This window comes from Triticum aestivum, chromosome 7B (assembly GCF_018294505.1).
Source record: "Triticum aestivum cultivar Chinese Spring chromosome 7B, IWGSC CS RefSeq v2.1, whole genome shotgun sequence".
NCBI lineage: Eukaryota > Viridiplantae > Streptophyta > Magnoliopsida > Poales > Poaceae > Triticum > Triticum aestivum.
Window position 1 is genome coordinate 747,993,736 of NC_057813.1, and position 72,089 is coordinate 748,065,824.

A 72,089-nucleotide genomic window follows, 5' to 3' on the forward strand; every position below is an offset into this window, starting at 1 on the left:
GCAAGGCACGTATTGTATTGTTGCCATCGAGGATAAAAAGATGGGGTTTATATCATATTGCATGAGTTTATCCCTCTACCTCATGTCATCTTTCTTAATGCGTTACTCTGTTCTTCATGAACTTAATACTCTAGATGCAGGCAGGAGTCGGTCGATGTGTGGAGTAATAGTAGTAGATGCAGAATCGTTTCGATCTACTTGTCATGGACGTGATGCCTATATACATGATCATGCCTAGATATTCTCATAACTATGCACTTTTCTATCAATTGCTCGACAGTAATTTGTTCACCCACCATAATACTTAGGCTATCTTGAGAGAAGCCACTAGTGAAACCTATGGCCCCCGGGTCTATCCTTTATCATATAAGCTTTCCATCTACTTTTATTTGCGTCTTTTACTTTCCAATCTATATCATAAAAATACCAAAAATATTTATCTTATCATATTATCTCTATCAGATCTCACTTTCGCAAGTGGCTGTGAAGGGATTGACAACCCCTTTATTGTGTTGGTTGCGAGGTTCTTGTTTGTTTGTGTAGGTGCGTGGGACTTTTGAGGAGCCTCCTATTGGATTGATACCTTGGTTCTCAAAAACTGAGGGAAATACTTACGCTACTTTGCTGCATCACCCTTTCCTCTTCAAGGAAAACCAATGCAGTGCTCAAGAGGTAGCACATCATAGAAGGATGATCGAGTCTCCGGGATCCTCAAATCTGCAGCCAAACTCATCCTCTTGAATCTATATTCATACTCACAGCTTTGGTTTTGCAGGTCATAGAACTAGGCTTGGAGGTGCTCAATTTTCTTATGAAGCTTGAAGATGGTTTCCCCAATGTTCTTGGCATCCAGCTTGTGGTTGTTGGTGAACTCCGCGATCATCATGTGGTTGGCGTTGAGTCCGTGTTCCACCATCCCTTGGCACTTGAAAACTTGTTGTTCCATTGCTTCGAGTCTTGTCTCCACGCTTCCGGTCCTCCTTGGTCCCTCAATGTCGCAGATGGCAGCACCCCCTCACGCATCTCTATGGTTTGACGGTGTTGCAGCACATCCACGAGGTAGGGGTTGATGACCGTCTCGAAAAACTTGTCCTTGGGGGCGCTTGAAGATGTCATGGTGATCTAGATTTGTCAAAAAACAACTTGAAACAAAAGCAGAGGATTTTGTCGTGGTACGGTGGTCAAAACCTTCGGGAGATTATATAATGATTTTTTACCGACTAAAAGAAGTACCGTGCAAGAAAACAGAGTCCGGAGAGCACACGAGGTGCCCACGAGGCAGGGGGCGCACCTAGGGGGTAGGGCGTGCCCTCCACCCTCATGGATGCCTCGTGTCCTTCCCAGACTACTTCTTATTTTCCTATTTTCTTAAATATTCCAAAACAGAGAAAAATTGCTATTAGAACTGTTTTGGAGTCGGTTTACTTACCGTACCACATACCTGTTCCTTTTCAGAGTCTGAAACGTTCTGGAAAGTGTCCCTTATGTATTCCTCCGGGGTTACGGTTTAAATCACATTGGTTTCAACATTTATGGGATTACCTGAGATATAATGTTTGATTCTTTGATTGTTCACCACCTTCGGACTTGTGCCTTCAAAGTTGTTGATTTTTATGGCACCGGAACAGTAGACCTCCTCGATAACGTAAGGGCCTTCCCATTCGGAGAGAAGTTTTCATGCAAAAAATCTTAAATGAGAGTTGTATAGCAACACATAATCACCTACATTAAACTCACGCTTTTGTATCCTGTTGTCATGCCATCTTTTAACCTTTTCTTTAAACAGTTTGGCATTCTCATAGGCTTGTGTTCTCCACTCATCAAGTGGGCTAATGTCAAATAACCTCTTCTCATCGGCAAGTTTGAAATCATAATTGAGCTCTTTAATGGCCCAATATGCCTTATGTTCTAGTTCGAGAGGTAAGTGACATGCTTTTCCATAACCATTTTATATGCAGACATACCCATAGGATTTTTATATGCAGTTCTATAAGCCCATAATGCATCATCAAGTTTCTTGGACCAATTCTTTCTAGATCTATTAACAGTCTTTTGCAAAATTTAAGCTCTCTATTACTCAATTCTACTTGACCACTAGACTGTGGGTGATATGGAGATGCAATTCTGTGATTAACATCATACTTAGCGAGCATTTTACGAAAAGCACCATGAATAAAATGTGAACCACCATCAGTCATTAAATATCTAGGGACTCCAAACCTTGAAAAAATGACTTCTTTAAGCATCTTAATAGAGGTGTTATGATCAGCACTAGTAGTTGGAATATCTTCTAATCAACAGCAACTAAAATATGTGTATACCCATTAGAGGAAGGAAACAATCCCATATAATCAAAGCCCCAAACATCAAATGGTTCAATAACAAGTGAATAATTCATAGACATCTACTAATATTACCAATTCTTTGACATTCATCACAAGACAAGACAAACTTACGGGCATCTTTGAAGAGAGTAGGCCAATAAAAACCGGATTGCAATACCTTATGCGCAGTTCTATCTCCAGCGTGGTGTCCTCCATATGCCTCGGAGTGACACTTGCGTAGGATCTGTTCCTGTTCATGCTCAGGTACACAATGTCTAATAACACCATCTACTCCTTCTTTATAAAGGTGTGGGTCATCCCAGAAGTAATGTCTTAAATCATAGAAAAACTTTTTCTTTTGCTGGTATGTGAAACTAGGTGGTATAAATTTAGCAACAATGTAATTAGCATAATCAGCATACCATGGAGCAGTACGAGAAGCATTTATGACAGCTAATTGTTCATCGGGAAAGTTAGCATCAATAGATAGTGGGTTATCAAGAACATTCTCTAACCTAGAATAGTTGTCTGCAATGGGGTTCTCAGCTCCCTTTCTATCAATAATATGCAAATCAAATTCTTGTAGCAAGAGAACCCATCTAATAAGTCTAGGTTTAGCATCTTTCTTTTCCATAAGATATTTAATAGCAGCATGATCAGTGTGAACAGTTACTTTAGAATCTCCAATATAAGGTATGAACTTATCACAAGCAAATACAACTGCTAAAAATTCTTTTTCAGTAGTAGCATAATTTCTCTGCGCACTGTCTGGAGTTTTACTAGCATATTGGATAACATTTAGTTTCTTATCACCTCTTTGTCCTAGAATAGCACCTATGGCATAATCGCTAGCATCACACATAACTTCAAAGGGTGAATTCCAGTCAGTTGGCTGAACAATAGGTGCAGAAATCAAGGCTTTCTTAAGTATTTCAAATGCTTCTACACAATCATCATCGAAGACAAAAGGAATATCTTTTTGTAATAGATTAGTTAGAGGCCTAGAAATTTTAGAGAAGTCTTTATTGAAACTCCTATAAAAACCGGCATGGTCAAGGAAACTTCTTATACCTTTAATGTCCTTGGGACACAACATCTTTTCAATAGCATCAACTTTAGCTTTATCAACTTCAATACCTCTTTCAGAAATTTTATGCCCCTAGACAATGCCTTCATTAACCATAAAGTGGCACTTCTCCCAATTCAAGACAAGACTAGTATCTTCGCATCTCTGCAAAACTCGATCAAGGTTGCTCAAGCAATCATCAAAAGAAGATCCATAAACAGAGAAATCATCCATGAAAACCTCAACAATCTTTTCACAAAAGTCATAGAATATAGCCATCATGCATCTTTGAAAGGTAGCAGGTGCATTACATAAACCAAAAGGCATACATATATAAGCAAAAGTACCGAAAGGGCAAGTAAAAGTGGTCTTTTCTTGATCCTCTGCTAACACAGGTATTTGAGAGAAACCAGAGTGACCATATAGAAAGCAAAAGTGTGTATGTTTGGATAATATTTCTAGCATTTGATCAATAAAAGGCAAAGGGTAATTATCCTTTTTAGTATCTTTATTTAATTTGCGGAAATCAATTACCATCCTATAACCCGTAACAATTCTTTGCGAGATCAATTCATCTTTATCATTAGGAACGACAGTAATACCTCCCTTCTTAGGGACACAATGGACAGGACTTACCCACTGACTATCAGCAACGGGATAAATTATAACTGCCTCTAGGAGCTTTAGTATTTCCTTTCTTACCACTTCTTTCATCTTAGGATTTAACCGTTGTTGGTGATCAATAACCGGTTTGGCGTCTTTCTCCAATTTTATTTTGTGTTGGCAAAGAGTGGGACTAATGCCCTTAAGATCATCAAGAGTATATCCAATAGCAGCACGGTTCTTCTTTAGAGTTTTCAATAATTTCTCCTCTTCCTGCTCTGAAAGGTTAGCACTAATAATAACAGGATATATCTTCTTTTCATCAAGATAAGCATATTTAAGAGTATCAGGTAATGGTTTAAGCTCAAACACAGGATCACCCTTGGGTGGAGGAGGATCCCCTAGGATTTCAATAGGCAAGTTGTGTTTCAAAATAGGTCCCTGTTTAAATTATACTTCATCTATCTCCCTTCTTTCATTCATAAACATATCATTTTCATGGTCTAGCAAATATTGTTCTAAAGGATCATTAGGAGGCACGGCAATAGAAGCAAGACCAATAATTTCATCCTTACTAGGCAATTCTTTATCATGGACGAAATTTAGCAAAGTTAAAATCATGAGATATATCCCCCAAACCAATAGTAACAATATCCTTTTCGCAATCTATCTTAGCATTAAGAGTATTCAAGAAGGGTCTACCAAATATAATGGGACAAAAGTCATCTTGTGGGGAGCCAAGAACAGGAAAATCAGTAGGATACTTAACTTTCCCACACAAGACTTCAACATCTCTAACAATCCCAATTGGTGAAATAGTATCTTTATTGGCAAGCTTAATTGTAACATCAATTTCTTCTATCTCAGCATGTGCAATATCATGCATAATTTCTTTGTATAAGGAATGAGGTATTGCACTGGCACTAGCACCCATATCACATAAGCCATGATAACAATGATATCCTATTTTAACAGAAATAGCAAGCATGCCTACAACAGGTCTATGTTTATTCTTAGTATCCGGTCTAGCAATTCTAGCAGCTTCATCACAGAAGTAAATAACATGCCCATCAATATTATCAGCCAAGAGATTTTTAACCATAGCAATACTAGGTTCAACTTTAATTTGCTCAGGTGGTGTAGGTGTTTTAGTATTACTCTTACGAACCACGGTTGAAGCTTTAGCATGATCCTTTATCCTAACAAGGAAAGGTGGTTTCTCAGTATAGGTAGTAGGAACAATAGGATCATTATAAGTGATAGCCTTTTCTTCAAATTTAATAGGTGCAACTACTTTTACTTCAGTGGGAGGATTATATTTAAACCACTTCTCCTTAGGGAGGTCAACATGAGTAGCAAATGATTCACAGAAAGAAGCTACTATCTTAGAGTCAAGTCCATATTTAGTGCTAAATTCACGAAAAGCATCGGTATCCATAAAAGATTTAACACAATCAAACTTAGGTGTCATACCTGACTCCTTACCTTCGCCGAGATCCCAATCTTCAGAGTTACGTTTAATTCTTTCCAATAAATCCCATCTGAATTCAATAGTCTTCATCATAAAAGACCCAATACAAGAAGTATCGAGCATGGAGCGATTGTTGAGAGAAAGCCGAGCATAAAAATTTTGAATAATCATTTCTCTTGAGAGCTCATGATTGGGGCATGAATATAACATTGACTTAAGCCTCCCCAAGCTTGAGCAATGCTTTCTCCTTCGCGAGGCCAAAAATTATATATATAATTACGATCACGATGAACAAGATGCATAGGATAAAACTTTTGATGAAATTCCAATTTCAATCGGTTGTAGTTCCATGATCCCATATCATCACATAGCCTAAACCATGTCAATGCCTCTCCCTTCAAAGATAAAGGGAATACCTTCTTCTTGACAACATCGTCAGGCATACCTGCAAGCTTAAATAATCCACAAACTTCATCCACATAGATTAGGGTAAATCGGGATGCGATGTTCCATCTCCTGTAAAAGGATTAGCTAGCAGTTTCTCTATCATACCCGAAGGAATTTCAAAGTAAACATTTTCAGTAGGTTCAGTAGGTTGAGGAGCAACTCTTTGCTCTACTGGTCGGGGTGAAGATACCCCGAACAAGTCCCTCAAAGGATTATGTTCCGTAGTAACAAGTGACAATAAATTTCAGCACACTATATAAATTTTTCCTTACCAAAGGTGCTTCACTCCCCGGCAACAGTGTCAGAAAAGAGTCTTGATGACCCACAAGTGTAGGGGATCTATCATAGTCCTTTCGATAAGTAAGAGTGTCGAACCCAACGAGGAGCAGAAGGAAATGACAAGTGGTTTTCAGTAAGGTATTCTTTGCAAGCACTGAAATTATCGGTAACAAATAGTTTTGTGATAAGGTAATTTGTAAAGGCTAACAAGCAATGAAAGTAAATAAGGTGAATCAAGGTGGCCCAATCCTTTTTGTAGAAAAGAACAAGCCTGGACAAATTCTTATATGAAGGAAAACGCTCCCGAGGACACATGGGAGTTATCATCAAGCTAGTTTTCATCACGCTCATATGATTCGCGTTCGTTACTTTGATAATTTCATATGTGGGTGGACCGATGCTTGGTTACTACCCTTTCTTGGACAAGCATCCCACTTATGATTAACCCCTATTGCAAGCATCTGCAACTACAAAAGAAGTATTAAGGTAAACCTAACCATAGCATGAAACATATGGATCCAAATCAGACCCTTACGAAGCAACGCATAAACTAGGGTTTAAGCTTCTGTCACTCTAGCAACCCATCATCTACTTATTACTTCCCAATGTCTTCCTCTAGGCCCAAACAATGGTGAAGTGTCATGTAGTCATCATTCACATAACACCACTAGAGGAGAGACAACATACATCTCATCAAAATATCGAACGAATACCAAATTCACATGACTAATTATAGCAAGACTTCTACCATGTCCTCAGGAACAAACGTAACTACTCACAAATCATATTCATGTTCATAATCAGAGGGGTATTAATATGCATTAAGGATCTGAACATATGATCTTCCACTGAATAAACCAACTAGCATCAACTACAAGGAGTAATCAACACTACTAGCAACCCACAGGTACCAATCTGAGGTTTTGGTACAAAGATTGGATACAAGAGATGAACTAGGGTTTGAGAGGAGATGGTGCTGGTGAAGATGTTGATGGAGATTTACCCCCTCCCGATGATAGGATCAATGGTGATGACGATGGCGAAGATTTCCCCCTCCCGGAGGGATGTTTCCCCGGCAGAACAGTTCCGCCGGAGCCCTAGATTGGTTCCGCCAAGGTTCCGCCTCGTGGCGGCGGTGTTTCATCCCGAAAATTTGCTTATGATTTTTTCCAGGGTAAAAGACTTCATATAGCAGAAGATGGTCACCGAAGGCCTGCCAGGGGGCCCACGAGGCAGGGGGCGCGCCCAGGGGGGTAGGGCGCGCCCCCCACCCTCGTGGCCTGGGTGTGGGCCACCTCTGGTACTTTCTTCACTCAATATTTTTTACTAAATCCAAAATTAACTTTCGTGGAGTTTTAGGACTTTTGGAGTTGTGCATAATAGGTCTCTAGTATTTGCTCCTTTTCCAGCCCAGAATCCCAGCTGCCGGCATTCTCCCTCTTCATGTAAACCTTGTAAAATAAGAGAGAATCGGCATAAGTATTGTAACATAACGTGTAATAGCAGCCCATAATGCAATAAATATCGATATAAAAGCATGATGCAAAATGGACGTATCAATCGTGAAGGCAAATATAATAAAGAAGAGACCTAGAGGCCGTAGATTTCACTAGTGGCTTCTCTCGAGAAAAAAGGCAATGGTGGGTAAACAAATTACTGTTGGGCAATTGATAGAACTTCAAATACTCATGACGATATCCAGGCAATGATCATTATATAGGCATCACGTCCAAGATTAGTAGTCCGACTCCTGTCTGCATCTACTACTATTACTCCACACATCGACTGCTATCAAGCATGCATCTAATGTATTAAGTTCATGGAGAAACGGAGTAATGCAATAAGAACGATGACATGATGTAGACAAGATCTATTTATGTAGAAATAGACCCCATCTTGTTATCCTTAATGGCAACGATACATACATGTCGTTTCCCCATCTATAACTAGGATCAAGCATCGTAAGATCGAACCCATCACAAAGCACCTCTTCCCATGGCAAGAAAAAACGATCTAGTTGGCCTAACTAAACCAAAGATTTGAAGAAGAAATACAAGTCTATAAGTGATCATGCATAAAAGAGATCAAAGAACTCAAATAACTTTCATGCATAAAAACATAGATCTGATCATAAACTCAAAGTTCATCGGATCCCAACAAACACACCGCAAAAAGAGTTACATCAAACAGATCTCCAAGAGACCATTGTATTGAGAATCAAAAGAGAGAGAGAGGAAGCCATCTAGCTACTAACTACGGACATGTAGGTCTACAATGAACTACTCACGCATCATGGGAGAGGCACCAATGAGGATGATGAACCCCCTCCGTGATGGTGTCTAGATTAGATCTGGTGGTTCTGGAACTTGCGGTGGATGGAATTGATTTTCACCGACTCCCCTAGGGTTTCTAGAATGTTGGGGTATTTATAGAGCGAAGAGGCGGTACTGGAGGCCACCAGGTGGGCACAACCCACCTGGGCGCGCCTAGGGGCCCAGACGCACCCTGGTGGGTTGTGCCCCCTCGAGGCGCCCCCAGGTGCTTCTCTGGACCATATGGTGTCTTCTGGTCCAAAAAAATCCACAAAAAGTTTCGCTGCATTTGGACTTCATTTGGTATTGATTTCCTGCGATGCAAAAACAAGCAGAAAACAGCAACTGGCACTATGTCAATAGGTTAGTCCCAAAAAATGATATAAAATGATTGAAAATGATTGTACAACATCCAAGAATGATAATATAACAACACGGAACAATCAAAATTTATAGATACGTTGGAGACGTATCAACATCCCCAAGCTTAATTCCTGCTCGTCCTCGAGTAGGTAAATGATAACAACAGATTTTTTTTGATGTGGAATGTTGCCTAACATGTTCATCACATATTCTTTTCTTTGTAGCATGGACATTTGGACTATTATATAGTTCAAAGCAATAGTCTAGTTTTGACATGAGGACTTTAATACCCAAGCATATCAACAAACAACCATGTCTTTCAAAATATCAACACTAAAGCAAGTTATCCCTAGCCCATTATGCTCAATCATTGATCCATTCATGAAACACACTCGCATATTAGCTACGCCCAATGCTCAAGTACGATCATAGTGCCCCTTAGTTGGTGCTTTATAAGAGAAGATGGAGACTCAAGTAAAAATAAAAATTGCATAAAGTAAATGAAAGGCCCTTCGCAGAGGGAAGTAGGGATTTGTAGAGGTGCCAGGGCTCAAAGCAAAAAAGATAGAGATAAAACAGTTTGGATGTCATGCTTTTCCTGTCAACGAAAATGATCGAGTAGTTCCCAATACTTTCCATGCTAGATATATCATGGGCGGTTTCCAAACAAAAAATAAAGTGTATTCCTTTTTCCACCATACTTTCACTTTCCATGGCTAACCGTATCCATGGGTGCCTTCCATACCAACACTTTCCAAGGAATTTACTATTTGACAACATAAACTAAATTCATTTTTCATTTCAAGACTGGGCATCCCTAATACTTTTGTCGTACTCTCGTGCAATGACAAGTGAATAAACACTCATCTTGAGAATAACATATCTAGCATGGAAATATATCAGTCACCCCCTACCGTTTCATGAGTGGTACGAGCACACAAAAGGGAAATTTATTTTGAAAATTAGAGATGGCACATACAAATTTGCTTAGAACGGCAAAAGAATACCGCATATAGGTAGGTATAGTGGACTCATGTGGCAAAAACTGGTTCAAAGGATTTTGGATGCACAAGTAGTGATCATACTTAGTGCAACTGAAGGCTAGCAAAAGATTGAGAAGCATCCAACCAAGAAACGAAAAATCTCATAAGCGAGCAATAAGAATAACTAACACCAAATAATGCACCACAAGTAGGATGTAATTTCATTGCATAACTATTGACTTTCGTGCTTGCATAGGGAATCACAAACCTTAACACCAATATTCTTACTAAAGCATAATTATTCATCAACATGACTCGCATATCACTATCATCATATCTCAAAACTATTACAAGGAATCAAGTTTATTTTGTCCAATGATCTTCATGAAAGTTTTTATTATATCCTCCTCGGAAATCTATCACTTTGGGACTAACTTCATATGTTTCTTTTGATAAGCTCAAACAAATATAAGTGAAGAACATGAGAATCATAATTTTTCTTTCTCTCAAAATAATCTAAGTGAAGCAAGAGGGAATTTCTTAAAAAATTTACTAACTCTCAAATAAATCTAAGTGAAGCATGAGAGCATTTATTCAAAAATACTAAAGTGCAACATGCTCAAAAAGATATAAGTGAAGCACTAGAGCAATTCCATAGCTAATAAAGATTTAAGTGAAGCATAGAGAGCAATTCTAACAAGTCATGGCATAATTTTGGCTCTCTCAAATAGGTGTGTCCAGCAAGGATTCAAGACTTACAATAAAAAGAAAAACAGGCAAATACTCATATCATACAAGACGCTCCAAGCAAAACTCATGATATGTGACGAATAAAAATATAGCTCCAAGTAAAATACCGATAGTTGTTAGAAGAAAGAGGGGATGCCACTCGGGGGCATCCCCAAGCTTAGTTGCTTGATACTTCTTAAATATTATCTTGGGGTACCTCGGGCATCCCCAAGCTTAGCCTTTTGCTAATCCCTATTCCTTCATCCATCGCGATCTCACCCAAAACATGAAAACTTCAATCACACAAAACTCAACAAAACCTTCATGGGATCCGTTAGTATAAAAAAAGCAAATCACTACTATAAGTACTGTTGCAAACCCATTCATATTTTATTTTTGCATTATATCTACTGTATTCCAACTTTTCTATGGCAAAAACTCTTCAAAGGAAACCATAGAATCATCAAAACAAGCATACAACACAAAGAAAACAGAATCTGTCAAAAACAGAACAGTCTGTAGCAATCTGAAAACTTCGAATACTTCTGTGACTCCAAAAAATATAAAAACTTAGGACAATGTGAGAAATTTGTATATTAATCTTTCGTAACAAATTCAGAGCAAAAGCATGTTTATGTGATTTATGAAAATTATTTTTCTGGCCGCAAAAGTTTCTGTTTTTCAACAAGATCAAATCAACTATCACACAAATCATCCCAAAGGATTTGCTTGGCACAAACACTAATTAAAACACAAAAAACACGATCATAACAGTAGCATAATTGTGCAAACACTCAAGAACAGAAAGGAAAAGAAAAAAATAAATTTTATTCATTGGGTTGCCTCCCAACAAGCGCTATCGTTTTACGCCCCTAGCTAGGCATAAATTTTATTGATGCTCACATGAAAGATAATAATTGAAACACAAAGAGAGCATCATAAAACATGTGACAAACACATTTAAGTCTAATGTACTTCCTATGCATAGGAATTTTATAGGAAAAAAAATTAGCAAGACAAGCAAGATCTAGCATATGCAAGGAAGAAGAAAGAAACAATAGCAATCTCAACATGAAGCGAGGTAATTTAGTGACATGAAGATTTCCACAACCATATTTTTCTCTCTCATAATAATTACATGTAGGACCATAATCAAATTCAACAATATAACTATCATATAAAATTTTCTCTCCATGATCCACATGCATAAAATTCTTATAGTCTTCCAAAATACTGGGTTTAACATTAACTAAAGTCATGACCTCTCCAAACCCACTTTTATCAAAAAATTCACAAGATTGATAATTCTCCAAATATGTGGGATTATTTTTACCTAAAGTTGACACTCTTCCAAACCCACTTTCAATACTATTGTAAGCATTATTATCTATATCATATTGATCAAGAGTGAGGGAGTCCCAGATTAGGGGGTGTCCGGATAGTCGGACTACCATCATCGCCGAACTATCATTGGCCGGACTATCATCATCGACCGGACTCCAAGACTATGAAGATACAAGATTGAAGACTTCGTCCCGTGTCCAGATGGGACTTTCCTTGGCGTGGAAGGCAAGCTTGGCGATACGGATATGTAGATCTCCTACCATTATAACCGACTCTATGTAACCCTAGCCCTCTCCGGTGTCTATATAAACCGGATGGCTTTAGTCCGTAGGACACAACATACATGACAACAATCATACCATAGGCTAGCTTCTAGGGTTTAGCCTCCTTGATCTCGTGGTAGATCCACTCTTGTAACATCCACAATATCAATATCAATCAAGCAGGACGTAGGGTTTTACCTCCATCAAGAGGGCCCGAACCTGGGTAAAACATCGTGTCCCTTGTCTCCTGTTACCATCCGCCTAGACGCACAGTTCGGGACCCCCTACCCAAGATCCGCCGGTTTTGACACCGACATTGGTGCTTTCATTGAGAGTTCCTCTGTGTCGTCACCGATAGGCTTGATGGCCTCTTCAATCAACAACGACGCAGTCCTGGGTGAGACTTTTCTCCCCGGACAGATCTTCGTATTCGGCGGCTTTGCACTGCGGGCCAACTCGCTTGGCCATCTGGAGCAAATCGAAAGCTACGCCCCTGGCCGTCAGGTCAGGTTTGGAAGCCTAAACTTCATGGCCGATATTCGCGGGGACTTGATCTTCGATGGATCCGAGCCACAGCCGAGCGTGCCGCACTGTCACGATGGGCACGACCTAACTCTGCCGCCGGACAGTACCTTGGAGGCCGCACACGAATCCGCTCCGACCCATAGTCCGGAGCCGATCGCGCAGATCGAGGACGGGTGGCTGGACACCGCCTCGGGAGCTGCAACTTTCACGGCGATGGAGCCGAACACTAACCTAGTCCCTCATAAAGCTCACGACTCCGAGGTGCCAGACTCCCTGCCGGACTCCAAACCTCCTGCGCCCCTGCCAATCGAATCCAATTGGGCGCCGATCATGGAGTTCACCGCTGCGGACATCTTTCAGTACTCACCCTTCGGTGACATCTTAAATTCGTTGAAGCACCTCTCTCTATCCGGAGAACCCTGGCCGGACTACGGCCAGGATGGTTGGGACACGGACGACGAAGAAATTCAAACCCCACCCACCACCCACTTCGTAGCCACCATCGACAATCTAACCGACATACTCGACTACGACTCCGACAACATCAACGGTATGGACGACGATGCCGGAGACTATCAAGAACCAGCGCCCACAGGACACTGGAAGACCACCTCGTCATACGACATATACATGGTGGACACCCCAAGAGATGGGGACGGCGAAGAAGCAGCGGAGGCAGATTCCTTAAAGAAATAGCCCAAGCGACAACGTCAGCGGCGCCGCTCTAAATCCCGCCATAGCAAGAATGGAGATTCCGGCACAGGAGATAATAACACCCCAGAAAGTGCCGAAGATAACCCCCTCCAGCAAGATTCAGCGCAGGAGGAGGCAGAAGCAAGCCCTCACGAGAGGGCGTCAGACGAAGAGGTCGAGGATGATAATTACATACCTCCCTCCGGAGACGAGGCAAGCCTCGACGACGACGAATTCGTCGTGCCTGAGGATCCCGTCGAACAAGAGCGTTTCAGACGCAGGCTAATGGCCACAGCAAATAGTCTAAAGAAAAAGCAGCAACAGCTTCAAGCTGATCAAGACCTGCTGGCCGACAGATGGACCGAGGTCCTCGCGGCCGAAGAGTATGAACTCGAACGCCCCTCCAAAAGCTACCCAAAATGCAAGTTGCTCCCCCGACTAGAGGAGGAAGCATACAACCCTGCATCACCAGCGCACAATACGGCAGACCGACCACCTCGTGGCCGCGACAGAGAGGCATGTAAGCCCTCCACCAAAACCGTACCCCGGCACCGCTCGAAAAGCGCGAAGCCACGGGTGAACGCGCCGGACTTGCGGGACATATTGGAGGACAAGGCAAGACAATCCAGATCTATCTATGGATCACGTGGGCGCCCCAAGACCCACGACGAATACCGTCGCGCCGGATACAACTACTCCGGCCGAGCCGAACACAACAGACAACGCTCTCTTGAGCTACGTCGCGATATTGCTCAATACAGAGGCGCCGCACACCCACTATGCTTCACGGACGAAGTAATGGATCATCAAATCCCTGAAGGGTTTAAACCCATAAACATTGAATCCTACGATGGCACAACAGACCCCGCGGTTTGGATCGAAGATTATCTCCTTCCCATCCATATGGCCCGCGGCGACGATCTCCACGCCATCAAGTATCTCCCGCTCAAGCTTAAAGGACCAGCTCGGCATTGGCTTAACAGCCTGCCCGCAGAGTCAATTGGGTGCTGGGAAGACCTGGAAGCCGCATTCCTCGACAACTTCCAGGGCACGTATGTGCGACCACCGGACGCAGATGACCTAAGCCACATAATCCAGCAGCCAGACGAATCGGCCAGGCAATTCTGGACACGGTTCTTAACAAAGAAAAATCAAATCGTCGACTGACCGGATGCAGAGGCCCTCGCTGCCTTCAAACATAACATCCGCGATGAGTGGCTGGCCCGGCACCTAGGACAGGAAAAGCCGAAATCCATGGCAGCCCTCACATCACTTATGACCCGCTTCTGTGCGGGAGAGGACAGCTGGCTAGCTCGCAGCAACAACCTCAGTAAAAATGTTGGCAGTCCGGATACCAAGGACCGCAATGGCAGGTCGCGTCGAAACAAAAACAAATGCCACATTAACGGCGACAGCAATGAGGATACGGCAGTCAACGCCGGATTCTGAGGCTCCAAACCCGGTCAACGGAAGAAGCCATTTTAAAGAACTACTCCGAGCCCGTCCAATTTGGATCGAATACTTGACCGCTCTTGTCAAATACATGGAACCCCCGAAAAGCTAGCTAACCACACCAACAGAGATTGTTGAGTATTTAAGCAGGCAGGCAAATTAATTGCCGAAAACAATGACAAGGGGCTACACAGCAACGACGAGGAAGAGACCCGGCCGCCGAAAAACAGAGGACAAAAGGGATTCCCCCCTCAAGTTCGGACGGTAAACATGATATACGCAACGCATATACCAAAGAGGGAGCGAAAGCGTGCACTAAGGGACGTATACGCGATGGAGCCAGTCGCCCCAAAGTTCAACCCATGGTCCTCTTGTCCGATCACTTTCGATCGAAGAGACCATCCGACCAGTATCCGCCATGGCGGATTCGCCGCATTGGTTTTAGACCCAATCATCGATGGTTTTCACCTCACGAGAGTCATGATGGACGGCGGCAGTAGCCTGAACCTGCTTTATCAGGATACAGTGCGCGAGATGGGCATAGACCGTTCAAGGATTAAACCTACAAAGACGACCTTCAAAGACATCATACCAGGTGTTGAAGCTAATTGTACAGGCTCAGTCACGCTGGAAGTGGTCTTCGGATCCCCGGATAATTTCCGGAGCGAGGAGTTAATCTTCGACATAGTCCCGTTCCGCAGCAGCTATCACGCCCTGCTCGGACGAACCGCGTTTGCAAAATTCAATGCGGTGCCGCATTACACATACCTCAAGCTCAAGATGCCAGGCCCTCGTGGAGTCATTACGGTCAACGGAAATACGGAACGCTCCCTCCGAACGGAGGAACATACAACGGCTCTCGCGGCAGAAATACAGAGCAGCCTTCTAAGGCAATTTTCGAGTCCGGCCGTTAAATGGCCGGACACGGCCAAACGTACCCAGAGCAACATCAACCAAGACCACCTGGCACGTCCCGAGCACGCGTAGCAATGCGGCCCCAACCCCAGCCCTCGCATGATTGCAAGACCAACCCTCCGCGTACATCATTACGCTCTGGAGATTCCATGGGTCTAGGGGAAGGGGCACGACCACAACAAACCCAGAGTGCGGTTCGACCACACCAGGGGCTCCCAAGTGTGTCGTTCTTTTCTTTTATTTTTCTCTTTTTTTATACAGGACTCTGTCCGGGGGCGAACCTACCGAACTCATGATGCAATAGCCAGGGAGGAGCAAAGGCAGCGACAAATACTCAGGTGGTCTCCATTACGAGCATTAAATTTGTTAAATACACCATTCCGCGGCTTACCCCTGGAGGGAGACGCCTTTAATTCGTCCAATCCCTTGCTTTCCGCACTATTTGCATCATTCCGCACTCATAGCAGATCTTTTTGAATAAATAATGCAGCACTTTTTGCCCATAATTGCATTACTTTATATATATATGTTCATTTACGACATGTTGCATCCGTATATTTTGGTACGGCCGAATACACCAGGGGCTTATGTTCCCCGCATTACGGTGTGATAAAGTCCGAACACTTTCACAAGTGCGGCACCCCGAACTTATAGCATTATATGAATCGGCTCCGAATCATGTCTTGGGTCAATAGTTGGGTTTGCCCGGCTCCCATGTTTGGCACCATACGTTCCGTTCTATCGGCTAAGGTAGCACTGGGAGAACCACTGCGATTGCGCCCCGGTTGAGCCAGGTTAACGCCTTAGTGGAGAAAGCGAAAACTGACTGTCATGATAAGGCGAGAGACTGGTCGCTGTTCGAGAGGTCCCTTCGAGTCCCTAAAGACTCATGCCACTTCAAGCGAAGAACCGGATAATGTCCGGCCAAGGCGTGGATAGCGCCCCGAACTCGGTCTTCCGAATACTAGGGGCTTCGCCGAAATTTAAAATTATAGAATTCTATGGCTAAGTGAGAGTGTTCAAGCACTATAAGTCCGGTTGCCTTGTTTGTTGTGTTGAGCGCCTCCCTAGATGGACCCAAAAATGGGAACAAGAGTGCTCAAGTTTATCCCGAACACCCCAGCACTCACGGCGTGGGGGCTGAAGCCGACGACTTGCCATCTCTCAGATTTAATAAAACGGCCGCACAGAAGGTAATATTTTAAATTAACAAGCGTTGCTTAGCGCATATGAACAAAGTTTTCAGCGCACAGGATAACACATTGCGAATTTACTCAATAATTACATCCCAGGGGCACTCATCCGCAATCTTGCGGGCACCCTTCAGGACAGTCTTATAGTACATCTCGGGCGTACGATATTCCTTGCCCACTGGTGGCGCGTCAGTGATTAGCTTCTCCGCATCCAGCTTGCCCCAGTGCACCTTTGCGCGGGCAAGGGCCCGACGAGCACCTTCAATACAGGCGGAGCGCTTGATAACCTCCACCCAGGGGCATGCATCCACCAAGCGCCGCACAAGGCCGAAGTAGCTCCCAGGCATGGCCTCTCCAGGCCACAGCCGGACTATGAGGCCCTTCATGGCCTGCTCGGCTACCTTGTGAAGCTCGACCAGCTGCTTCAGCTGGTCGCTAGGGGAACCGGATGGCCGGTCTCAGCGTACTGAGACCATAAGACCTTCTCCGTTGAGCTCCCCTCCTCGGCTCGGTAGAATGCGGCGGCATCAGACACGCTGCGAGGCAGATCTGCAAACGCCCCTGGAGAGCTCCGAATTCGGGTAAGTAACACGTAATTTACATTCACATGCTTGCTTTGCATGAAAAATGCCTTACCTGCCGCTATCTTCTTCACCGACTCAATCTCCTGAAGGTACTTATGGGCCTCGGCCTTGGCGGCTTTGGCACTTTCGAGAGCCGTGGCAAGCTCGGACTCTCGAGTCTTTGAGTCACGCTCCAAACTCTCATGCTTTTCCATGAGAGCCTGGAACTCTTGCCGAACCGCCACCACCCTCACCTCCTGTTTTTCTCGCTCTACCCGTTTCACGGCCGCATTGCGTTCGGCCGCGGACACGGCCTCCTTCAGGGTGGCCACCTCGTTCGTGGCCCCTGCAGTACCCAAGTTATCCTTGTTATTTTTTGTCGCAACCTAAATCCTTTTCTGTAAGGTACAAATTCAAAGTGGTGTTACTCACCTTCTTTGTCCTGGAGCTGCTTCTTGGCACGGCCGAGCTCTTGCTCGGACCGCTCGAGCTCCTGCTTCAAAGCACCGACCTCCGCAGTCAGTGCGGCAGAGGTCAGCAGCGCAGCCTGCATCCCATATTGACAAAAAAAATTAGCAACCCTGCGTATATCTTTTTTTCAAATCCTCAGTCTGGCTTTTCTTTCCGAACACCGAACCGAGCATCAGGGGCTACTGTCTATGTGGTATTACATTGCATATTTTTTACTTCTTACCTCAAAGCCTGATAGAAGGCTACTGCAGGCTTCGGTCAGCCCGCTCTTGGCGAGCTGTACCTTCTGAATTACCGCACTCATAATAGTGCGGTGTTCTTCCTCGATGGAAGCGCTCTGGAGCGCCTCCAACAAATTGTCCGGCGCCTCCGGTTGGACATAAGCCGCCGGTGTCATGGTCTTGCCCTTCTTGCGAAGGGGCCGCCGGCCGGACTCCGGAACCACTGCGGGTTCCGACGTGGAGTCTGGCGCAAAGTCCGGGAGGCCGCCTTGTGGCGCCTCTGGAGCCTCCCCCTGATGGGTCCCTTCTTGGGATCCCACCTCGGCATCCTCGGTGTCGCGAGGGGTGGAGGCGGTCGGGATGGAGTCTACATCCGACGGAGCCAACGACCCGCTCGATGAAGTGGGGAGATCATCATTGGCCGGACTACAGGCAACATGCGGCATTAGAATGACACTATGTGACACAAAAGAGAAATTATAAATCATTCAGGAATCCGGATACTTACGATCTCGCCGGAGGCCTGGCCCTTGAAGGCCATTCTTCATCGCCAACGTTGATGTTGGTGGAGCTGTCCGGGGGAATAGTCCTTCCCCTCTTGGACCCTTCGGCCTCCCCTGTTGGGGAAGCCTTCCTCTTCCTCTCTCCCTCCTCTGGGAGAGAGTCCTCTTTCTCCTCCTCGTTTTCGGGGGAGGAGTCCGCCTCGGAGTCGTCGGACACCTGAAAACGGGAACTCTGTCGAGTACCCGTGGCCTCCTTCTTGGCCTTCTTCTCCGGCACCACGTGCGGTGCCAGAACCAGCAGCCCCGCTAGACGGGCGTCTACTGGGTTTTCTGGCATAGGAGCCGGGCAGATGATCTGCCCCGCCTTCTTCATCCAGTCCTGTCAAAGGAAAAGGAGAAATTGAAACCCGCATAGAGTCAAACTATGAAAAGCAAGTGTCCCGTAAAGGGGTAGAATCACTTACCTCGTCAGCTTGGCGCTGCGAGCGAAATCCGCAATCTTCAGTCGCGGATGCGGGGGCTTCGGCGCCCTTAAACAGCACCCTCCAGGCGCCTTCGTACGTCGTGTCGAAGAGCCCGCTCAACGCTTGGTGCTGTTCCAGATCGAACTCCCACAGATTGAATGCCTGCTCTTGGCATGGGAGAATCCGGCGGACGAGCATGACTTGGACCACGTTAACCAGCCTGAGCTTCTTATTCACCAGCTTCTGGATACAGGCTTGGAGTCCCGTCAGCTCCTCCGAACTACCCCACAGCAAGCCCTTCTCTTTCCAGGAGGTGAGCTACGTAGGGATACCAGATCTGAACTCGGGGGCTGCCGCCCACGTAGGGTCGCGCGGCTCGGTGATATAGAACCACCCCGATTGCCACCCCTTGACGGATTCCACGAAGGCCCCTTCGAACCAAAGGACGTTGGGCATCTTGCCCAACATGGCGCCTCCGCACTCCGCTTGAGTGCCCTTCACTACCTTCGGCTTGACATTGAAGGTCTTGAGCCACAAGCCGAAGAGGGGCTGGATGCAGAGGAAGGCCTCGCACACGACGATAAACGCCGAGATGTTGAGGATGAAGTTCGGCGCCAGATCATGGAAATCCAGGCCGTAGTAGAACATGAGCCCCCGGACAAAGGGGTGAAGTGGAAAGCCCAGTCCGCGGAGGAAGTGGGGAAGGAAAACGACCCTCTCATGGGGCCTGGGGGTGGGGATGAGCTGCCCCTCGTCGGGCAGCCGGTGCGCGATGTCGCCGGACAGATAGCCGGCGCTGCGCAGTCTTTCGATGTGCTCCTCCGTAACGAAGGAGGTCATTCACTTGCCTCCCGCTCCAGACATGGCTGGGGAAGGTTGAGACGAGATGTGCGGGCTTGGGCGCTGGAGCTCAAGTGCGCGGAGATGGATAAGCAAAGGAGGAAGAAGGCGTAGGTGAAAAGGTGAATTCTTATCCCTTATATATGGGCGGGCGAAGTCTATGCGTCCCCCACCTGCCTGGTAAAACTCGCTTATCTCCCGAAGCGCCACCATCAATGGCGCGGTTGGGTTACCCACGTCCGTATTGATGAGAATCCCGGATTAAGGGGGAACACGATCTCTGCTTCGACAAGACGTGCCAAGGAAACCGCTTCGCTAAATGCGCTGAGGTGGTAAAGTAAAAAACGATTCAAGTAATGGCTTGGTAGTGGTGTGACGTCATGCCGCCAAAAAACGTCAGCAGATTGAACTTGTGTATATATTATTCTCTCTACGGTGGAATGTGGAATTATTTTGCAGAGCCGGACACTATCCTGGTATTCACAATCTTCTACGAATTATTCAGAGGAGGAACCCGCCTTGCAATGCCGAACAATATGCGCGCCGGACTCATCGTCATTGAAGCCTGGTTCAGGGGCTACTGAGGGAGTCCCGGATTAGGGGGTGTCCGGATAGCCGGACTACCATCATCGGCCGAACTATCATTGGCCGGACTATCATCATCGACCGGACTCCAAGACTATGAAGATACAAGATTGAAGACTTCGTCCCGTGTCCGGATGGGACTTTCCTTGGCGTGGAAGGAAAGCTTGGCGATACGGATATGTAGATATCCTACCATTGTAACCGACTCTATGTAACCCTAGCCCTCTCCGGTGTCTATATAAACCAGATGGCTTTAGTCCGTAGGACACAACATACATGACAACAATCATACCATAGGCTAGCTTCTAGGGTTTAGCCTCCTTGATCTCGTGGTAGATCCACTCTTGTAACATCCACAATATCAATATCAATCAAGCAGGACGTAGGGTTTTACCTCCATCAAGAGGGCCTGAACCTGGGTAAAACATCGTATCCCTTGTCTCCTGTTACCATCCGCCTAGACGCACAGTTCGGGACCCCCTACCCGAGATCCGCCAGTTTTGACACCGACAAAGAGGCTTAAATAAAATTTCAAGATCATAAGAAGAACCCCAATCATGATCATTACAATAAGTGGTGGGCATAGCAAAATTAGCATCCCCAAGCTTGGGGTTTTGCATATTATTAGCACAGTTGACATTAACAGAATTAATAATAACATCATTGCAATCATGCTTTTCATTCAAGGAGCTATCATGAATCACTTCATAAACTTCTTCTTTTAACACTTCATCACAATTTTCAGATTCGCGAATTTCAAGGAAAACTTCATAGAGATAATCAAGTGCACTCAAATCACTAGCAACTGGTTCAACATAATTTGATTTCTTAAAAATATTAGCTAAGGGATGAGGATCCATATCAATAGATCTTTAGCAAGCGAAGATGCAAGCAAATAGAAGACACATGGGCACACAAGCAAACAAGAGATCTGACAAGAAAAAGGCGAACGAGAAAGGAGGCGAATAAAACGGCAAATTTTTGTGAAGTGGGGGAGAGGAAAACGAGAGGCAAATGGCAAATAATGTAAATTGCAAGGAGATGATATTTGTGATTAGGAACCTGGTAGATGTTGATGATGTCTCCTCGGCAACGGCGCCGAAAATTGGCGAGTTGTCGGGAGACTATCTTGACTTGATCCTCCCCTGCAACGGTGCTAGAAATTCCTTTTGATGCGGCTTGAACTACGTCGGTATTTCCTTCAGTGATGCGCCAGAGGAAGACAAAGGGATGATGCAGCACAGCTACGGTAGGTATTTTCTTCAGTGATGAGACCAAGGTTATCGAACCAGTAGGAGAACCATGCAACACCACGTAAACAGCTCCTGCACACAAAGAACAAATACTTGCAACCCGACGTAAGAGAGGGGTTGTCAATCCCTCACGAATAAAAAGATAGGTAAAATTGTAGTAGAATGGATAAATAGATCTCGTGGGAACGCGAGGTAAAATAAATAATAATAAATTGCAGCAAGGTAAAAGCAAATAAAAATAGATCGTGAAGGAAAATATAATAAAGAGACCCGGAGGCCGTAGATTTCACTAGTGGCTTCTCTCGAGAAAAATAGAAATGGTGGGTAAAGAAATTACTGTTGGGCAATTGATAGAACTTCAAATACTCATGACGATATCCAGGCAATGATCATTATATAGGCATCACCTCTAAGATTAGTAGACCGACTCCTGCCTGCATCTACTACTATTACTCCACACATCGACCGCTATCCAGCATGCATCTAGTGTATTAAGTTCATGGAGAAACGGAGTAATGCAATAAGAACAATATGACATGATGTAGACAAGATCTATTTATGTAGAAATAGACCTCATCTTGTTATCCTTAATGGCAACGATGCATACGTGTCGTTTCCCCTTCTGTCACTACGATCAAGCACCGTAAGATCGAACCCATCACAAAGCACCTCTTCCCATGGCAAGAAAAATCAATCTAGTTGGCCTAACTAAACCAAAGATTCGAAAAAGAAATATGAGGCTATAAGTAATCATGCACAAAAGAGATCAAAGAACTCAAATAACTTTCATGGATAAAAACATAGATCTGATTATAAACTCAAAGTTCATCAAATCCCATCAAACACACCGCAAAAAGAGTTACATCAAATAGATATCAAGAGACCATTGTATTGAAAATCAAAAGAGAGAGGAAGCCATCTAGCTACTAACTACGGACCCGTAGGTCTACAATGAACTACTCATGCATCATCGGAGAGGCACCAATGAGGATGATGAACCCCCTCCGTGATGGTGTCTAGATTGGATCTGGTGGTTCTGGAACTTGCGGCGGCTGGAATTGATTTTCGTCGACTCCCCTGGGGTTTGTGGAATATTGGGGTATTTATAGAGCGAAGAGGCGGTGCGGGAGGCCACCGAGGTGGGCACAACCCACCTGGGCGCGCCCTGGTGGGTTGTGCCCCCCTCGCCCCCCCCCCCCCCCCCCCCCCCCCCCACCTAGGTGCTTCTCTAGCCCATCTGGTCAAAGAAATCCAGAAAAAGTTTCGCTGCATTTGGACTCCGTTTGGTATTGATTTCCTGTGATATAAAAAACAAGCAGAAAACAGCAACTGGCACTTGGCACTATGTCAATAGGTTAGTCCCAAAAAATGATATAAAATGATTGTAAAACATCCAAGAATGATAATATAACAGTATGGAACAATCAAAAATTATAAATACAATGGAGACGTATCACAAATCCCTGTACGCCAAACTGATCTGGGGGCCTGAAAGTTAACAACACCAAAGCCCTTTGGGCCACTCGCATTCCCCCACGTGTGTGGATCTTTCTTTGACAGGCAGCCCGAGACAGATTGCCTTCAACACTTAACCTTCAGAAATGCCATGGGCCAGGTAGCGATACTTGTGCGCTTTGTGGGGTGCAAGAGGATGCCAACCACATCTTATTTAGCCATGCTCGGCAAGTTCTGTTTGGAGTTGTGTTCGGGAGAATTTTGGCATGGATTGGAACCACACTTTTATGACCGAGCTCTTAGCGCACCTGCATCAAACATGAGGTCAAATCTTTAGAATTGTCTGGAGAGCTTTTGGGGCCTTAGCTTGGGCGCCTTGGACCTCTAGAAACAAACCTGCCATTGAAGGATCATCCCTTCGCATTCCTCTAACTACGTATTCAAATGGGCTATGTTCTTTCAGCAATGGAAGCCGCGTGGAAGGAGGGAGTACAGTGACGCGATGGCACAAGTGCTCCAGAAGATCAACCACCTTCATGCCATTCATAGGAGCTCCTAGCTTAGCGTCTATGTCCATGCGCTCTGTGGAGTTGCAAGTTGTATCTGTCTTTATTTCAGCACTTTAATTATCTGGCTTGCAATAACTCATATGGTTTGTGACTGATGTTCGCTTTATTAATTTAAAGCAGGGTGCGGCTTGTGCCTTTTTCTCTAAAAACCCTAGTGATGCCAACCATTAACTTTGAACTTGTCAAAATGGATGCAAAAACAATGAAGAATTGTTGGGAACAAAAGCAACATACTACACTAATACCTATGTAAGGTACAGAGGGAAATGGACACTTAAATGGTTGCCTAAAACATGAGGCTACTCATGTGAGGACTATATATATATTGCTTATCCCAGTTAATATTTAACATGTAGCCGGAGAGCTAGGAAGGAAAGTGAAAAGTTGCAGTCAGTCCATATACTAACAAAACAATGCAATTGCAGGTTCTCGTCATATACCTAAATCTTGTTGCCCTATTTCTGCACAATGTCGATAGCTTGACAACATATACAAATAAAAGTGAAAAAACACATAGATAAGTTCATATAGTAATCACACTACAGGAAAAATCCGATTTCACACCTGTAGACCTTTTGGTGTGGGAATATTTTGAATGCATAGTACAAACATCTAGTTTACAAACTCAATAAGATATACGAAAACTCCACTGGAAAACTAAGGCTCAAGTACAAAAATAATACATAGAAGGCGGCATGTCGCGCGTCTCCGCGATCTTCTCCACATCCTCTCTCTCCATCTATTCCAGCAGCTAACCTTGGCGCCCCTTGGTGGTTTGCTTGCAGAGTTGTGTTACCAACCCAAATATCACGCTAGCAGAATTTACACTCCAACGAACTCACACTTAATTGGTACGTAGATCAGAGTCTGGTATTTTGGTCTGAAACAACTAGGAGAACATAAGGTGATCAGTGAAGATACAGCTAGCTGCAAACTTGAGGTTCAGAGGTGCAGGAGGTTATGGCGCCGTAGATCCTATTCGGCGCTTCAAGCATTATTTCCTCACCAGGAATATAGCTAGCTTATAGCGAGATGTATGCCGCGCTAGGTTTTCTCTGTTCACTACAATACTAGGTTGGCCCGCTGATTCGCTCCACGCTGCGCTTGCTACATTCGATCGGTTCGCTTCTGGTTTCTTTTTTTCGTCTTTCTCTATTTCTTCATGGTTTTCTTCGGTTCTCTGTTTATTCTTTTGTTGTTTCTCTGATTTTTATTGTTTTCACTAGTTTTCTTTGTTTCTTTATTGCTATTCATTTTTTCTTTTCTATATTTTTCTTTAGTTGTTTACTTCCCTCGATTTGCTCCCGTTTTCTTTGCTTCCTTTTCTTTTCTATACTGATTTCTCTTTGGATGCTTGTTTTTTCTTTTCTTGAATTTTCTTTTGTTCCTTCCCATGGTTTTAAATTTTTTTTCTTCGTTACACATTGGTTTCCTCTGGTTTTTTCTCGTTTTATTTGCTTTCTTTTTATGTTTCCTTCTTACTTTTCATCATTTTTTATTTTTCTTCAACGCATATCTGATTTTTTCGGTGCACAATGTACATTTTCGGTGTGAAGGTGAAACATTTTTTTATACGATTTTTATGCAGTTTTTCAAATGCACGACGCACATTTTTCTTTTAAAAAGCATGTTATGAACACCTTTTCCAGTACATGGTCAACATTTTTTAATAGGTGCCAATTGTTTTTACTGCAATAAACATTTTCTACCCTCAGTGGCATTTTTTAGATACATGATTAACATGTTTTCCATCATATGTTTCTTATTTGTATTTTTCCATACACAATTCTATTTTTTCCATCACATGTTTCTTATGAGAACCTTCTAAAACCTTTCCAAACCTGGTTTTTTGGTCCAACTTTTTTCCTTTGCTTTTTTCCTTCATCTTTATTGGTTTTCATTTTTTCTATATTTTTTATTTGTTTTTATTTGGATTTATCTTTCTTTAGTTTATTTCCTTCCCTCGATTTTCTCCCATTTTCTTTGCTTCATTTTCTTTTCTGTACCTGTTTCTCTTCTGATTCTGGTTTTTCCTTTACTCTACTTGTTGCAATAAACATTTCTAAATTCAATGAACATTTTTTAAATACATGATTAACATGTTTCTAGAACCTTCCCAAACCGGGTTTTTTAGTCATGTATTTCCTTCTGTTTTTTCCTTCTTTTTTATTGGTTTCCATTTTTTTCTATATTTTATCTTTGTTTTCTTTGTTTTTATCTTTTTTTAGTTATTTTCCTTCCCTCGATTCGCTCGCATTTTCTTTGCTTCCTTTTCTTTTCTGTATTGTTTCTCTTCAAATTCTTGTTTCTTCTTTTCTTGAGTTTTCTTTTGTTTCTTTTCTTGGTTTCAATTTGTTCTTCGTTATACATTGGTTTCCGTTGGTTTTTTTTCTAGTTTTCTTCGCTTTATTTTGATGTTTCTTTGTTACTTTTCATCATTTTTTCTTTTTCTTCAACACATATCTGATTATTTTTCAGTGCAGTATGTACATTTTCGGTTTACACGTGAAACATATTTGATACAAGTTCTTCATTTTTCAAATACATGATCTACATTTTTCTTTGCAAAATCATGTTATGAACAAATTTTCCAATACATGGCAACATATTTTAATATGCGCAAAATATTCTATTGTTGCAGTAAACATTTTCTGACCTCAATGAACATTTTTGAAAAACATGATTAACATGTTTTTCAACATATGTTTCCTATCTGTAGTTTTCCGTACACATTTCCACATTTTTTTACACACCAATTTTTTTATAGACACTTTTAACGTTTTGGAAAACATGATTACCAGTTTTGGTATATATCAGAACCATTTATCATACATTTTATAAAATTTAAATATATAATTAACATTTTTCATAGATGTGTCTATGTTTAATTTTTTAATACATGTTCTACATTTTTTTATGCATCTTGAAAATTATTTTGTACGCCTTGAATATTTTTGAAATTCATGATTAAGAGTTTAAAAACATTTTTTTCATACACATTGAATATTTCGGTATACACGTGAAACATATTTTTATACATGTTTAGCATTTTTTAAATATATGATTAAAACATTTCTTTACACATGATCAAAATTTTCAAATGCTTAATTACCAAAAAATTTAAACACGTGGTTAACTCTTTTTATACACATTGTATATTTTTTGTGTACATTTTTCTATAGATAAGAAAAAAATGTATATGCATTTAACATTTTCTAAATGCTAGATTGACATTAAAAAAACTATGTAGACTTTTTAAACACATTTAAATTTTTTAATGTTACATTAACATTTTGGAGGTACAAACTAAAGTAAAAACGAGGCTGTTACCTCCCGAAAGATGGGCCAGCGGAGTATGGCGCTTCCGCAGGTGAGGATAGCATCCAACTCGCATGTAGTGAGGTTATAGACGCGCCGGCGATCCTATTTGGCGCACAGATCGCTGGTTAGCCACCGTCCCAAACCGGGTTTTTCGTGTTGTTTTTCCCTTTGGTTATTTCCTTCTATTTTTTTCTATATTTACCTTTGTTTTATCTTTTTTAGTATTTTTCCTTCCCTCGATTTGCTCCCATTTCTTTGCTTCCTTTTCTTTTCTGTACTTGTTTCTCTTGACATTCCTGTTTTTTCTTTTCTTGAGCTTTCTTTTGTTCTTATTCATGGTCTTAATTTTTTATTTAATATATATTTGGTTTCTGTTAGTTTTTTCTCGTTCTCTTCGCTTTCTATTTATGTTTCTTTGTTACTTTTCATCATTTTTTTTCTTTTTCTTCGACGCTCATCTGATTTTTTTCAGTGCACAATGTACATTTTCGGTGTAAACATGAAAAATTGTTGCAGTAAACATTTTATAAATACACAGTCTACATTTTTATTTGAAAAAGCATGTTAGGAATATCTTTTATTGTTTAAGTAAACATTTTCTAACATCAATGACAGTTTAAAGTACATGATTAACATGTTTTTGAACATATGTTTTCTTAGTGTAGCACATTTCTTAAATTTTTTGGTATATATCAACAATTTTTTAATACATTTGAAACCATTGTAATATGTAATTAACATTTTCCTTAGACGATCAACATTTAAAAATAAATTGGGTGTCTATGTTCAATTATTTTCATACATGTTCTACATTTTTGTATGAATCATGAACATTATTTTGTATGCCTTGAAGATTTTTTTAAATAGATGATTAACAGTGTATAAACTTTTGCATTTTTCTTACAAAATTGAATTTTTTTGGTATATATGTGAAACATATTTTATACATGTCTAAATATTTTGAAATAAGTAATGACACATTTTTTATACCAGATCAACTTTTTCAAATGCTTAATTAAATTTTCTTAGAACATATGATCCATTCTTTTGATACACATTCCATATATTTTGTGTACATTTTTTCTGTCGATAAGAAAAAAATTTCTATATACAAATTTAAAATTTTCTAAATGCTAGATTAACAATAAATATACTATGTTGACATTTTATATACACATTCAAAATTTTGAATGTTATATTAACATTTTATTGGTATAAACTAAAGTAAAAAGGAATAAATCAAAAGAAAATGTGAATAAAAGACGAAAGAGAAATGAGGCTGTTACCTCCGCAAGATGGACCAGTGCAGTATGGCGCTTGCGTGGACGAGGATATCATTCAACTCGCATGGAGTGAGCTTATAGCCGTGCCGACGATACTATTTGGCGCACCTTATGTGCGCAACTTGTGCTTCCTACTATGTTTATTTGAGCCGGCCATATTGATGCTTTCATTTTTGTGAAGGTTCTAGAACCATCACAAACCGGGTTTTTTTGTCCTGTTTTTCCTTCGGGTTTTTCTTCTTCTTTATTGGTTTTCATTTTTTCTATAGTTTTTTTTTCGTTGGTTTTATATTTCCTTAGTTTTTTCCTTCCCTCGATTTGCTCCCATTTTCTTTGCTTCCATTTCTTTTCTGCACTGATTTCTCTTCAGATTCTTATTTATTCTTTTCTTGAGTTTACTTTTATACATTGGTTTCCGTTGGTTTTTTTCTTGTTTTCGTTGCTTCCTTTTTATGTTTCTTGTTACGTTTCATCTTCTTTTCTTTTTCTTCAACACATTTTTGATCTTTTCTGATGCACAAATTACTTTTTCGCTGTACACCTGAATAGTATTTGATACAAGTTCTTCAGTTTTGAAATACACAGCGTACATTTTTCTTTGAAAAGCATGTTATGAACACGTTTTCCAATACATGACCAACATTTTTTAATCGGCGCAATTAATTTTTTGTTGCAGTAAACATTTTCTTACCTCAATGAACATTTTTTGAATACATGATTAACATGTTTTTCAACATATGGTTTCTATGTGTAGTTTTCCATACACATTTATTCTTTTTTTACAAACCTTAATGTTTTTATAGACAAGTTTAACATTTTGGAAATCATGATTAACAATTTTGGTATATGTCAGGAATATTTTTAAAACATTTTCAAAAAATGAAATATATAATTAACATTTTTCATAGACAAACAATTAAAAATAAATTATGTGTCTATATTAAAATTTTGAATACATGTTCTACATTTTTGTATGCATCAGGAACATTATTTTGTACACCTTGAATAATTTCAAAATAGATGATTCACAGTTTAAAAACATTTTATGTTTTTCATACACATTGATTATTTTCGGTATATATGTGAAACATATTTTTATACATGTTTAACATTTTTGAAATATATGATTAATACATTTTTTATACATGATCAACATTTTTTCAAATGCTTAATTATTATATTTTTTTAAACACATGAGCAACTCTTTTCATACACATTGTATAGTTTTTGTGTACATTTTTCATATAGATAAGAAACATTTCCTGTATGGCGCAAGATGGGCCACCCCAGTATGGCGCTTCCGCAGGTGAGGTTAGCATCCAACTCGCATGGAGTGAGGTTATAGCCGCGCCAGCGATCCTATTTGGCGCACAGGTCACTGCGTGGGCGCAACTCGTGCTTCCTACTGTGTTATGGGCCGGCCCATATTGCTCATTTCCGGTTTTGTGAACTTTCTAGAATCTTATTGGTTTCCATTTTTTCTATATGTTTTCTTTGGTTTTACTAGCACATATGCCCGTGCGTTGCAACGGAAAAACATGACACGAGTGCAAGTGCATTTAAAAAATGCCAAAACATAGTAGTCAACGATAGAGGTGCAACAAAAGACATAGCCGTTGATGACAAACAAACGGAAACACAGACATAGCTGTGGGTGAGAGGAGGGAGCCATTGATTAAGAAACATGGAAACTGTATATGTCTATAACAAAAGTACTACATAATGCTGGTAGATTGTTAAATTTAGTTTAACTGAATGAACTATAAAGCACACCATATGGTGAGTCAGTTTATTCTAACTCTTATTGTGTATATATATACAATGCCAATAAAAAAGTATAAATAATTTGTAGTACATGGGTAGTTATAATCTGAATTCAGTAGAAGTGCATGAGCTTCTCACGTTCACATGCATACATGTTGTACAGCTACTACACTTGCCAAAACTGAGAAGTTAAACAGCTAGTTGGAATCATTACAGAAGTTAAGAGAAGAACCCCTCTGACACGTGGTACTCGACAAACCAGGGATGCATGTTATGCGCCGACTGCCCATTGAAGTTGGTCGCCATCAAGTACTCCCTCCGTCCCATAATTTTTGTCTTAGATTTGTCTATAAATGCGGATGTATTGATACATCCGCATTTATAGACAAATCTAAGACAAGAATTATGGGACGGAGGGAGTACTATCTTAGTATCTTACACCAGCACGTGCCAGTCGGCAGGAAAATCTAGTTAGTCAGTCCGGCATCGTGCACCACGAGGAGTACGTCATTTGTGTGCAATGTCTCCGTGAACCCGCACACGTGCCTTCGCCATGGTGACATCAAAACTGAGCTCCTCGGACAGAGCCGCTACAGTATGCAGGTTGAGAAGCTTTGTGCGTGCCCTCCTCTCGATCATGAGCATCTTGGGCTTCGTGGCATCTTCTGGCACGCATGGCTGGATTGTCCGACGGCAGGCCAAACGCACAACAAACTATTCAAATCAAAATCCCACTGGATGGCACACCTGATCCTAGCAAATAGATGACTCGTGCACCCCCAGAAGGCAGCAACCATGATCCTAGCAAATAGAGAGCTGGTACGCTGGCACAACACAACACAGCGTAAAGCTCGACGCCGCTCAGCCGTGTGTCCAGCACCGCCTACATCTACCCCCTCCAGCACCTGCATCGTGCCGCCACATCCGCACCGAGCTCATTGTCCAGTCCCGCCCAGTCAGCTCAATCCGAAGTGAAGGCGCACAGCAGCAGCCGGATCCAGCCCGATGATGTCGCATGTATGGGGTGGCGCTTTCCTCGTTCTCCAACAGCTCCCAGGGATGATGGCATGAAATAAGGCTCCCAAGCAGTCGAGCCATCATTTATATGATGTCGCTTCGATTTTGTACCATGTCGAGCACTTGATGATGGAATCGAGGATCTCCCGTGGGATGCAATGATGCCATCGTTGGCAGCAAGGGACAGAAAAGATGGGCGGAGGAGCCACGGGACAACGACGTGGCTCCCGCCGGCGTGGTCGCCGGACCGTCTGATGGCCGACGCAGGAGCAGCCGGGCGTATGTACAACCATCTCCCTGGCGGCGCACACGGGGATCGAGCAGAGGGGGGCGGATGCGTTTTTTTTTTTTTTTGAGCAACTGGTGGCGGATGCTTATGACGTGCGTGGACGTGTTGTTGGGCTAGCAATCTGTGCGGCGGGAGGTTTGGGCCGAAAGGCTTGAAGTTTATGTGGACGGACCCGGAACGAACTTTAAGGGAATAATACCACCTCACATATATGTTTCAAATTCAAATTGAAAGCGTAAATCATGGGAAGAAAACGTATTGTGACGGTGAATCTAAGGAGTCAATTCGTGCTTTATTATTAGGAAAAAATGTTTCTTTAGTTTTTTTCCTTCCCTCGGTTTGCTCCCATTTTGTTTGCTTCTTTTTCTTTTCTTTTCTGTACTGGTTTCTTTTCAGATCTTGTTTTCTCTTTTCTGGAGCTTTCTTTTGTTACATTCATGGTTTTAACATTTTTTCTTTGTTATACGTTGGTTTCCACTGATTGTTGCTTGTTTACTTCACTTTCTTTTTATGTTTCTTTGTTATTGCATCATTTTTTCTTTTTCTTGAACACATATCTGATTTTTTTTATGCACCATGTACATCTTCAGTGTACACGTGAACATATTTGATACAAGTTCTTCATTTTTCAAATACACGATGTACATTTTTTTAAAGCATGTTATGAACAAGTTTACCAATAGATGGTCAACATTTTTTTAATAGGCACAAAATATTTTATTGTTGCAGTAAACATTTTATAACCTCAATGAACATTTTTTCAATACATGATTAACATGCCTTTCAACATATGTTTTCATCGTGTTGTTTTCCGTACACATTTCTACATTTTTTTACACACCATAATTTTTCGGTAGACACATTTACCATTTTAGGAGAACATGATTAACAATTTTTGTATATATCAGGAACATTTCTAATACATTTAAAAAGGTTGAAATATATAATTAACAAGAATTATTTTTGGTATGCACATGATCAACTTTTTCAAATGCTTAATTAACACTTTTTAGAACATATGGTCCATTCTTTTGATATACATTGTATATTTTTTGTGTACATTTTTCCTGTCGATAAGAAACATTTTCTATATACATATTTAAAATTTTCAAAATGCTAGATTAACAATAGATATACTATGTAGACGTTTTATATACACATTGAAAATTTTGATTGTTATATTAACATTTTGTTGGTATAAACTAAAATAAAAAACTAAAAGTCAAAATAAAATGTGAATAAAAGACGAAAGAGAAATGAGGCTGTTACCTCCCGCAAGATGGGCCAGCACAGTATGGCGCTTCCGTGGGCGAGGATATCATTCAACTCGCATGGAGTGAGCTTATAGCCGCGCCAGCGATACTATTTGGTGAACCTTGTGCGCGCAACTTGTGCTTCCTACTATGTTTATTTGAGACGGCCATATTGCTCGCTTCCGTTTTTGTGAAGGTTCTAGAACCATCACAAACCGGGTTTTTTTGTCCTGTTTTTTCCTTCTTCTTTATTGGTTTCCATTTTTTTTCTATAGTTTTTATATTTTCCGTTGGTTTTATATTTCTTTAGTTTTTTCCTTCCCTCGATTTGCTCCCACTTCCTTTGCTTCCTTTTCTTTTCTGTACTGATTTCTCTTCAGATTCATGTTTATTCTTTTCTTGAGTTTACTTTTATACATTGGTTTCCGTTGGTTTTTTCTTGTTTTCGTTGCTTCCTTTTTATGTTTCTTTTTACGTTTCATCTTCTTTTCTTTTTCTTCAACACATTTCTGATGTTTTTTGATGCACAAATTACTTTTTTGCTGTACACCTGAATCATATGTGATACAAGTTCTTCAAGACATTTTCAAGAATATTTGGTTAACACATTTTTGTATACATGATCAACATTTTTTTCAAAAGCTTAATTAATAAAAAAAATTAAACACATGAGCAACTCTTTTCATACACATTGTATAGTTTTTGTGTACATTTTTTAGATAAGAAACATTTCCAGTATACACATATAGCATTTTCTAAATGCTAGATTAATATTTAAAAAACTATGCAGACATTTTTTTGTACACATTTAAAATTTTGAATGTCATATTAACATTTTGAAGGTATAAATTAAAGTAAAAAAAGTGTAAAAAATGTAAAAAAGAAAAAGAAAAGAAAAACGAGACTGTTACCTCCCGCATGATGAGCCAGCCCAGTATGGCGCTTCCTCATGCGAGGATAGCATCCAACTCGCATGGAGTGAGGTTATAGGCGAGCCGGTGATCCTATTTGGCGCACAGGTCGCTGGGTAGCGTCCGTGCGCGCAACTTGTGCTTTTTATTGTGTTTATTTGCGTCGGCCCGTATTGCTCGTTTCCGGTTTTGTGAAGGTTCTAGAACTTTCTCAAAGTGGTTCTTTTGTCCTGTTTTCATTCATTTTTTCTAGCTTTTTCTTTTCTTTGGTTTTATCTTTCTGTAGTTTTTTCCTTTCCTCGATTTGCTCCCATTTTCGTTGCTTCCTATACTTGTTTCTCTTCAGATTCTTTTTTTCATTTTTTTATTTTTCTTTTGTTCCTTTTCATGGTCTTTACATTTTTTCTTCACTATACATTGGTTTCCACTGGTTGTTTCTCGTTTTCTTCGCTTTCTTTCTATGTTTCCTTGTTACTTTTTATTATTTTTTCTTTTTCTTCAGCACATATGTTTTTTTTCTGTGCACAATGTGCATTTGTGGTGTACACATGAAACATATTTGATACATGTTTTTCATCTTTTAAATACACAGTGTACATTTTTCATTGAAAAAGCATGTTATGAACACGTTTACAATACATGGTCAACATTTGTTTAATAGGCACAAAATATTTTATTGTTGTGGTAAACATTTTATAACCTTAATAAACAATTTTTAAATACATGATTAACACGTTTTTCAACATATATTTTCTATGCGTAGTTTTCTATACACATTTCTGCATTTTTTTACACACCATAATTTTTTGATAGACACATTTAACATTTTTGGAAAACATGATTAATAGTTTTGGTATATATCACGAATATTTTCAATACAACAACAACAACAAAGCCTTTAGTTCCTAATAAGTTGGGGTAGGCTAGAGGTGAAATCCAAAAGATCTCACGACCAACTTATGGATCTAGAACATGGATAGCAAGCTTCCACGCAGCCCTATCCATAACTAGTTCTTTGATGATACTCTAATCCATAAGATCTCTCTTTACGGACCCCTCCCATGTCAAATTCGTTCTACCCTCTCTTGAAATTATCTGCACGCTTTAGCCGTCAGCTTTGCACTGGAGCTTCTGGAGACGTGCGCTGAATATGCCCAAACCATCTCACATGATGTTGGACAAGCCCCCAAATGTGATTCTCTCTTTTTTAAAGAGGGTGTTAGCCAAAGCCCCCATGCACCCCTTCAAAATCTGTGTTAGATGTACCCACATGGCCATTGAGGTCTCCTCCTCTGAAGAGTTTCTAGTTAATTGGTACACTCCTAACCATGTCCTCCAGGCCTTCCCAAAAACTCCCTCTTATTGTTCTCACTGTGGCCTATTCGTGGGGCATATGCACTGTTGACATTAAGAACCAAGTTCCCCACTACCAGCTTGACCCGGATAATCCGGTCCTCGCGTCTCTTGACGTCTACCACTCCATACTTGAGGCTCTTGTTGATAAAGATGCCTACGCCATTTCTGTTTGCAGCCGTCCCCGTGTACCACAACTTGAAGCCGATATCCTCCACCTCCTTCGTCTTCTGTCCCCTCCATTTGGTTTCTTGGAGGAAAGGATATCAACTAGCTCCCGAAGCTTCCATGTTAGAGACCCTACGTTCCAGCTACCTAAGCGGATCCTCCCAGGCTCAGCTAGATTCATTACCCTTCGCACTCGTCGAGTCAAATGCGAAAGAACATTTTACAGACATGTTAATAAACTTGAAATATATAATTAACATTTTTTTGTAGATGATAAACATTTAAAAATAGATTCTATGTCGATGTTCAATTTTTCAATACATGTTCTACATTTTGTATGCATCAGGAACAATATATTGTATGCCTTTAAATTTTTTGAAATAGATGATTAACAGCTTATAAACATTAGATTTTTTTCATACACATCGTATATTTTTGGTATATATGAGGAACATATTTTTTATATATGTTTAACATTTTTCAAATATATGATTGACACATTTTTATACATGATCAACATTTTTTCAAACGCTTAATTAACATTTTTTTAAACACATGATCTACTCTTTTCATACACAGTTTATATTCTTATTATACATTTTTTTTGTATAGAATTTTCTGTATACACAATTTTTTAATGTTCGATTAAGATTAAAAAACTATTTTGATTTTTCTATACACATTTAATATTTTGTAAATGTTATATTAACATTTTGAAAGTATAAACAAAAGTAAAAACAGAAAGCAAAAAGAAAACAAAATGTGAAAAAAACGAGGCTGTTACCTCCCTCAAGATGGGGCCGCCCAGTATGGCACTTCCTCACGCGAGGATAACATCCAACTCGCATGGAGTGAGGGATAGCCGCGGGTGTTTCCTATTTAGCGCTACAAGCGCCCGCTTGTATGCATTTCGTAAACTGGCGCCTGCAGCGCCTGTGCTGGGCTGACCGTTACTCTGTATTTTAATCCAGCAAAAAACCGTGCACTTGGGGGATTCGAACCAGGGACTTGCCAGTTCTAAGGACGCAACGATAACCACCCATTGGCCACTTTGGACGTGCCAGATCAGCTTCTTTTTATTTGATTATTACTTAGCCTTCTTTTGAACGGTTTGCTCAGTTTTCTCTTTTTTTTAGTTTATCTTTTTTTTCTCATTCTTTCTCTTTTTTAGATAAATTTTGATGAACCTTTCCCAATCTTGATGAACTTTTTATCAAATTTGATGAGTTTGTTTTCAAATTTGATGATTCCAAAATGATGAACTTTTTTCAAATCAATGAACCATTTTCAAAGTTGATGAACTTTTATCAAATTTGATGAAATTATTTTCAAATTCGATGAACATTTTTCCAAAAGCGGTAAACTTTTTTCAAAATCGATGAACTTTTTTTGAATCCGATGAAATTTTTCTGAAATTTATGAACTTCGAACCTGCGACCTAGGCTTAGTGCAACGCTGCGGTAACCATCACACCAACTAGCCTGATCTGTCAACTTACATCTTCTCCCTCATATTCTGATTTCGTCTTTCCTTTTCCTCTTTTGTTTTTTGTTTTTGTTTTTTCATTTTTCATTTTTTTCTTCTTTCCTGGTTCGATCTTTTTCTTTCGAATTTATGAACTTCTTTCTTCAAAATTGTTGAACATTTTTCAAATTCAATGTACTTTTTTAAAATTAGATTATTTTTATTTCATATTTGATGAACTTTGTTGAAAAATCTAATAACTATTTTTCAACTTCAATGAAAGTATTTCAAATTCGATGGAACTTTTTCAAAATCAATTATTTTTATTCAAATTTGTCGTTTTTTAAAATTTGATGTACTTTTCTGAAATTCAATGATTTTTTTGGGAATTCTTGATTTTTTTCAAATTTGTTGCAGTCTTTTCGAAAATTGATGAATTTTTATTTTTTAAAAACCAATTAAGTTTTTCCAGGTTTGTGAACATTTTTTTCAAAATGAGGAACTTTTTTCAAAATCCATGTAATTTTCCAAATTCAAGTTTTTTTTAAATAATTCAAAAAAGTTATACAATAGATGGTTCTGAGAAATAAAATAGCACGGTGACATTGTTTATTATGCAATTGCCGCTTTTAATAATCACTATCGGCAGGATAGCTCGAGTGGCTAGTGGGACTCGTACGTGAACTCCAAGGTCATAAGTTCGTGACCTGCAGAGATCGATTTTTTTGCAAAGCGTTGCTGCTCAGCGCGAGTCTTGGGCCGGCCTAACTCAGCGCCGTAGCGAGTGTCAAGAAGAAGATCGGGCGCCTGAAGCGTCCGATAGGAGGGAAATTCCTATTTGCCGCTCCTTGAGGCAAGTAGTCGAGTGAACGCACACAGTCAGATCGACGAGCCTGACGATGGGCCGGCCCGTTCAAACGCTAAAGTGACTCCGGTTTTGGGAATCTTCTAGGTGGTTCCCAGCCGTTTTTTTTTCTGGTTTTGGGAACCTTCTAGGAGGTTCCTGAACCAGTTTTTTATTTCTCTTTTTTACATTTTTGTCTCTTTCCTTTTTATTTACTGTTTATTTTTTTGTTTTAATTTTCTCTTTTCCTTTTCTGTTTTCTTTTCTTTTCTTTGCTCTTTCATTTTTTTTCTTTTTCAGGTTTCTTTTGGTTGAGAATTTCAATTGTTTTATTCGGAAGTTGATGACATGTTCTCGTTTTCAAAATTTGCTCCCAATTTCAAAAAATCTTCAGGAATTTCAAACAATGTTCCCATTTTCAATTTTGTTCACAATTTCAAAAAAGTTCATGTTACAAAAAGTCTTTCAGGATTTTCAGAAATTATTCTTGTTTTATAATTTTGTTGACAATTTCAAAAAATGTTCGTGTTTTAGAAAATGTTCAGGAATATCAAAAAATGTTCGCATTTGCAAATTTTGTTCACAATTTAAAAAAATGTTCGTGTTTCAAAAAGTCTTTCAGGATTTTCAAAAAATGTTCCTGTTTTAAAATTTTGTTGACAATTTTAAAAACGTGTTTTAGAAAATGTTCAGTAATTTCAAAAAATGTTCTCTTTTTTGTTTGAATTATTGTTATGTTCATGTTTTCAAAAAATGTTCATGAATTTCTAACGAAATACTCTTTTTCACAATATGTTCAGAATGTCATTCATAAAATGTTCAGGTTTCAAAAATTGTACAGGAATTTCAAAATATGTTCTCATTTCCAAAATTTGTTCTGAATTTCAGAAAGATGTTCGTGTTTCCAAAAATGTTCAGGAATTTCAGAAAATGTTTCTTTGTTTTCAAAAAAATTCATAATGTTCGAAAATGTTCAATGTTTCCAAAATTGTTCTTGTTTTAGAAAACTGTTAGGTTTTGCATTTTTTTCATGTTTTATCTAAATTCGGATTACAAAAATTGTTCACACTTTTTCAGAAAAAAAGTTTGGAATATCAAAAAATATTTGCGGTATTTCAAATTGTTCGATATTATCAAGAAATGTTTCTAAAATGTTTTTCCCAAAGCTCAACCCTGCTGTCTGTTGTTAAAGTGTTTGGCGCCTTAGTGTTTGACAACAACTTTATGGTGGATTGGCTAGCTGATCGTGGCCTGCGGTTTTGTGTGAGCGAGGTCCTAGGATCGAATCCTAGTGTAGGCTGCTTGTTTTTCGGGGTCTTTTTACGTCGCTGTGCTTTAGCTCGATGGGCCGGAAAAATGCGTCAAGCTCCTGTTTTGACGCAAAATGTGTCACATAGGAAGTCCCCGATAGGAGCTCCCATAGCCGTGCGGGCGATCCTATTTGGTGCACGGGTAGCGGGGTAGCGACCGCGCAAGCCCGTGCTTTCCGCTGTGTATATTTGGGCCCAGCCCATATTGCTCGTTTCCGGCTTTGGGAATGTTCTAGAACCTTCCCAAAAAGGTCTTTTTGTCTTGTTTTTTATTTTCTTTTTTGTTTTTATCTTTCTCTTACTTTAGTTTTTCATTTTCCTTTTCCTTTTTTTAGTTTTTGTTTTTGCATTTCCAAAATTCATGAGTATTTTCTAAAATCTGGGAACGATTTTCTGAAATTGGTGAACATTTTTTGAAATTCGTATATTTTTCCAAATTGTGAATAATTCTTACATTTTTTTTATCATATTCATAAATGTTCATCAAATTTGAAAATGTTCTTGGATTCAAAAAAAAATTCATCATATTCAAAATAAATGTTCATTGAATTTGTTTTCATCAAATGCAAAAATGTTCATCGAAATTCAAACAATGTTCATCAAATATTATATTTTTCCATCAAATTAAAAATATTTTATCAAAATTTAAATATGTTGAATCAAAATCCTAAAAATCTTGAACCAAAATTCCACAAAATGTTCATTTTCTTATAAATTGTCAAGATTTTTATGAATTTTTGAACATTCTTTTGAACTTAGTGATTATTTTTTAAAATTCTAAACTTTTTTTGATATCCTGAATTGTTTTACAGAAGCAAAAAAAAATAGATTTCTTTAAGGATGATGAAGACTCATATTTTCAAACCGAGTGCTTTGTTCGCTTGGAGCCAATATATAAATCTAACTAGTATCACTCTGTTTTCGTCGGTACCCTTTCAACGAAAAAGTAACAAAATAGGTTGCATAGATGTGTCACATCTGGTTGAATGGTTCTATGTATGGTATTGACAGTTGTCATGTATTGGAACACATAACATTATGCCTCGTCGCTTGTCAATGCAGATGTTGACCGGAAGAACCTTCAACGGTCCGATAGCAAATATGCTTGCTACTTTAGCAAATCTACTGGGTCTTTATTATGACTAGTAGAATGCTCGTGCGTTGCCACGGGTTTTTGAAATATTTTGCTGGAGTTATATATAAACATAATGCATGTTAAATTTCACATGTATAAAAAAGATAGTACGTAACAATCTTATATCTTATATTTACTAATTGGAGGCACCGTCGGAGTTACCACGTTAATCCTAGAAAACCATGTAAAAACATCCGTAGGATCTCAATTCAACGATTAGGATCAAGTAACAGATCAAAGAGTTGTTACTGAAAAAAAAACAGATCAAAGGGTCGTACTTCCCACATAACAGAACAAAGAGTTTGTGCCCTTCGTCCTTCTGCACACACCTTGCCGTGTGAAAAAAGGACTACTCAGCCCCCCTCCCCCACAAAAAAAGGACTCCTCCGATTGTCTTCTCTCATCAGTACGTCACACATGATCTAGGAAGAGATAAGCCTAATGACTCCATGGACGCCTAATCTTCATGCATGCACATATATCACTCCTACCATCAGTACATCATGAATCATCTAGGGAAACGTATAATCTGATCGATTATCTCCTGCTATCCCTAATTCTCTTGGTCTCTCCATGCTGATGATGCCCTCTAACCCATCTGCGTCCTGATGTTGCAAAGATGTGAGATATCTATAGCTGAAGCGAGATATATATTGTAGAAATATGTACATCCACTGGAAGCACAGGGGTAATCACGAGGATGTGTAGGAGTAAAGAGCCGCTGGGGTTAATCTAGCAAGTAGTGTTTTAATTTATTTCTTGATTGATTAATTTGCATCAGGATATCCTAATTAGGTTCGGAGCCAATGGGCAGATGCTCTCTCTAGCTAAATCACCCCTCTAAAGGTACTGCCTCCAGAAAATATTACGTGGCATGTATGCCTACAAAGAGGGATATATTGTGGCCGTGCTCCACCCCCTTTAATTAGTACTCTTATCCCGATGCAATTAATAGATGATTAATTAGATACTTGATGATGAATAAATGGAATTAATGTCTGCGTACATATATAGATGATTGGATTCTCTATATATGCTTAGATGGACAAGTGATCGATGAAATTCTGAATAGAGAAGTAAATCTGTTTTTATAGGGGATGATTATTGGAAGTGATTGGTACGTAGAATTAATAGATGCACAATTAGATACCAGATGATGAATGCATGGAATTAATGTCTACTTACATATATAGATGATTGGATACTCTGAATATGCTTACATGGAGAAGTGATCTATTACATTCTTAATAGGGAAGTTAATCTGTTTATATAAAGGGTGATTATTACTATATTAGAAAATAGAATTGAGCATTGCATACGCTAATTCGACCTCACGCGTAGGCGCGATCGATTTCCAACCGGCCGTCCATGTCTGGATTAGGAAACTGTATAGCCTCTTTGTGTTACCCTGGAACATGAAAGTGCTACATGATTATAAAAAAAAAGTAAAGTGCTACGTGTCAGGGTCAGGGAAACTACGCTCCCACCACACCCTTAAAATATAGTTATGTAATATATATGGAGCGGAAGATATCAAGATATCAAGATATATAATCCTGTCACGACTGATCATGTACATGTGTTGCGGGATAAATAGTCGCATATAGAAATGCAAGTCACACGATCACAAGGACAGTTTTCAGAAATATAATTTGCACTCATCTGAATAATGGCAAAAAGGAAGTCGCATGTAAATGAGTCAATACTTTGTCAACATGTCAGTTTGGTACTCCAGTTTGTTTATCTGATAGAAAAAAGAGTAGTAGTTGAGGTTTGTTAAAGATTATATGTTCTGTAAGAACCTGGATAGACTGTGTAAATTGATTGCAGAGATTATGCTAATTGTTGGATCAGAAGCGAACAAGTGTGACGATGAACTGTTGCCAGCTTGAGGAGATGTGTATCACGGAAGGTTGCTGGAGGTTGTATGACTGATGCACGTTTCAATTTAAAATTCTGTGAATTCTTGCACATACATTTTTTTGTGGTCTGCAGTTTCAATATTGTTAAAGTTGTTTGTTGGTGTACGACCCCAACCTCAAGATATATATACTTATGATGAGTATTTTCCTTCTTAATATACTATAGTTATTGGTTTAGGTAGATTGGTGGATGTGCTTTAGTTATATATAGGAATGACATTCCTTCTACGCTTCTATCATTGTTTGGCTTTATATAATTATTGGCAAGAATATCTTGACTTTCCAAACATGTATAGGACTGTACCTACGGATACAGATTATCATATCGAAACTGAAAATACAGATTGAAGCATGAAATAAGCAACAAGTGAATGGTTTTTATTTGCATGTTAAGCTTAAAGTTGCAGCAGAGGCTTATATATTGCCAAACATTGTCACACCTTTGTGCTTCTACCATTGTTAGGGACATCGTAGTGTGATCTTCATTTTTTGGTTGAAGATGTACTGATTAATTAGTCAAGTAGAGGCAGAAGTCATCTTTTGTGTCTCTATTAAGTCGCGTAAAAATCTCATAACTTTCTTAGTGCCTAATATATGTAGTCAACCCTTCCTGTGAGTATAGAGATGAAGGTTGGGATTGTGGTTTGCTACTGTCAGCACCGCAGTGCATGGTATCTTATATCAAAGGATTACCTTTACATTTCATTATATTTCCAAACAACAATGCATTTCATTAGATACACTTTGATGCTATTTGTAGGATGGATTTTTATTTCAAACTTAAAATTAAAATTATGTAAGCTAGGTCAAACTACACATAGTTATATCAATTTAATAGGCAAAGTTTCATAAATAATGACAAACACAATGTTCATCAGGTTCCAAGTTATTTGAGGGGTGCTACTACTAAACCTAGCCTAGCGGCAACGGTGGGGCAATTTGAGTAGTAGTGCTCTTTGTTCTTGACGCGCTACTGCTAGCCACCACCTTTTCTCTCCCCCTCTCCCATACTCCCTTCCTTCACTTTCCCCTAGCCCCACCTCCTCTCTCCCTCACTTTGCTTTTCCTCACTACTTCTCCCCCCCATTACTCTCTTTCTCCTACCTCTCTTTCTCTCTCTCTTTATTGCTCCTAGCTAACTACACCACCTCCATTAATGCATCTCCTTTCTCTTTTTCCTCCCCCTCCACTAGTTAAACTCATCTCCTTCCCCAACTAGCTAGGTAGATCTAGCATTTAATGAAGTGACCTATGTACCTCCCTAACTAGACCTAGCCATGTCAAGAAGTAAGCTTTGTCCACTTTTGATCATTCCCTAGGTGTGTGGCGACACTAATCGACATCATCATCACTATGCTCGATCTCGAGATAGGTGACTAAAATTTTGTGCTTTTGCAAGAATGGAAATATGTGTATGTGTGCGATATGACATAATCGGGCGATATGATAGAAATTGTGTATGTGTGGCATGAGTTGCCGTCGAATTGTGCTTGAGTTACCTATGTTTTGCCGAAATGTCAATCTATTTCCGTTTTGGCGAATCTCGGGCAAACTCTATATGTCCTATTTTTAAGGAAGGTCATGCCAAATTTTTGTATGCCTTTGATGCATGCATGCATTTTTATAATCAATTTGTTTATTATTATCATGCATGCGTTCATGATGGTCAGTGGAACGATGGTGGAAAGGTGGTTGCGGTCGGCGGTGCAGGACATGAGTGAAAATAACCGGACAGAGATTTTATGTCCGTGTCGTTTGATGGCGCACCTGATCATGACTAGTTTCATGGATGGCTATACTCAGTGGATCTGAAGAAGATGATGATAATGATGAGGAGGATGCCGACGGGGCATGCAATGACGACACGGGGCAAGATGAAGAGATGACTGATAATGGCAGCGGAGAAGGGGCCAGACATGGCGGCGGGGAAGAGGCCGGACATGGCGGCGGAGAAAACATGGACTCCACGCCACAGACTTCGTCCTACTAAGTTTAATCATGCGGGACCCTCATGTTCAAGAACTGCTTCGCAAGGAGACGAGTACTGACAGAGCTGCTTCTAGAGAAGAGGCCAAGCTGCAGCAACTGGTGGTAGACTCGAACACTCCATTGTATGATGGTTGCCCACTTGAGTTTCACGCTTGAACTTCTGAAGACGAAGGCTAAAAACAAATGGACCGACACTAGCCTCGATGAGCTTCGCAAGTACCTAAAGGATGTTCTTCCCACGAGGAATATATGTCCTACTAGTGTGGATGAGGCCAAGAATATCGCGTGCCCTCTTGATCTGTTGCACGTTATATACCATGCATGCATCAACGATTGCATAATTTATCGGAAGGGCACGTGGAAAAAACCAGCTGTCCGGTGTGCAATGCTTCTCGATACAAGAAGGCCGGAAAGAAATCTCCCCAGAAAGTTGTATGGTACTTACCGATCACTCCCCGTCTACAACGTTATTTTGTAGATCCCAAGGAAGCAAAGCTCATGCGTTGGCACGCGGAGAGGAAAAAGCCTGATGATGGAGATGATCCGAAGCTGAGACACCTCGCGGATACAAGCCAGTGGAGAGCGTTCAACAGTGAATATCGATATTTCGCATGTGATGCAAGGAACATCGTGCTGGGCGCGTGTACCGATGGCATGAATCCGTTTGGCAACCAGAACACCAACCATAGCATATGGCCCGTGTTTGTATGGATGTACAACATCCCCCTGGTTGTGCATGAAGTCAAAGTACATACACATGAGCATGCTGATTCAAGGGTCGGAACAATCGGGAAATAATATTGATTTGTTTCTGGGGTTACTTCAAGAGGATTTAGACACATTATGGAAAACACCGGCCAAGACATGGGACGCCAGCAAAGGCAAGCATTTCTATATGAGAGTAGCGCTGATCATGACGGTGCACGACTATCTCGGTTACGGATATGTCGCAGGACAGGTGTGCCATGGATACTGCGGATGCATGCGGTGCATGGATGATACGACATCTCAGCAGCTAGCGTCAATGAAAGATGGCGGGTCTGGGAAAATCGTGTACATGGGGCATCGATGATGGCTCGAGAAGGACAACCCGTGGAGAAACCATGGAGATCTATTCAATGGTGAGGCTGAGTGTCGGTGTCAAAACCGGCGGATCTCGGGTAGGGGGTCCCAAACTATGTGTCTAAGGTTGATGGTAATAGGAGACAGGGGACACGATGTTTACCCAGGTTCGGTCCCTCTCTATGGAGGTAATACCCTACTTCCTTCTTGTTTGATCTTGATGAATATGAGTATTACAAGAGTTGATCTACCATGAGACAATAATGGCTAAAACCCTAGAAGTCTAGCCTATATGATTATGATTCTGCCCTATGGACTAAACCCTCTGGTTTATATAGACACCGGAGGGGACTAGGGTTGTACAAAGTCGGTTACAGAGAACGGAATCTACACATCCGAATCACCAAGCTTGCCATCCACGCAAAGGAGAGTCCCATCCGGACACGGGAAGAAATCTTCTGTCTTATATCTTCATAGCCCAACAGTCCGGCTCATGTTAATAGTCCGGCCGTCCGAGGACCCCTTAATCCAGGACTCCCTCAGTAGCCCCTGAACCAGGCTTCAATGACGATGAGTCCGGTGCATAGATTGTCTTCGGCATTGCAAGGCGGGTTCCTTCTTCGAATACTCCACAATAGTTTTCGAACTCGAAAAACGTGTCCGGCTCTGCAAAACAAATACCACACACAACCGTAGAGAGTATAATATTTCATGAGTCCAATCCGCTGACAACTTTTTATAGCGTGACATCACGTCACTACCCGGCCATTGTTCGAACTGTTTTTAGCCTGCCGCTCCATATTTCGAGGTGCGGTTTCATTGGCACATCTTGTCAAAGCAGAGATCATGTCCCCTTATTGCGAGATTCTCATCAATACGAGCATGGATAACCCAACCGTGCCATTTGCACGGCCTTTGGGGAATAGGCGAGTTTTAAGGTGAGTGGGGAGGCGCATGATATTCACTGCCTTTATAAAGGGATAAGGATTCACCCTTTTTCACCCACACCTTGTCTCTCTCTGCCCATCCCATTCTCGAGCTCCAGCGCCCAAGTTCTCAACCTCTCCACCCCTAGAAAGCACTCCAGCCATATCCAGATCCGGAGCGCAGGGCAAGTGGATGGCCTCCTCCGTCAAGGAGAAGGACATCACGAAGCTCTGGGAGGCCGGGTACTTGGCTAAGGAAATCGCCCATCGGCTTCCGGCCGAGGGATAGATCATACCCACTCTGGAGCCCCATGAGAGGGTGGTGTTCATCTCCCACTTCGTCCGCAGGATAGGATTCCTCTCCACCCGTTCGTCCGCGGACTTATGTTCTACTACGGGCTGGACTTCCACGACCTGCCCCCCAACTCCATCCTCAACATCTCGGCATTTATTGTCGTGTGTGAGGCCTTCCTCCGCATCCCACCTCACTTCGGACTATGGCTAAAGACCTTCAATGTGAAGCCGAAGGTGGTGAGCGGTCAACAAGCAGAGTGTGGAGGCGCCATGGTGGGCAAGATGCCCAATGTTACATGGCCCGAAGGCTCGTGGCCCAACGTCACAGAGCCACGCGGCACCACCTAGGCCGCGGCTCCCGCATTCCGGTCCGGAGTCCCGATGCGGCTCACCTCCTGGCAAGAGAAAGGCCTAACCTGGTCTTCGCCGGACGAGCTGACAGCGCTCCAGATGCGCATTCAGAACATGATAAACAAGAAAATCAAGCTCGTCAATGTGATCCAGGTGATGCTTATTCGCCGGATCCTTCCATGCCAACGTCGGACTTGCCATCTATGGGAGTTCAATCAGGCCAAGCACTAGACCCTGCTGGAACTCTTCAGCACTACACACGAAGACATCTGGAAGGTGCTCTTCAAGGCCAACGAGGCGCTGCCAGTCACGACCAAGGATCGCGGGTACGACTTAACCCGCCCTGCTAGCCCGGTAAGTTTTTTCATGTTTTCAAGGTGTACCCTTTACTTGCATACTCGAGGAATGCGTCTAAGCCTCCCTATTGATTCTTTCAGGCCTGGACAGAGAAGGTGGAGCAGATTAACTGTCCGGCTCCGCTGCCCGAGGACCCAGAAATCCTGCTTCTGATGAAGATGCTGGTTCCGGCACCTTATCAGGCGCTAGAGAAGAAGGCCAAGGGGACCAGAGGTGGTCTCCGTCGCAAGGGCACTTCGGACACGACGTCCGAAGACGCTGAGACTCATTCCTCCATCACCGAAGATGACGAGGAAGCGGAGGAAGAAGAAGAAAGCCATTCTCCCTCTGAGGGGGGGGGGGGGGCGGAGAAGAGGCCGGCCTCCACGCATCTGGAGGCCGAGACATCCAAGAAGGGGAAAGCTTCCCTTCCGGACAGCTCCACTGCAGCCACCGACAGCAGCTTGGAGTGGCGCCCCAGGGACAAGCCCCTGGCCAAATCGTAAGTATACGGACACATTCATATATCTGGTCCCTCTAGTTCATTGTTTTGACATGTTAAATCATGTATTTGTAGTCCGGCTCGGTCCAACCTCGAGCGGTCCTTATCTTCGGAGGATTCGTTGGACCCGGAGGTGATGGACAGCGAGACCCTTCCAGCGGCCTCCTCTCCCAAGGACATGGATGGCGTCGAGGCATTGTCCCGAAGGATCCCAGGCCCGGGAGAGATTCAGGAGCCATCAGGGAGGCACCGGAGGGTGAAGCCTCAGCTGCCGGACACATGGGGGAGCAAACCCCCATGGATATTGATGATGGGGGCCATATCCAATTCGGCCCCCAGCTGAATATAGTTTCGGAGACCCATATGACTCCGGAATCAGGCCAACCGCCTCTTTTGAAAGAAGGAGGTGTGCCTATTCCACCGGTGACCTCTGTCCATCCAGAGGCACCGGATAATTTGTTGGAAGCGCTGCGAGGCGCTTCCATTGTGGAAGAACACCGTACCCTTATGGGTACGATGATTGAGAGGATTCAGTCCGCGAAGAGCAGACTGACCAAAGCCTGCACAAGCCTTCTAACGGGCTTTGAGGTAAGCAACGTAATTATAAAAAGAATGCCATAGTGTAGACACTAGCCCCTGATACTTTGTCCGGTGTTCGGAAGGAAAATCCGAACAGAGGATCAAATAATTTTCGCAGGAGACTAACTTAACATGTCTATGTGAAAAAATAGGCGTCGCTGCTAGCCGCGACCTCTCATACTGCTGAAGTCTCCGGACTGAAGCAGAGTCTGGAGCGGACCGAGGAGGAGCTCGGCCGCATTAAAAAGCAGCTAGAAGATAATCAAGGTATGCAATAACCTTGCATATATTCAGGAAGGATGAATGATTTGTACTGACTAAACTGTCATTTTATATTTTAGGAGCGGCGACCGAGGTGGAGACCTCAAGAAAATGCTGGACGAGGCCAAGGGGAAAGCGGCCAAGGAAAAGGCCGCCTGTGAAAAGCACGAAGCCAGGGTCAGTGAGGTCCAGCAGGAGCTCCAGGACGCCGTCAAGAAGTGCAAGTCCTTGGAGCGCAACCTTACGGATCAAGAGTCTGAACTCACCAAGGCCCGTCAAAAACACGCACGATGCTCAGGTTGAAGCCCAAGGCGCCCTCCAGGAGATCCAGGAGGCCAGAAAAATCATGGCGGGTAAGGCCTTTATTATGCAGAGAAAATATTTGAAGAAAAAGTTCCTATTACTGACCCAGATTTGGAGTTCTCCAGGGGCGTTTGCGGATCTGCCGTGCAGTGTTTCAGATGCTGCGGAATTCTTCCGAGCCGAAGAGGGGAGCTCTATGGAGAAGATATTTTGGTCGCAATACCTCGCGCCAGAATATCTGGTGCCCTTGAGCGATCAGCTAAAATAGCTGGTCAAACTGCACAAGGCGGCCGAACTAGCCATGAAGGATTTAACAATCCGGCTATGGCCTGCCGAAGCCATCCCCAGCATCTACTTCGGGCTCGTGAAGCGGCTGGTTAATGCCTGCCCTCGGCTGGATGCCATCAAACGGTCGGTCTGCATCGAAGGTGCGCGAATGGCCTTCGCCTGAGTCAAGATGCATTTGGCGAAGATGGACGCCGTGAAGCTTATGACCGAGGGACCGCCCGCGGCAAGGAGCACCGCACCCCTAAGATGTATTTTGACAATGTCATGGAAGGATCCCGCATTGTGGCGGACAAATGTTTAAAGGATCTTATGTTTCCATGAATACATTCATGTTATCCTGTCCTGTATTATGAAACAAGATTGTTATGTAATATAATGCTTGTTAAAAATTTTACCTCCTGTGCGGCCATATTTTTAAATCTGAGAGTTGGCCAGTCGTCGGCTTCCGCCCCCATGTAGATAGTATGGGGGTGTTCGGGATAAATCTAAACACTCTTTACTCCAAAGTTTGACCCTTAAAGTAGGTGTTTAGCGCAAAGAACAAGGCAATCGGACTATGTGGCTTTATCACCCTTACTTAGCCATAGGAGTTTGATAATAGAAGTTTAGGCGCAGCCCCTAGTGTTCGTAAGTCCGAACTTGGGATGCTGTAAACACCTGATCGGATAAAAACCGATTCATTGCATAACGCGGAAAAAATCGCTAAAGATTTGAAAACCTCACGAACAGCTGACCGGCTCACGCCACATCATGACAGTCAGTTGGGCTTTCTCTACTAAGGTGCTCATCCGGATGAACCAGAACACAATCGCAGTAGTTCTCCCTTTACTACCCTAGCGGATATAGCAGAACGTAAGGTAGCAAGCACAGGAGCCGGGCAACCCAACTATTGACCAAAGACATAATTTGGAGCCGATGCATATAATGCTATAAGTTCGGGGTATCGAACTACACTGTAAAAAGGTGTTCAGACTTTTGTGCCGTATTATGGAGCATAATGAAGCCCCTGGCGAATTAAGGCGTACCAGCGTGTACAGGTGCAATTTGATAAAAATATCAAGAAAAATAAAAATGAAATAATAGGCTAATGCTGCAACAATTGGGTCGCGAACTATTTTTTCATTGTAGTTTGATTAATACGTCAAAGCATATTTTGTACAAGTAGTGCAATAAGCAACAGGGCTATTGATACGTCTCCAACGTATCTATAATTTTTGATTGTTCCATGCTATTATATTACCCGTTTTGGATGTTTATGGGCTTTACTTTACACTTTTATATCATTTTTGGGACTAACCTACTAACCGGAGGGCCAGCCCGAATTGCTATTTTTTTTGCCTATTTCAGTGTTTCGAAGAAAAGGAATATCAAACGGAGTCCAAACGGAATAAAACCTTCTAGAGCAATCTTTTTGGAACAAACTTGATCCAGGGGAGTTGGAGTTGACGTCAAGCAACAGAGGAGGCGGCCACGAGGGTGCCCGGCGCGCCCCCTACATGTGGGCGCCCCCCCACCCTCGTGGGCCCCTCGAGCGTCCACCGACCTACTTCTTCCTCCTATATATACCCATGTACCCTGAAACCATCGAGGAGCACCACAAAAAACTATTTCCACCACTATAAACTTCTGTATCCGTGAGATCCCATCTTGGAGCCTTCGACAGCGCTCCGTCGGAGGGGGAATCGACAACGGAGGGCCTCTCCATCATCTCCAAGGCCCTTCCGATGAGTTGTGAGTAGTTTACCACAGACCTTCGGGTCCATAGTTATTAGCTAGATGGCTTCTTCTCTCTCTTTTAATCCCAATACAAAGTTCTCCTCGATCTTCTTGGAGATCTATTCAATGTAACTCTTTTTGCGGTGTGTTTGTCGAGATCCGATGAATTGTGGGTTTATGATCAAGTTTATCTATGAGAAATATTTGAATCTCCTCTGAATTCTTTTATGTGTAATTAAGTTATCTTTGCAAGTCTCTTCAAATTATCAGTTTGGTTTGGCCTACTAGATTGATCTTTCTTGCAATGGGAGAAGTGCTTAGCTTTGGGTTCAATCTTGCTGTGTCCTTTCCCAGTGACAGCAGGGACAGCAAGGCACGTATTGTATTGTTGCCATCGAGGATAGAAAGATGGGGTTTATATCATATTGCATGAGTTTATCCCTCTACATCATGTCATCTTTCTTAATGCGTTACTCTGTTCATTATGAACTTAATACTCTAGATGCATGGTGGATAGCGGTCGATGTGTGGAGTAATAGTAGTAGGTGCAGGCAGGAGTTGGTCTACTTGTCGCAGACATAATGCCTATATACATGATCATGCCTAGATAATCTCATAATTATTCGCTTTTCTATTAATTGCTCGACAATAATTTGTTCACCCACCGTAATACTTATGCTATCTTGAGAGAAGCCACTAGTGAAACCTATGGCCCCCGGGTCTATCTTTTATCATATAAGCTTTCAATCCACTTTTATTTGCATCTTTACTTTTCCAACCTATATCATAAAAATACCAAAAATATATTTATCTTATCATATTGTCTCTATCAGATCTCACTTTCGCAAGTGGCTGTGAAGGGATTGACAACCTCTTTATTGCATTGGTTGTGAGTTCTTATTTGTTTGTGTAGGTGCGTGGGACTTTTGAGGAGCCTCCTACTGGATTGATAACTTGGTTCTCAAAAACTGAGGGAAATACTTATGATACTTTGCTGCATCACCCTTTCCTCTTCAAGGAAAACCAATGCAAGCTCAAGACGTAGCAAGAAGGATTTCTGGCGCCGTTGCCGGGGAGGTCTTCGCTCAAGTCAAGACATACCAAGTACCCATCACAAACTCATCTCCCTCGCATTACATTATTTGCCATTTGCCTCTCGTTTTCCTCTCCCCCACTTCACCCTTGCCTTTTCTTCGCCCCTCTTTTGCTCAATCTTATGTTTGCTTGTGTCTCCATGTGCCTTCTATGTGCTTGCATCTTTGCTTGCTAAAAATCTATTGATATGGATCCACTTAAAGTGTTCTACTTGGATCATCTTCGATCCTTATGCGCTCGTGCTAAAACTCCAACTAGCCTAGTTGATGGGAAATCTTTAGATTAGCATGCTCATTTTGTGCGTCATCGTTTGTCTCAAAAAGGGGTACTCTTATGGGATCACATAAACCGTTTGTTGTGTTATGCTTGGAATCTTTGTGAAATTTGTGATTTTACTTGTTGCTCTAAGAACCCTAAAAAACACCGTCCCTACATATGTGAGTTTAATGATAATGAAATCTTATCTTCTTATGCAAAGGGTGTTTATAGTTACTATGATATCGAACAAATTGAAGAATTTGTTGCTTTTAAGGGTGCTTATGAAGTTGCTCCTTTGATTGAAAAGTATGATATTACTCTCTACGAATCTAATTTTTTTGACATACTTAAATATTGCTATGAAAACTATGCTCATAATGTCTATGTCAAATAATTTATTGAAAGAATGACTGTTGCTTTGGAAGAAATAATGATATGCATGAATCTATAGATAATTATGATTCCGATGATTTCATTGAAATATCCCTTGATGAACATGATGCTTACTATTCTCGTGGCCATGATGCCAATATTTATGAAGATGAATTTGCTATAGTTCCTTATGTTAAACATGAGATTGTTGCTATTGCACCCATACTTGATAGTTCCTTCGATGAAAAGCATGATTGCAACGATGTTATTATAAATTCTCTTGATGTCAATTGTGCTAATAATATGCAAAACCCTAAGCTTGGGGATGCTAATTTTGCTATGTCTACTACTTGTTGCAACGATCGTGATTGGGGTGATTCTTCTTATGATCTTGAAAATTCATTTAAGCCCCATGATGATTATGAGATTGATAATAGTGTTTGCAATATTATTGAAAGTGGGTTTGGAAGAGTGTCAACTTTAGATCCCACATATTTGGAGAATGTTCAATCTTATGATTTTTTTGATAAAAGTGGGTTTGGAGAGGTCATGACTTTAGTTAATGTTAATCCCACTATTTTGGAAGAGTGTCAACTTTGCATGCATGTGGATCGTGTTGAAACTATTTTATGTGATAGCTATTTTGTTGATTTTGCTTATGATCCCACATGTAATTATTATGAGAGAGGAAAATATGATTGTAGAAATTTTCATGTTACTAAATTACCTCTCGTTATGTTGAGATTGCTATTGTTTCTTTCCGCTTCCTTGCATATGCTAGTTTTTGCTTGCTATGATAATTTGTTTTCCTATAAGATGTCTATGCATATGAAGTATGTTAGACTTAGATGTGTTTTCACGTGTTTCATGATGCTCTCTTTGTGCTTCAATTCTTGTCTTTCATGCATCATTAAAATTATCAATGCCTAACTAAAAGGCTTTAAAGAAAAGCGCTTGTTGGGAGACAACCCAATTTTATTTTTATTCCTTGCTTTTTGCTTCTGTTTAGTAATAATATTTCATCTAGATTCTGTTTAGATGTGTTTTCATGTTTTAGTTAGTGTTTGTGCCAAGTAGAACCTATAGGATAACCTATGGTGATAGTTAATTTGATTCTGCTGAAAAACAGAAACTTTGTGCGCACAAAAATAATTTTAGTAATTCACAGAAACGTGATTTTGCGTTGATTCTTTTTGCTGTAGATCAATAGACAAATTTCCCAGGACTTCCTATTTTGGTAGGAGTTTTAGAGTTCCAGAAGTATTCGAGAGTTACAGATTGCTACAGACTGTTCAGTTTTTGACAGATTCTGTTTTTCGTGTGTTGTTTGCTTATTTTGATGCATCTATGGGTAGCATGTAGGGTATGAACCATTGAGAAGTTTGAATACAGTAGGTTTAACACCAATATAAATAAAGAATGAGTTCATTACAGTACCTTATGTGGTGGTTTTTCTTTCTTACACTAACGGAGCTTATGAGATTTCCTGTTGAGTTTTGTGTTGTGAAGTTTTCAAGTTTTGGGTAAAGATTTGATGGATTATGGAATAAGGAGTGGCAAGAGCCTAAGCTTGGGGATGCCCATGGCACCCCAAGATATTGAAGGATAACCAAAAGCTTAAGCTTGGGGATTCTCCGGAAGGCATCCCCTCTTTCGTCTTCGTCTATCGATAACTTTACTTGGAGCTATATTTTTATTCGCCACATGATATGTATTTTGCTTGGAGCGTCTTGTATGATATTAGTCTTTGCTTTTTAGATTACCACAATCATCCTTGCTGTACACACCTTTTGGGAGAAGCCCACTTGATTAGAATTTATTAGAACACTCTATGTGCTTCACTTATATCTTTTGAGCTAGATAGTTTTTGCTCTAGTACTTCACTTATATCTTTTAGAGCACGGCGGTGGCTTACTTTTGAAGAAATTGTTGATCTCTCATGCTTCGCTTATATTATTTTGAGAGTCTTTTAGAACAGCATGGTATTTTCTATGGTTATAAATTTGGTCCTAGAATGATGAGCATCCAAGTTGGGTATAATAAAAACTATCATAGAAAGTGCATTAAACATTATGATCAATTTGATGCTTGATAATTGTTTTGAGATATAAAGGTGGTAATGTTAGAGTCATGCTAGTTGACTAATTATGAAATTGAGAAATACTTATGTTGAAGTTGGCAAGTCCCGTAGCATGCACGTATGGTAAAAGTTGTGTGACAAATTTGTTGCATGGGGTGCTCTTTTAATTGTCTTATGAGTGGAGGTCGGGATCGCGCGATGGTTAACTCCTACCAACCCTTCCCCTAGGAGCATGCGTAGTAGTACTTTGCTTCGAGGGCAAGTAGACTTTTGCAATAAGTATATGAGTTCTTTATGACTAATGTGAGTCCATGGATGTACACACACTCACCCTTCCACTTTGCTAGCCTCTCTTGTACCGCGCAACTTTCGTCGGTATCATGCACCCATTATTTACCTTCCTCAAAACAGCCACCATACCTACCTATTATGGCATTTCCATAGCCATTCCGAGATATATTGCCATGCAACTTTCCACCGTTCCGTTTATTATGACACGCTCCTTCATTGTCATATTGCTGTTTGCATGATTATGTAGTTGACATCGTATTTGTGGCAAGGTCACCTTCATAATTTTTCATACATGTCACTCTTGATTCATTGCATATCACGATACACCGCCAGAGGCATTCATATAGAGTCATATTTTGTTCTAAGTATTGAGTTGTAATTCTTGAGTTGTAAATCAATAAAAGTGGATGATCTTCATTATTAGAGCATTGTCCCAAGTGAGGAAAGGATGATGAAGACGATGATTCCCCCACAAGTCGGGATGAGACTTCGGACTTTATAAAAATAAAAGAGGCCAAAGAAGCCCATAAAAAACAGGCCAAAGAAGCCCACCAAAAAAATGAGAGAAAAGAGAGAAGGGACAATGCTATTTTTTTGCAAAGCGTTGCTGCTCAGCGCGAGTCTTGGGCCGGCCTAACTCAGAGCCGTAGCGAGTGTCAAGGAGAAGTTCGGGCGCCTGAAGTGTTCGATAGGAGGGAAATTCCTATTTGCCGCTCCTTGAGGCAAGTAGTCGAGTGAACGCACACAGTCAGATCGACGAGCCTGACGATGGGCCGGCCCGTTCAAACGCTAAAGTGACTCCGGTTTTGGGAATCTTCTAGGTGGTTCCCAGCCGTTTTTTTCTGGTTTTGGGAACCTTCTAGGAGGTTCCTGAACCAGTTTTTTATTTCTCTTTTTTACATTTTTGTTTCTTTTCTTTTTATTTACTGTTTATTTTTTGTTTTAATTTTCTCTTTTCCTTTTCTGTTTTCTTTTCTTTTCTTTGCTCTTTCATTTTTTTTCTTTTTCATGTTTCTTTTGGTTGAGAATTTCAAATATTTTATTCGGAAGTTGATGACATGTTCTCGTTTTCAAAATTTGCTCCCAATTTCAAAAAATGTTCAGGAATTTCAAACAATGTTCCCATTTTCAATTTTTTTTCACAATTTCAAAAAAGTTCATGTTTCAAAAAGTCTTTCAGGATTTTCAGAAATTGTTCTTATTTTATAATTTTGTTGGCAATTTCAAAAAATGTTCGTGTTTTAGAAAATTATCAGGAATTTCAAATAATGTTCGCATTTGCAAATTTTGTTCACAATTTAAATAAATGTTTGTGTTTCAAAAAGTCTTTCAGGATTTTCAAAAAATGTTCCTGTTTTAAAATTTTGTTGACAATTTTAGAAAATGTTCATGTTTTAGAAAATGTTCAGTAATTTCAAAAAATGTTCTCTTTTTGGTTTGAATTATTGTTATGTTCATGTTTTCAAAAAATGTTCACGAATTTCTAACGAAATACTCCTTTTCACAATATGTTCAGAATGTCATTCATAAAATGTTCAGGTTTCAAAAATTGTACAGGAATTTCAAAATATGTTCTCATTTCCAAAATTTGTTCTGAATTTCAGAAAGATGTTCGTGTTTCCAAAAATGTTCAGGAATTTCAGAAAATGTTTCTTTGTTTTCAAAAAAATTCATAATGTCAGAAAATATTCAATGTTTCCAAAATTGTTCTTGTTTTAGAAAACTGTTAGGTGTTGCATTTTTTTTCATGTTTTATCTAAATTCGGATTACAAAAATTGTTCACATTTTTCAGATTTTTTTTTGGAATATCAAAAAATATTTGCGGTATTTCAAATTGTTCGATATTATCAAGAAATGTTTCTAAAATGTTTTTCCCAAACCTCAACCCTGCTGTCTGTTGTTAAAGTGTTTGGCGCCTTAGTGTTTGAGAACAACTTTATGGTGGATTGGCTAGTTGATCGTGGCCTGCGGTTTTGTGTGAGCGAGGTCCTAGTATCGAATCCTAGTGTAGGCTGCTTGTTTTTCGGGGTCTTTTTACGTCGCTGTGCTTTCGCTTGATGGGCCGGAAAAATGCGTCAAGCTCCTGTTTTGACGCAAAATGCGTCACATAGGAAGTCCCCGATAGGAGCTCCCATAGCCGTGCAGGCAATCCTATTTGGTGCACGGGTTGCTGGGTAGCGACCGCGCAAGTCCGTGCTTTCCGCTGTGTATATTTGGGCCCAGCCCATATTGCTCGTTTCCGGCTTTGGGAATGTTCTAGAACCTTCCCAAAAAGGTCTTTTTGTCTTGTTTTTTATTTTCTTTTTTGTTTTTATCTTTCTCTTACTTTAGTTTTTCATTTTCCTTTTCCTTTTTTAGTTTTTGTTTTTGCATTTTCAAAATTCATGAGTATTTTCTAAAATCTGGGAACGATTTTTTGAAATTGGTGAACATTTTTTGAAATTCGTATATTTTTCCAAATTGTGAATAATTCTTACATTACTTTTTTATCATATTCATAAATGTTCATCAAATTCGAAAATGTTCTCGGATTCAAAAAAAATTCATCATATTCAAAATAAATGTTCATTGAATTTGTTTTCATCAAATGCAAAAAATGTTCATCGAAATTCAAAAAATGTTCATCAAATATTATATTTTTCCATCAAATTAAAAATATTTTATCAAAATTTAAATATGTTGAATCAAAATCCTAAAAATCTTGAACCAAAATTCCACAAAATGTTCATTTTCTTATAAATTGTCAAGATTTTTATGAATTTTTGAACATTCTTTTGAACTTAGTGATTATTTTTTAAAATTCTAAACTTTTTTTGATATCCTGAATTGTTTTACAGAAGCAAAAAAAATAGATTTCTTTAAGGATGATGAAGACTCATATTTTCAAACCGAGTGCTTTGTTCGCTTGGAGCTAATATATAAATCTAACTAGTATCACTCTGTTTTCGTCGGTACCGTTTCATTGAAAAAGTAACAAAATAGGTTGCATAGATGTGTCACATCTGGTTGAATGGTTCTATGTATGGTATTGACAGTTGTCATGTATTGGAACACATAACATTATGCCTCGTCGCTTGTCAATGCAGATGTTGACCGGAAGAACCTTCAACGGTCCAATAGCAAATATGCTTGCTACTTTAGCAAATCTACTGGGTCTTTATTATGACTAGTAGAATGCTCGTGCGTTGCCACAGGTTTTTGAAATATTTTGCTGGAGTTATATATAAACATAATGCATGTTAAATTTCACATGTATAAAAAAGATGGTACATAACAATCTTATATCTTATATCTTATATTTACTAATTGGAGGCACCGTCGGAGTTACCACGTTAATCCTAGAAAACCATGTAAAAACATCCGTAGGATCTCAATTCAACGATTAGGATCAAGTAACAGATCAAAGAGTCGTTACTGAAAAAAACAGATCAAAGGGTCGTACTTCCCACATAACAGAACAAAGAGTTTGTGCCCTTCGTCCTTCTGCACACACCTTGCCGTGTGAAAAAAGGACTACTCAGCCCCCCCCCCCCACAAAAAAAGGACTCCTCCGATTGTCTTCTCTCATCAGTACGTCACACATGATCTAGGAAGAGATAAGCCTAATGACTCCATGGACGCCTAATCTTCATGCATGCACATATATCACTCCTACCATCAGTACATCATGAATCATCTAGGGAAACGTATGATCTGATCGATTATCTCCTGCTATCCCTAATTCTCTTGGTCTCTCCATGCTGATGATGCCCTCTAACCCATCTGCGTCCTCATGTTGCAAAGATGCGAGATATCTATAGCTGAAGCGAGATATATATTGCAGAAATAAGTACATCCACTAGAAGCACAGGGGTAATCACGAGGATGTGTAGGAGTAAAGAGCCGCTGGGGTTAATCTAGCAAGTAGTGTTTTAATTTATTTCTTGATTGATTAATTTGCATCAGGATATCCTAATTAGGTTCGGAGCCAATGTGCAGATGCTCTCTCTAGCTAAATCACCCCTCTAAAGGTACTGCCTCCAGAAAATATTACGTGGCATGTATGCCTACAAAGAGGGATATATTGTGGCCGTGCTCCACCCCCTTTAATTAGTACTCTTATCCCGATGCAATTAATAGATGATTAATTAGATACTTGATGATGAATAAATGGAATTAATGTCTGCGTACATATATAGATGATTGGATTCTCTATATATGCTTAGATGGACAAGTGATCGATGAAATTCTGAATAGAGAAGTAAATCTGTTTTTATAGGGGATGATTATTGGAAGTGATTGGTACGTAGAATTAATAGATGCACAATTAGATACCAGATGATGAATGCATGGAATTAATGTCTACTTACATATATAGATGATTGGATTCTCTGAATATGCTTACATGGAGAAGTGATCTATTACATTCTTAATAGGGAAGTTAATCTGTTTATATAAAGGGTGATTATTACTGTATTAGAAAATAGAATTGAGCATTGCATAGGCTAATTCGACCTCACGCGTAGGCGCGATCGATTTCCAACCGGCCGTCCATGTCTGGATTAGGAAACTGTATAGCCTCTCTGTGTTTCCCTGGAACATGAAAGTGCTACGTGATTATAAAAAAAAAGTAAAGTGCTACGTGTTAGGGTCAGGGAAACTACGCTCCCACGCCACCCTTAAAATCATGGGGAAGAGATTATGGGGGTGTTTGTTTCCAGGGACTTTTTGGTGTAGGGACTAGGAAAAGTCCCTCTTAGAGACTTTTTAACCAAACATGAGGGACTATTAGGGACTAAAAGTTGCTTTTTGGGACTAAATGAAGAAGACTTTCAAGGAGAGTCTTTTTTGGGACTTTTCCAACAATGCCCCTCCCTGCACCCATTGCCCCGCCGCCCCATGGTGTTGTTTGGTTGTGGGATAATCAAGATATAAAGATATAGTTGTGAAATATAGTTGTGTAATTTATATGGAGCAGAAGATATCAAGACAGAGTAGTCGTTGTGAAATATAGTTGTGGGATAATCAAGATATAAAGATATAGTTGTGAAATATAGTTATGTAATATATATGGAGCGGAAGATATCAAGATATCAAGATATATAATCCTGTCACCACTGATCATGTACATGTGTTGCGGGATAAATAGTCGCATATAGAAATGCAAGTCTCACGATCACAAGGACAGTTTTCAGAAATATAATTTGCACTCATCTGAATAATGGCAAAAGGAAGTCGCATGTAAATGAGTCAATACTTTGTCAACATGTCAGTTTGGTACTCCAGTTTGTTTATCTGATAGAAAAAAGAGTAGTAGTTGAGGTTTGTTAAAGATTATATGTTCTGTAAGAACCTGGATAGACTGTGTAAATTGATTGCAGAGATTATGCTAATTGTTGGATCAGAAGCGAACAAGTGTGACGATGAACTGTTGCCAGCTTGAGGAGATGTGTATCACGGAAGGTTGCTGGAGGTTGTATGACTGATGCACGTTTCAATTTAAAATTCTGTGAATTCTTTCACATACATTTTTTTGTGGTCTGCAGTTTCAATATTGTTAAAGTTGTTTGTTGGTGTATGACCCCAACCTCAAGATATATATATACTTATGATGAGTATTTTCCTTCTTAATATACTATAGTTATTGGTTTAGGTAGATTGGTGGATGTGCTTTAGTTATATATAGGAATGACATTCCTTCTACGCTTCTATCATTGTTTGGCTTTATATAATTATTGGCAAGAATATCTTGACTTTCCAAACATGTATAGGACTGTACCTACGGATACAGATTATCATATCGAAACTGAAAATACAGATTGAAGCATGGAATAAGCAACAAGTGAATGGTTTTTATTTGCATGTTAAGCTTAAAGTTGCAGCCGAGGCTTATATATTGCCAAACATTGTCACACCTTTGTGCTTCTACCATAGTTAGGGACATCGTAGTGTGATCTTCATTTTTTGGTTGAAGATGTACTGATTAACTAGTCAAGTAGAGGCAGAAGTCATCTCTTGTGTCTCTATTAAGTCGCATAAAAATCTCATAACTTTCTTAGTGCCTAATATATGTAGTCAACCCTCCCTGTGAGTATAGAGATGAAGGTTGGGATTGTGGTTTGCTACTGTCAGCACCGCAGTGCATGGTATCTTATATCAAAGGATTACCTTTACATTTCATTATATTTCCAAACAACAATGCATTTCATTAGATACACTTTGATGCTATTTGTAGGATGAATTTTTATTTCAAACTTAAAATTAAAATTATGTAAGCTAGGTCAAACTACACATAGTTATATCAATTTAATAGGCAAAGTTTCATAAATAATGACAAACACAATGTTCATCAGGTTCCAAGTCTCTTTTTTGCTATCTAAAACTAATCCAACCACAGTAACACTGGTCATCTCATGTACAAATCAGTAATATTTGTTGATATTCTTCCTCAAAAGAAAATTTTACTTCGTATGTTTTTAGAAGTGATATTTTATTTATCTAATAATAAACATAAATCGTCTCAACTTCCAAATTATGAAATTCTGGGTTGTAATAAAAATAAAATTTATTATTTAATTGCAAAAAATAACTAGCCCGTGCAGACGCACGGGTTGATGACTAGTTGATAACTAGCCCCACTTAGCCCGTGCACCTGGGTGAAGCGCTACTGCTAAGTGGGGCCCGCCATGTGGTCATGTTCAAACTTAGCCGTAGCGGCCTACCCAAAAAATACGTAGCACTAGCGCGGTTATTTGAGGGGTGCTACTACTAAACCTAGCCTAGTGGCAACGGTGGGGCAATTTGAGTAGTAGTGCTCTTTGTTCTTGACGCGCTACTGCTAGCCACCACCTTTTCCCTCCCCCTCTCCCATACTCCCTTCCTTCACTTTCCTCTAGCCACACCTCCTCTCTCCCCCACTTTGCTTTTTCCTCACTACTCCCCCCATTACTCTCTTTCTCCTACCTCTCTTTCTCTCTCTTTATTGCTCCTAGCTAACTACACCACCTCCATTAATGCATCTCCTTTCTCTTTTTCCTCCCCCTCCACTAGTTAAACTCATCTCCTTCCCCAACTAGCTAGGTAGATCTAGCATTTAATGAAGTGAACTATGTGAAGGAAATATGCCCTAGAGGCAATAATAAAGTTATTATTTATTTCCTTATATCATGATAAATGTTTATTATTCATGCTAGAATTGTATTAACCGGAAACATAATACATATGTGAATACATAGACAAACATAGTGTCACTAGTATGCCTCTACTTGACTAGCTCGTTTATCAAAGATGGTTATGTTTCCTAGCCATGGACAAAAGAGTTGTCATTTGATTAACGGGATCACATCATTAGGAGAATGATGTGATTGACATGACCCATTCCGTTAGCCTATCACTTGATCGTTTAGTATGTTGCTATTGCTTTCTTCATGACTTATACATGTTCCTGTAACTATGAGATTATGCAACTCCCGTTTACCAGAGGAACACTTTGGGTGCTACCAAACGTCACAACGTAACTGGGTGATTATAAAGGAGTACTACACGTGTCTCCAAAGGTACATGTTGGGTTGGCGTATTTCGAGATTAGGTTTTGTCACTCTGATTGTCGGAGAGGTATCTCCAGGCCTTCTCAGTAATGCACATCACTATAAGCCTTGCAAGCAATGTAGCTAATGAGTTAGTTACAGAATGATGCATTACGTAACGAGTAAGAGACTTGCCGGTAACGATATTGAACTAGGTATTGGATACCGACGATCGAATCTCGGGCAAGTAACATACCGATGACAAAGGGAACAACGTATGTTGTTATGCGGTTTGACCGATAAAGATCTTCGTAGAATATGTAGGAACCAATATGGGCATCCAGGTTCCGCTATTGGTTATTGACGGAGAATAGTTCTAGGTCATGTCTACACAGTTCTCGAACCCGTAGGGTCCGCACGCTTAACGTTACGATGACAGTTTTATTATGAGTTTATGAGTTTTGATGTACCGAAGGAGTTCGGAGTCCCGGATGAGATCGGGGACATGACGAGGAGTCTCGAAATGGTCGAGACGTAAAGATCGATATATTGGACGACTATATTCGGTGTTCAGAAAGGTTCCGAGTGATTTGGGTATTTTTCGGAGTACCGGAGAGTTACGGGAATTCGCCGGGAGAAGTATTGGGCCTTATTGGGCCATACGGGAAAGAGAGAGGGGCTGCCTACGGCAGGCCACGCGCCCCCCCAAGGCCTAGTCCGAATTGGACTAGGGGGAGGGGCTGCGCCCCCTCCTTCCTTCCCTTCCCTCTTCCCCTTCCTTGTCTCCTACTCCTACTACTTGGAAGGACTCCTAGTTGTACTAGGAAAGGGGGAATCCTACTCCCGATGGGAGTAGGACTCCCCTAGGGCGCGCCATAGAGAGGGCCGGCCCTCCCCTCCTCCACTCCTTTATATACGGGGGCAGGGGGCACCCCATAGACACACAAGTTGATCTACGGATTGTTCCTTAGCCGTGTGCGGTGGCCCCCTCCACCATATTCCACCTCGGTCATATCGTCGCGGTGTTTAGGCGAAGCCCTGCGCCGGTAGAACATCATCATCGTCACCACGCCGTCGTGCTGACGGAACTCATCCCCGAAGCTTTGCTGGATCGGAGCCCGGGGATCGTCATCGAGCTGAACGTGTGCTGAACTCGGAGGTGCCGTACGTTTGGTACTTGGATCGGTCGGATCGTGAAGACGTACGACTACATCAACCGCGTTGTGTTAACACTTCCGCTTACGGTCTACGAGGGTACGTGGACAACACTCTCCCCTCTCGTTTCTATGTCATCACCATGATCTTGCGTGCGCGTAGGAAAATTTTGAAATTACTATGTTCCCCAATAGTGGCATCCGAGCCTAGGTTTTATGCATTGATGTTATATGCATGAGTAGAACACAAGTGAGTTGTGGGCGATACAAGTCATACTGCTTACCAGCATGTCATACTTTGGTTCGGCGGTATTGTGAGATGAAGCGGCCCCGACCGACATTACGCGTACGCTTACGCGAGACTGGTTTCACCGTTACGAGCACTCGTGCTTAAAGGTGACTGGCGGGTGTCTGTCTCTCTCACTTTAGCTGAATCGAGTGTGGCTACGCTCGGTCCTTGCGAAGGTTAAAGCAGCACTAACTATACGAACTATCGTTGTGGTTTTGATGCATAGGTAAGAACGGTTCTTGCTAAGCCCGTAGCAGCCACGTAAAACTTGCAACAACAAAGTAGAGGACGTCTAACTTGTTTTTGCAGGGCATGTTGTGATGTGATATGGTCAAGACGTGATGCTATATTTTATTGTATGAGATGATCATGTTTTGTAACCGAAATTATCGGCAACTGGCAGGAGCCATATGGTTGTCGCTTTATTGTATGAAATGCAAATGCCCTGTAATTGCTTTACTTTATCACTAAGCGGTAGCGATAGTCGTAGAAGCAATAGATGGCGTAACGACAATGATGCTACGATGGAGATCAAGGTGTCGCGCCGGTGACGATGGTGATCACGACGGTGCTTCAAAGATGGAGATCACAAGCACAAGATGATGATGGCCATATCATATCACTTATATTGATTGCATGTGATGTTTATCCTTTATGCATCTTATCTTGCTTTGATTGACGGTAGCATTTTAAGATGATCTCTCACTAAAATTATCAAGAAGTGTTCTCCCTGAGTATGCACCGTTGCCAAAGTTCGTCGTGCCCAGACAACCACGTGATGATCGGGTGTGATAAGCTCTACGTCCATCTACAACGGGTGCAAGCCAGTTTTGCACACGCAGAATACTCAGGTTAAACTTGACGAGCCTAGCATATGCAGATATGGCCTCGGAACACGGAGACCGAAAGGTCGAGCGTGAATCATATAGTAGATATGATCAACATAGTGATGTTCACCATTGAAAACTACTCCATCTCACGTGATGATCGGTTATGGTTTAGTTGATTTGGATCACGTGATCACTTAGATGACTAGAGAGATGTCTGTCTAAGTGGGAGTTCTTAAGTAATATGATTAATTGAACTTAAATTTATCATGAACTTAGTCCTGGTAGTATTTTGCAAATTATGTTGTAGATCAATAGCTTGCGTTGTTGCTTTCATATGTTTATTTTGATATGTTCCTAGAGAAAATTGTGTTGAAAATGTTAGTAGCAATGATGCGGATTGGATCCGTGATCTGAGGTTTATCCTCATTGCTGCACAGAAGAATTATGTCCTTAATGCACCGCTAGGTGACAAACCTATTGCAGGAGCAGATGCAGACGTTATGAATGTTTGGCTAGCTCAAAAAGGATGACTACTTGATAGTTTAGTGCACCATGCTTAAACGGCTTATAATCGGGACTTCAAAGACGTTTTGAACGTCATGGACCATATGAGATGTTCCAGGAGTTGAAGTTAATATTTCAAGCAAATACCCGAGTTGAGAGATATGAAGTCTCCAACAAGTTCTAAAGCTAAAAGATGGAGGAGAATCGCTCAACTAGTGAGCATGTGCTCAGATTGTCTGGGTACTTCAATTGCTTGAATCAAGTGGGAGTTAATCTTCCAGATAAAAGAGTGATTGATAGAATTCTCTAGTCACCATCACTAAGTTACTAGAACTTCGTGATGAACTATAGTATGCAAGGGATGACGAAAACAATTCCCAAGCTCTTCGTGATGTTGAAATCGACGAAGGTAGAAATCAAGAAAGAGCATCAAGTGTTGATGATTGACAAGACCACTGGTTTCAAGACAAGGGCAAAGGGAAAGAAAGGGAAACTTCAAGTAGAATGGCAAGCAAGTTGTCACTCCTGCGAAGAAGCCCAAAGCTGGACCATAGCCTGAAACTGAGTGTTTACACTGCAAAGGAAATGGTCACTGGAAGCGGAAATGCCCTGAATATTTGGTGGATAAGAAGGATGGCAAAGTGAACAAGGGTATATTTGATATACAGATTATTGATGTGTGCCTTACTAGTGTTTATAGTAGCCCCTGAGTATTTGATACTTGTTCGGTTGCTAAGATTAGTAACTCGAAACAGGAGTTACAGAATAAACAGAGACTAGTTGAAGGGAAAGTGACGATGAGTGTTGGAAGTAGTTCCAAGATTGATATGATCATCATCGCACACTCCCTATACTTTCGGGATTAGTGTTAAACCTAAATAAATGTTATTTGGCGTTTGCGTTGAGCATGAATTTGATTTGATCGTGTTTATTGCAATACGGTTATTCATTTAAAATTAGAGAATAATTGTTGTTCTGTTTACATGAATAAAACCTTCAATGGTCATACACCCAATGAAAATAGTTTGTTGGATCTCGATCGTAGTGATACACATATTCATAATATTGAGGCCAAAAGATGCAAAGTTAATAATGATAGTGCAACTTATTTGTGGCACTGCCGTTTGGGTCATATCGGTGTAAAGCGCATGAAGAAACTCCATAAAGATGGATTTTCGGAATCACTTGGTTATGAATCATTTGATGCTTGTGAACCGTGCCTTTTGGGCAAGATGACTAAAACTCCGTTCTTCGGAACAATGGAACGAGTTACTGACTTATTGGAAATAATACATACTGATGTATGCAGACCAATGAGTATGAAGGCTCGTGGCAAGTATCATTATTTTCTGACCTTCACAAGATGATTTGAGCAGATATGGGTATATCTACTTGATGAAACATAAGTCTGAAATAGTTGAAAGGTTCAAAGAATTTCAGAGTGAAGTGGAAAAATCATCGTAACAAGAAAATAAAGTTTCTGCGATCTGATCGCGGAGACGAGTATTTGAGTTACGAGTTTGGTCTTCAATTAAAACAATGTGGAATAGTTTCACAACTCACGCCACCTGGAACACCACAACATTATGGTGTGTCCGAACGTCGTAACCGCACTTTATTGGATATGGTGCGATCTATGATGTCTCTTACTGATTTACCAATATTGTTTTGGGGTTATGCATTAGATACATCTGCATTCACATTAAAAGGGCACCATCTAAATCCGTTGAGACGACAACATATGAACTGTGGTTTAGCAAGAAACCCAAGTTGTCGTTTCTTAAAGTTTGGGGCTGCGATGCTTATGTGAAAAAGTTTCATCCTGATAAGCTCGAACCCAAATCGGAGAAGTGCGTCTTCATAGAATACCCAAAGGAAATTGTTGGGTACACCTTCTATCACAGATCCGAAGGCAAGATATTCGTTGCTAAAAATGGATCCTTTCTAGAGAAGGAGTTTCTCTCGAAAGAAGTGAGTGGGAGGAAAGTAGAGCTTGATAAGGTAATTTGTACCTTCTCCCGAATTGGAAAGTAGTTCATCACGAAAATCAGTTCTAGTGATTCCTACACCAATTAGTGAGGAAGCTAATGATGATGATCATGAAACTTCAGATCAAGTTACTACAAAACCTCGTAGGTCTTCCAAAGTACAGTCCGCACCAGAGTAGTACGTTAATACTGTTCTGGAAGTCATGTTACTAGGCCATGATGAACCTACGAACTATGAGGAAGCGATGATGAGCCCAGATTCCGCGAAATGGCTTGAGGCCATAAAATCTGAGATATGATCCATGTATGAGAACAAAGTATGGACTTTGATTGACTTGCTCGATGATCAGCAAGCCATGTTAAATAAATGGATCTTCAAGAGGAAGACGGACACTGATAGTAGTGTTACTATCCACTAAGCTCGACTTGTTGCAAAAGATTTTCAACAAGTTCAAGGGGTTGAATACGATGAGATTTTCTCACTCGTATCGATGCTTAAGTCTGTCTGAATTATGTTAGCAATTGCCACATTTTATGAAATCTGGCAAATGGATGTCAAAACTGCATTCCTTAATGGATTCGTTAAAGAAGAGTTGTATATGATGCAACCAGAAGGTTTTGTCAATCCTAAAGATGCTAACAAAGTGTGCAAGCTCCAGCAACCCATTTATGGACTGATGCAAGCCTCTTGGAGTTGGAATATACACTTTGATGAGTTGATCAAAGCATATGGTTTTATACAGACTTTTTGAGAAGCCTGTATTTACAAGAAAGTGAGTGGGAGCTATGTAGCATTTCTAATATTATATGTGGGTGACATATTGTTTATTGGAAATGATATAGAAATTCTGGATAGCATGAAAGGATACTTGAAAAAGAGTTTTTCAAAGCAAGACCTCGGTGAAGCTGCTTACACATTGAGCATCAAGATCTATATAGATAGATCAAGACGCTTGATAAGATTTTTCAATGAATACATACCTTGATAAGTTTTTGAAATAGTTCAAAATGGAACAGTCAAAGAAGGAGTTCTTGCCTGTGTTGCAAGGTGTGAAGTTGAGTAAGACTCAAGACCCGACCATGGCAGAAAATAGAAAGAGAATGAAAAGTCATTCCCTATGCCTCAGTCATAGGTTCTATAAAGTATGCTATGCTGTGAACCAGACATATTGTAGACCTTGCTCTGAGTTTGGCAAAGGAATACAATTTTGATCTAATAGTAGATCACTGGACAGCGGTCAAAAATATCCTTAGTGAGGACTAAGGAGATGTTTCTCGATTATGGAGGTGATAAAAGAGTTCGTTGTAAAAGTTACATCGGTGCAAACTTTTACACCGATCCAGATGACTCTAAGTCTCAATCTAGATACATATTGAAAGTGGGAGCAATTAGCTAGAGTAGCTCCGTGCAGAGCATTGTAGACATAGAATATTTGCAAAATACATACGGCTCTGAATGTGACAGACCCGTTGACTAAGCTTCTCTCACGAGCAAAACATGATCACACCTTAGTACTCTTTGGGTGTTAATCACATAGCGATGTGAACTAGATTATTGACTCTAGTAAACCCTTTGGGTGTTGATCACATGATGATGTGAATTATGGGTATTAATCACATACAGATGTGAATATTGGTGTTAAATCACATGGCGATGTGAACTAGATTATTGACTCTAGTGCAAGTGGGAGACTGAAGGAAATATGCCCTAGAGGCAATAATAAAGTTATTATTTATTTCCTTATATTATGATAAATGTTTATTATTCATGCTAGAATTGTATTAACCGGAAACATAATACATGTGTGAATACATAGACAAACATAGTGTCACTAGTATGCCTCTACTTGACTAGCTCGTTTATCAAAGATGGTTATGTTTCCTAGCCATGGACAAAAGAGTTGTCATTTGATTAACGGGATCACATCATTAGGAGAATGATATGATTGACATGACCCATTCCGTTAGCCTAGCACTTGATCGTTTAGTATGTTGCTATTGCTTTCTTCATGACTTATACATGTTCCTGTAACTATGAGATTATGCAACTCCCGTTTACCGGAGGAACACTTTGGGTGCTACCAAACGTCACAATGTAACTGGGTGATTATAAAGGAGTACTACAGATGTCTCCAAAGGTACATGTTGGGTTGGCGTATTTCGAGATTAGGTTTTGTCACTCCGATTGTCGGAGAGGTATCTCCAGGCCTTCTCGGTAATGCACATCACTATAAGCCTTGCAAGCAATGTATAGCTAATGAGTTAGTTACGGAATGATGCATTATGTAACGAGTAAAGAGACTTGCCGGTAACGAGATTGAACTAGGTATTGGCTACCGACGATCGAATCTCGGGCAAGTAACATACCGATGACAAAGGGAACAACGTATGTTGTTATGCGGTTTGACCGATAAAGATCTTCATAGAATATGTAGGAACCAATATGGGCATCCAGGTTCCGCTATTGGTTATTGACCGAGAATAGTTCTAGGTCATGTCTACATAGTTCTCGAACCCGTAGGGTCCGCACGCTTAACGTTACGATGACAGTTTTATTATGAGTTTATGAGTTTTGATGTACCGAAGGAGTTCGGAGTCCCGGATGAGATCGGAGACATGACGAGGAGTCTCGAAATGGTCGAGACGTAAAGATCGATATATTGGACGACTATATTCGGAGTTCGGAAAGGTTCCGAGTGATTCGGGTATTTTTCGGAGTACCGGAGAGTTACGGGAATTCGCCGGGAGAAGTATTGGGCCTTATTGGGCCATACGGGAAAGAGAGAGGGGCTGCCTAGGGCAGGCCCCGCCCTCCCAAGGCCTAGTCCGAATTGGACTAGGGGGAGGGGCTGCGCCCCCTCCTTCCTTCCCTTACCTCTTCCCCTTCCTTGTCTCCTACTCCTACTACTTGGAAGGACTCCTAGTTGTACTAGGAAAGGGGGAATCCTACTCCCGGTGGGAGTAGGACTCCCCTAGGGCGCGCCATAGAGAGGGCCGGCCCTCCCCTCCTCCACTCCTTTATATACGGGGGCAGGGGGCACCCCATAGACACACAAGTTGATCTACGGATCGTTCCTTAGCCGTGTGCGGTGCCCCCCTCCACCATATTCCACCTCAGTCATATTGTCGCGGAGTTTAGGCGAAGCCCTGCGCCGGTAGAACATCATCATCGTCACCACGCCGTCGTGCTGACGGAACTCAACCCCGAAGCTTTGCTGGATCGGAGCTCGGGGATCGTCATCGAGCTGAACGTGTGCTGAACTCGGAGGTGCCGTACGTTTGGTACTTGGATCGGTCGGATCGTGAAGACGTACGACTACATCAACCGCGTTGTGCTAACGCTTCCGCTTATGGTCTACGAGGGTACGTGGACAACACTCTCCCCTCTCGTTGCTATGTCATCACCATGATCTTGCGTGCGCGTAGGAAAATTTTGAAATTACTACGTTCCCCAACACTATGTACCTCCCTAACTAGACCTAGCCATGTCAAGAAGTAAGCTTTGTCAACTTTTGATCATTCCCTAGGTGTGTGGCGACACTGATCGACATCATCATCACTGTGCTCGATCTCGAGATAGGTGACTAAAATTTTGTTCTTTTGCAAGAATGGAAATATGTGTATGTGTGCGATATGACATAATCGGGCGATATGATAGAAATTGTGTGTGTGTGGCATGAGTTGCCGTCGAATTGTGCTTGAGTTACCTATGTTTTGCCGAAATGTCGATCTATTTCCGTTTGAGCAAATTTTGGGCAAACTCTATATGTCCTATTTTTAGGGAAGGTCTGCCAAATTTTTGTATGACTTTGATGCATGCATGCATTTTTATAATCAATTTGTTTATTATTATCGTGCATGCATTCATGATGGTCAGTGGAACGATGGTGGAAAGGTGGTTGTGGTCGGCGGTGCAGGACATGAGTGAAAAATAACCGGACAGAGATTTTATGTCCGTGTCGTTTGATGGCGCACCTGATCATGACTAGTTTCATGGATGGCTATACTCTGTGGATCTGAAGAAGATGATGATAATGATGAGGAGGATGCCGACGGGGCATGCAATGACGACACGGGGCAAGATGAAGAGATGACTGATAATGGCAGATGAGAAGGGGGCAGACATGGCGGCGGGGAAGAGGCCGGACATGGCGACGGAGAAAACATGGACTCCACGCCACAGACTTCGTCCTACTAAGTTCAATCATGCAGGACCCTCATGTTCAAGAACTGCTTCGCAAGGAGACGAGTACTGACAGAGCTGCTTCTAGAGAAGAGGCCAAGCTACAGCAACTGGTGGTAGACTCGAACACTCCATTGTATGATGGTTGCCCGCTTGAGTTTCACGCTTGAACTTCTGAAGACGAAGGCTAAAAACAAATGGACCGACACTAGCCTCGATGAGCTTCACAAGTACCTAAAGGATGTTCTTCCCACGAGGAATCTATGTCCTACTAGTGTGGATGAGGCCAAGAATATCGCGTGCCCTCTTGATCTGTTGCACGTTATATACCATGCATGCATCAACGATTGCATAATTTATCGGAAGGGCACGTGGAAAAAACCAGCTGTCCGGTGTGCAATACTTCTCGATACAAGAAGGCCGAAAAGAAATCTCCCCAGAAAGTTGTATGGTACTTACCGATCACTCCCCATCTACAACGTTATTTTGTAGATCCCAAGGAAGCAAAGCTCATGCGTTGGCACGCAGAGAGGAAAAGCCTGATGATGGAGATGATCCAAAGCTGAGACACCTCGCGGATACAAGCCAGTGGAGAGCGTTCAACGGTGAATATCGATATTTCACATGTGATGCCAGGAACATCGTGCTGGGCGCGTGTACCGATGGCATGAATCCATTTGGCAACCAGAACACCAACCATAGCACATGGCCCGTGTTTGTATGGATGTACAACATCCCCCTGGTTGTGCATGAAGTCAAAGTACATACACATGAGCATGCTGATTCAAGGGCCGAAACAATCGGGAAATGATATTGATTTGTTTCTGGGGTCACTTCAAGAGGATTTAGACACATTATGGAAAACACTGGCCAAGACAAAGGACGCCAGCAAAGGCGAGCATTTCTATATGAGAGTAGCGCTGATCACGACGGTGCACAACTATCTCAGTTACGGATATGTCGCAGGACAGGTGTGCCATGGATACTGCGAACGCATGCGGTGCATGGATGA